A 72,089-nucleotide genomic window follows, 5' to 3' on the forward strand; every position below is an offset into this window, starting at 1 on the left:
CTCAATACATGTCAGAGTGCAGACATGCAAGTGTTGATTGACGCATGTGGGATTTCTTTTTCCTTTCCTCTGCAGCTGCCTTCAGTGAGGAACGTTGTCTCAGAGTTCAGTGGCAAGCCGCAGAAATAGACCCGGAGTCCAAAAGACACGTGTACTTGGATGAAAAGCATGGCAACGGTGCAGCAGCACACACATTTTTTTTAAATCACAAAGCGTGCAGGTGAACACACATCCATCTTCAGTTGCACAATGACTAAAGCTGTAAATTACTTCTGAGCCACAGCACAAAGACGGCCCTCTGATTTACAAGGCATTAAAATAAACAGTTATCGGACACAAAAAACATTAATGCCCACAGTCTTCTGGCTTCTAAGTGATTAATCCATCAGTAACAGTGACAGCACAGTGACCACAAAAAATAAGGAAAAGTAGTGACAATGAGTAAGTTTAAACCTCATGTTTTAGATAATCTGTAAGGATAAAAAAAGATATTTTGATCAAATTAAAAAGAAACGCTGACCAGTGATGTAACATGACTGTGGGGAGAACATGGAGAATAAATCCATACAAATGTGACGCACAACAGAAATCTGAGAATAAAAAGTCCTCAGTTTTCAGTTTACATTTTACCTTTTTGTTAAACTTTTTCATAAAGATGCAAATTTCCCCCTCTTTCTTTATAGTAAACAGCAGGTCATTTGGATTAAGTGGAGTACTACTTACTTGTTCTGTGCTAATTCCATCACTGCTAATATGTCGCTGCTTATTTGTCTGCAACTACAAACATTTTCATTCTTCCAGCTAGAGTAGAGATACTTAAGCTGGAGGATTTCATGGATAATTTTACTTATGAAACATCCATTTCCACTTTGGCACAGCTGTACTGACTCAGAGCTGGAGCCAGCCGAGGAAAATAAAGTTCACAAGCATTACCTTTATGTTTTCATGGAAAACCAATAAGATAAGTCATTCGGTACACTGTAGGCGGGCTGTAGACATTTAAAGGAGAAATTAACTATGAAAGAATGAAATTACATTGGTTTGTTGGTGCCTCAAGCAGAAATAACTCAGAGCAGAAATCCCCATTAACAAAGTAAACACAAATCTTGTTTTGAATGGTCAGATCTATTGTCTTCATACCGAGCCAGTCAGACTAAAGGATCATGCACAGAAATAAGTATTCATCTACTTTATTCCCGCCCCTGAGAGCGTGATCTAATGTAAACGTGATGTCTTATGCAGATGGGAGCAGAGTCTTATCCTTATTAACAGAGTTATTGAACTGCAGGTGGCGGTCATCACGCTGCCTCCAGCAGGGATGCAGTGGTTAGTTTGGTAGAAAGAAAACACCTCAATGAAACTAGTCACAACAAAGTTTTTCCATTTAAAAAAAATGCCATGACTTTAACAGAGTTAAGAAGCAATGTCATTAATGTCATTTGATTGGATGTTGACTTCACAAGATAGCCGGTACCTCTTGTGTCTGTTCTAGATATGAAGAGGTAGCAGGCAGTTAGCTTAGCTTAAAGACTGGAACATGGAGCTGGTTTTAAACACCTTTAAACTCAGATAATTACCATCTAATTCAGGTTTAGTGATTCCATGGGAACAATTGAAATGTTAGAAATAATTTGTAGATTTAGAGGAGGCTGGGAGTGCTTTTCAGAGTTAGCTTTCAATTCACAGACATGAACAAACCTGATCTAATCTAGATTGGTAGAGGGGAACTATTAGCTTCCAAAATTCTTGCCATTTTTCTCTGAAACCCCCCCACAGAATGATATGATGATTCGATTTTTAAAAATCAGACAAAACCTCTGTAAATGACGCCTTAATATGAGAGATTTCTGGCAAACAGGCAACTTGTGTGGTCTGTCTATTGTGATAATCAATGATTTCAATGGTGCTAGATTAAAAAAAAAATGTGTCTTTAATAGCGTAATTTTATCCAATTAAGTTTACTTAAGATTCCTGTTTTGAAAAAAATCCCAGCGGTTACTTTTTACATTTGTAAAGCTGACGTTTGCCTCACATGTTGCAACAAGGCTTAACAAATACTTAACACAAAATGTGCAACAAAAGTAAAAAGGTTCAGACAGAATAAAAATAAATAAATAAAAAACACAGGACAAAGCAGTGGTGCTGTTTTCAGTGTGTTTAACAAGTAAATCAAAGCAGAATCCGATGGTGGTTTTCCATTTGTTGTGAGGTAATGTTATGGCAAGCTAATGATGGGGTGTGTACGCACAGCGATGTCCTCGTGGAAGACCTGTGATGCATCTTGACCTGTATTCTCTGTGGCTGTTCCGGTTCACACCACTTTAGCAGAGGAGTGGTTCATCAGTCATCAATGTCCTCAAACACGCCATCGTCAAAAGGCCGCGCCGAAGACGGCTGTATCCTGTGACGGGAGTACTTGAGTTGAAGAAGGTCTCCTACCTCGCTGATGGCACTCAGAGCCTGTGGAGACATTTTTACAATAAAAAAAGCTGTCAAAGTGAAGGGCGTTATGAATAACAGGCGGCGCGAGGGAATTTAAATCTGCAGAAGGTCAGGTTTTTATAACATTAAATCAGGGAAAAGGATGGTGAAGAAAATCACTTACACTGGAAAAAAAAAAAAAAGATTTTAAAGTCCTATTAGTTAGTGAGTGTTTACACCAGCAGGACATAAAGTCAGAGCAATAACTGTGATGAGTTTATATAGATGTGTCTTAACAGCAAAAAAAAAAAAAAAAAGCTCATTCTGGCTGAAAGGGAAGTTTCAGCCTCAGGAATGAAGGATTTCTGGGTTATGGAAGTCGATTGTTACACAATATAGTCAGCTACAACCACATGGCAAGCAGATGTGTGTACATATAGAGACATTACAGTAAATGCTGTGTCAGGCAGTTTTGCTTTGTTAATAGTCACTTATATCACTTTTTAACTTGGTGGCAGGGCAATAATCTGTTAACATATTACATATGAAAGTGAATTGATTGACACATTTTTTTATATAAATGAAATTAACAAGTAAGCTGGAACATTAAGTCCAAATCCACTTTTAATATTTAACCTTTCAGCTGCTAAAAGGTACATTCTGTTCACCAGCTCGCTGTCAACCCTCTTGTTCTAGCACTAAACAACATGCAATGATAGAATGATGCCTGCTGCATCAAAAAACAATCATTTTAGAGCAGTGAGACTGAACCAAAACAGTAATATTACAGACAGAAAAGAAGAAAAAAGAAGAGAAAAGCTTGTAATTTCCACAGAGCTGAGTTGGATAACCTCCTCTGTAGGTTAGCCACCTCTGATTTGTTGAACAGCTTTAAGATAGTTTACTTATTAATTTGTTATTTTTGTCAATCAACTGATCTTAAAAACATCTCTCAACTGCAGTATTTTCAGGATTCTGTTACAATACTCTACTGTTGTTTTTGATTTCCATAGCTGTAATATGAGGCTTTATCCATCACTTTGTCCAACTTTAGGTTCCCTTCATCGGCTCCCTTTAAAATCCAGAGTAGCATTTAAAATTCTTCTCCTCACTTTGCTCACAGACTGCAGATTTACTTGTGAGTTATAGTCTCTAAAAGCAGAACGGGAGGCAGAGGCTTTAGTTAACAGGGTCCTCTCTGTGGAACCAGCTTCCACTTTGAGTTCAGGAAGCAGACACTCTCCCAGCATGTATGCCTGGACTTGTTATGGTACTTGTTGACCCCTCTGTCCTATCCTCTCAACCCTCACATGGTCAAAGCAGAAGGTGGCCCTTCCTGAGTCTGGTTCTGCTGAAAGTTTTCCTTCCTGTTAAAGAGTTATTTATTTATTTGTTTTTCCTCTTTTTATCTGTCACCTGCTACAATGAACCAGATTGAATTGGACTGTATTTTTAAAAATGGCTTGAGGTACTTTGTTGTGAATTTGTGCTATAAAGTTGAATGAGTTGACTCCTTGCCATTGCAAAAAATATAGTATAGTTCACAAACAGCAGAATCAGAATTTATAGTAAACTGACTGATGCTGATGCCCTCTTATGATGCCACCACTCATCTCACCATGGTTACTATTCACACACATAACACCATGACAACAGCGTTCTTGGATGGCAGCAGGGACGATGCACCGAGATGACTTGATAATTGGCCCAAAGAACACAGCAAAGAAGTCGATTTGGCCTCTAAACCGCCCAAAGAGCAATCAATCAAATATCTGTGGATGATGCTGGAAACAGCTCATCTTGATCCACAAAGGCCCCAGAGTCAGCGTCCCTGACTCTTCTGAGTGGTCCTGTTTTCTTGTTGAACGGCACATTAATCTAACTCAGTTTTCCAATTTGATTTTTGTTTGAAAAATCAAATTCCTCCTACTCCTTCATAACAATATTCTTTAGAGCATCGACGATCAGTTAAGAATTGTTTAAGATTCTGATATTCATAAGGTCAGTGAAATGACACAAGCATGATAATGAAAGGATTTAGGATTATGTGCATGTTTAAGGGTGTGTGTGTGAATGAGGACAAATTGGTAAAAGCTCATCGGTGGATGAAAGAAACACTCAAATCAACATGGCACTTCAAAGAATCAGAGGATGATACAGAAAAGACGGCGAACAAAGAGAAGGGTTTCAGCATCCTGACAGATGAAAGCATGAAAAATTACAATAATCCAAACTTCCCTTTTTCAGCTCATTTTGATCTGTTTTTTTATTTAAGGGCAAAAAGAAGATTGGGGGTGGATAACAGCTTCAGGTGTAGCAGATTTAACCCACCCATATTAGATGCAGGTGATGATTAAACTTCCATGTGAGATGATTTACATCAGGGGAGGGCAACCTGACTAAATGAACCTGTAAATTTAGCATGTTCCGCTTTCAGGTCATAAAGAAAGAAATAATTTCATTGTCCTAACTCTGCAGCTCCACATAAACTCATTAAAGCTGTGATTAGTTGTGACGTTAACAGGATGATGCTCACTTGTTGCACTGTGCATCTAAATGGAAAACAACAGAGCAGCAGATAAAGAGGAGCGGTGAACTAATCAGCACTTCTGAAAGAAATGCAAATAAAGCAAACAGGAAAAATCACAACACGCCTCAAGCTGAAGCTGATTTTTTGTCCAGATAATCATCTCCACAACTACAGCCGAAGTCTTTTACTCTTTTAGAAGGCAAGAGTGGACTGTGCAAGATTATTAATCATGTTTTTATTTCTTACTTGCCAAATCCTTAAATTAGTTATTTTACACCAGTGTCTCTCAGATTGGATACACGTACCCCTTGGGAGTACTTGGAGAGACTCCAGGCGGTACTTGAGGAGGAAAAAAAAAAGAAGAAGAAAAAAAAAAAAAGTTGGATAGTCAGAGGGTTCAGGTGGTCAGGGTTACTACACAGATGAGTAAATGTACAAGATTTTTTTATAGATGAAAAAATTAAAATAAAAAATGTAATGCATATATTTGATCTAAATTACGTAATTCAAATTTATTAAAATATGTAATTGATCAGTTTCATAATGTAATTTAACTAAAAACATTAATATAATACACATAAAAATATTTTTCTATATAAAAAATGTATTATAGAAATATAAAAGAAAATAAATAAAAATAGAATATGTAAATAAAATTATATAAATGTGTAGAATGTAAGTTGAAGGCCAACATTGGCAGTGGAGGAGCAGGCAGGTCTGCAGCTGGAACAGCAGAAGAACGGGCGGCTTGGTCATGTCCTGCCGAGATAAAACGCGTCCACAAAACGCTAACCTCGGCAAGTAGCTGGTTTATAAGCAAAAACTTGTATAATATACTGAACATTACCTGCAGAGTGAAGCTGCACTGCAACTTTGTTTTTAAATAGAATCCAACTTTTCCTGATACTCTGGATCTCTGACACAAAGTCGGTCTGAAGTGGCTTCTCAAGTCTCAAGAAGACATTTAGGCCACAAGAGATCGTGCAAGTCCTTCGACACAGACAGCCTCTTCCCACGTTATGCAGCCCTGCTTCCCTTTAATGTCCCTCTGATCTCTTGGCTTGGTTTCAAACCATTTGAAGGTTATTACAACATGTTTTAACAGGAAGGCCCAAAACTGTAAAGGGTATAACCAGCACCAGCCAGTACCACTTGGATAAGTCTTCTAGTGATGGAATATTGGCTTGAACTCCTTTCTCTTCCCTTCTGGACTCCTGCAGGTAAAGTTGAGCTAAAAAAAAAAAAAAAAAAAAAAAGCAAGATACTGGAAACCTTTTAGTGTGCATAAGTCTTGTAATTAGACACAGCCCTCTGGAACTCTGCTGTGGAAGAGCACCAGTAAAGGTTAGAGTAGCGAGGCTTGGGACTAACAATTCTGACTAATTAGAGGAATACTAAGAACCCAAAGAGTGTTTTTCTCTGAATGGTAATGGCTTCAGTCGCCTCATTCTCCTGTGTGGGCAGAGAACCGTGAGATGTGGCTAAGCAAGACTAGTCCGGATTAATATGTGTGGAGCTGTTGTTGCTACTGTCTAAATGTTTTTTAATTTTTTCTTTTTTGTATTCATTGTGTATAACCGTCATAGTCTTTCTTTTTCAAACCAGCATCTAGAGCAGCAGGAGGATAAAACTGTAATTAATGAGTCAACAGTCAGATGAAACACGTTGCGTTATATCTTAGTTCTTTTCATTTAAAGATCATAAATTCTCACAATAATAAATACTTTATGACGGACAGGGTTAATAAACAAACAATGAGGAACTTTTTAAATTAAAATCTGCCATGTTAGACATTTTGAAGGCTTGTTTGTTCAGCAGGCTACAGTATTTGCTCTGATATTAACAGCCAATAAATGGTTATGAATTCTTTGAGTGACAAATCTCATTTCCCTCTTTCTGAGAGTCACTCTGTGAAAGGGATTACTCACCCTGTCGAGAATGTCTTTTGAGTGGGCCGCAGAGATGCAGAACCGTGCCCGCGACTCGATGATGGGTGTAGCTGGGAAGCCCACGACCACCACCCCGACGTTCCTCTTCAACATCTCCCTGCCAAACGCTCTGAAGAGGAGATGACACCATAATCATTTTTATTTAAATAATCATTGTTTTTATCTTTTTTACTCAGAGATGGGAGAGGAGTGGGGATGTGTCATTTAATATCACTTGAGTGTCTGAGCAGGTTCATTCAGGTTCAGTATAACATGTCATCAGCATGCATCACCATGGCAATGTGTACTGCTACAGGGTATGCTAGGCTTCCAGATAAGACAACACACGCAAGCACAGACTTTTACACACACACACAAAAAATGATTTCCATGATTCATTTGTTTTAAGAGTAAGGAATCCTCTTATTCAGATCAAATTTAATCAATATTCAACTGCTTACTTCCACTTGGCCCAATTTATTAATTTTGGGTGGGCCAATTTTATAATACAACACAATTTATATTTAAATATTTATATTTTAATCCAACTCATCGATTTAAAAAAAAAAAAAGCTAAATTCTAAAAGTCATTTTAAATTATATGGAAATCCTTTCCATGATTCTTTTCATGGTCAATAAAAGAAACTTTTAGGTGCATAAAATGTGTGTCCACTGGTAGGAGTTAGCCAGCTAACATTGCATAAACTGTCTGCTTAGAAACAACAAATAACTGAATAAACATCCCCGGGGGGGGAAAAAAAGGACAAACCAGTGATGCCTTTGTGCTCATACCTTCATTTTCATCTAGACAGATGGGGACAGATTTTGTCTGGTATTCAGACCATGCAGTCCTTCGCTGCCCTCTTTCAATACTGTTCGAGATCTCGCTTAGTCTTAAAGGCACATGACCACTTAATAATGCCAAGTGTTAAGTTGTTGACATTCATGCAAATTATAAATAGTTTAATTACTCCCAGCAAAGAAACGTAATTATTTAGTTAAAATGACACCTTAGACTATTTTAAATAGACTATACAAAAGGCTTTGAGTGTTCTGGTTGTTTAAAGGTTGCAACCAGTTGCAACTCGATGGATGTTCGCCACCTATCGTAGGCCAAGTAGTAGCAATTTCTGGTGCCTTTGAACATATTTAACTTCTGGTGGTAAACAAATGCAATTACATACTGCTCAGGTTTCAGATTCAGCTATTTTCATCTTCAGTATTCTGTCTAATGAATGAATGAATTAATTTATTGTCATTGCACAACAATTACATCAGCAATCATTGGCAATGAAATTCTTAAAAATCCCAGGCTCTCCTAACATTGCTAAGAAGAATATAAACCACAATAAAAATAGTCAAACACAAAAAGCAAGAATACTACTAATAAGTTATACAGTAAAATATATAATAAGCAAAAAAGAAGATGCTTTTAATTCAAAGGTGACGGTGCTGCTGACAGCCTTTAGAAGTCTTATGGCCTGCGGTATGAAGCTGTCCCTGAGCCTGGTGGTACGGGCTTGAATGCTGCAACTCGATTGGACGGACCATTTTTGAATGGTCCGTGACACTTCAATTTCTGTCTATAGGAAGGCAGCAGCAGAACTGAGGCATAATCAGATTTCCCAAAAGCAGAGCAAGGGAGGGCCTTACACGTGTTTGTGTAAGATGTGTAAACATGACCCAGTGTATTACTGCCACGTGTAGAACAGCTGATGTGTTTGGGTGGTATCTCAGCAGGACTTTTCTCAGGTTGGTGCTATTAAAATCCCCGGCTACAATAAACGCAGCCTCCGGCCATGAAGTCTCTGCCCTGTCGATAACTTCAAACAGTTCTTCCATGGCCTCGTTGGTTTCAGCGTGTGGCGGAACAGACACTGCTGTCATGACAACCGATGTGAACTCATGCGGAAGAGAATACGGCCGGCATCTGATCATGAGGTGTTCCAGGTCTGGAGAACAGCCTGTAGAAATAATTCCCACATCTGAGCACCATTTGTTGTTCACCATGAAACATCCACCTCCCTTGCTCTTTCAGGAATGCATAGTCCGGTCCAGCCAATAAAACTGAGTCCTCAGGAACAATGGCCTAGTCCGGGATCGAGGGGTACAGCCAAGTTTCCGATGAAGCCAAAACATTACAGATAAATATATTAAATCAACTTGATTTCTTTATGATAAAGAAGAAACATAAACCAGGTTTGCAGCATAAACTAGACTCATTATAGTAAAACCAGAGACCAGCTAGTTTCCTTTTCGGTGTAGAGAAAAATGAAAAAAATTAAAACATGGTGAATAGATAATGACAGAGTTGCTCTTTAAGCGACTAAGGTGTATGACTTCGACTCAAAAGTATCTTCATAAGAGCTGTGTCAGCAGGAGAAAGACTAAAACATAAAGTTTATACTCCGAAAACTTGTTTCTGCAGACTTTTAAAGATTTGGAAAAGACAGAAATGACTTTCAGCAAAATCATCACAGAACTATAAAAGAAATTTTCCCCCATTTTCTCATGCAGCTTATCAAACTCACAAAATTACATCAAATAATGTCTGTACATTCAAATCCACATTCATCTTATGAAGTTCTTTAAAAACTAATTAAAATCTCTATACATTTAAAACTCTTCATTTAGCAATTTAAAAACGTAGGCATTAACAATAAATCTGATGACTGGATTTAATCAGTTTGATGTTTCTTTCTTCAATGGTGCAAAGATCATCCAGTGATGGTTTAAGCCTGTATAAAGGAGGGATAGTGAATATATTGGTAGGATGATGAGGTTGAAACTACTGGCCAGGAGGCCTAGAGGAAGACCCAATAGGAGAATTATGGATGTAGAAAAAGAGCACATGAAGTTAGTCAGTGTAAGAGAAGAGGATGCAGAGGAAAGGGTTAGATGGAGGCGGATGGTTCGAAAAGAAGAAGGTGGAAAGAGGATTGAAATCAACCAGTGTGTCCTCTGACAGAATAAGAGGAGATACTTTTTCACATACTTGAAAGAATAAACCTGAACTGTTTGTTCATTCAATCACATCCACTCATGCTTTGATGATGTGGCAGTGATGTTTTCTCTTTCATTTTTTCATTTGTTTTCGTCAGCTTTCCTTCCTGCTTTGGCTGCAGCAGCCACTTTTTTCTTTCCTTCGGCTTGCTTTATTATTGCGATTTGTAATCAAACGCTTTCTCCACCTGTTTCACTTGAACGCAGTCAGACTGGTGAACCCTGGGTTGAAAGGCCAAGTTAATAACCAGCATATTTATGCTGCGTAGTGAGATCCCCATTGTTGGGTTACGTGAACGAGACCAATTCTTAGTTCAGGCCCCTGCTTTAAGAAAAACTGTTTTAACTTGATTTGATTGTCCTTATCTAGTGAGGTTTCTATAAATCGACAATGTGTTGACCAGGACTCTGAAAGAAGATATTTTGTATTTCAATGGGATGCTCCAGGCTAAATAAAGAGCAAATAAAAATCTGAGATTTTAAAGTACAAATTGTGCCTGAAATACTGAAGGCACAGAGAAGTGGGTACACTTTGCAATTATTATTTTAAAATGAATGTAAGCTAAAGTCATGGATAAAAACAGACATGAATACAACTGAAGAACACCTTTGACTGATTTCTAGTCTGCTGTGACCAACACAGACCAACAGCACACTTTAAAGATTAAATTAGCCAAATCCACCCAGCATGTTAGATCTCAGTGGATTTGCAAAATAACGGGTCAGAAATCATCTTGTAGCTCTTTCAAAAGCCCTGTGCTGTTTAGATTCTGGGTGGGATTGGCTGAAATGCACCTCTGGTCTGCCGAGAAACATTATCAAACATGATTTCAAGATCAAGGAAAACGCAAGATGTGGCTGCTTGGATAAGATAAAAACTGGGATAATTTTAACCTTTTGCTGCTGCTGCACCCGTTCAGAAACTGAAGGAGCTCCCTAAGCTCACATTGCAGGATGTCAGGGGAAGTGAACAATCAAAAACATATGCAAGTTGAGTTTTTGTGAAATTAAGGTCAGCAAGATGGATTGACAAAATTTATTCAGCTTAGTTTTAGTCGTTTTTTCACCAACTTAATGTTTATGTCATCCTTGGGTATTTTTGTACATGTTTCTAAGCTTTTTATTTATTTATTTTCAAGTGGCATGAAATAACTTGGTTGATTTGAATCTTCTGGTGACTTTTGTGTTCAAATATGTCCACAAATAGGAAACTACTATAAAATCATAAATAACTTAATTAACTTAAGACCTGTTCCAAACTAGCAAATATTCCATCATTTTTAGGATTGTAACCCTTTCAATGTCCGTTTGAATAGTTTTCTACATAAATAGTAGGGGAATAAGGCTTTGGTGTTGATTAGAGTCTTGGTAATGTCAAATATTAGCAATAAACTGATTTGATAGCAGCAGTATTTTTATGTAATGTCTGATACTCCCTTTCTGCACCTTTGTGTCCAAAAATGCCCCATTGACTTTGAATTAAAACAACATATTTTAATCTTACTGTAATTATAGTTAAAAACCAAGCATGTAATTTCAGCATTTCATCTGGAATTAAAATGGTGAAATTTTACATTTTTACTTTTATCCATCAGATTCAACTGTTTTCCCATTGTAATTCATTTTTTTGTGTTTTTATTAAATAAAATTTTAATTCAAATAATAAAACTGGTTTAGTGTTATATTCTTAAAATGACTGGATTGTTTTTAAAGTTTTGAACAGAAGTTTTATAGTGATTTATGACAAAGAAGCTGAAAATAATCTAATTAATTGTGTTGCTAATCTCTGACATATCCAAAACTTATCACCACCAGGGCCCCGTCCCCCAACTTATTTTCTTTCTTATGGAAAATAATTTTTTTTTAATAAATAATACAATAATGCAAAGTATAGACTCTATTATGAAAGATTTAGTTATTCTGATAGAGTAGGCAATTTTCCAATTATAGAGGCTCACCCTATCTTGGTAGGCATGTAGAGCATCAGTGGAACGACAGGAGAGTCGTTGTTACCATAGATGATGAAACCCATTTCTCGAAGCCGCTTGCGGAAGTAGACTGTGTTCTCTGCCAGCTGCCGCACACGTTCACAACCTGGAAATGATGAAAAGAGACTCTGAAACCTGAGAAATGACGGCAAATTCTATGCAACTTAATCACGTGTCTGCTCCATGTTCGGATATCATGTATATTTAATGATCGTCTTAAGTTTTACATTGCAGCGTGATGACTACTGGCACCTTGGTCTTTTATCATCTGCTGATGTGTTATTCATGAAAAATGCATAGATATTTACAGAACTATATGATACACCCATCACACCTCTACTTAGTAGAATTTAGCGATTAAAGTTAAAAAGAAAATTTTGTGAATGCCTGCGAGAGCTGAAGAAAGGCTGCTCTCCTACCCAGATGATTTTATTCTTTCCCAAATCTTATCTTTCTGGGTGGCTAAGTAGCAGGCAGATGATCCTTTGAAAAGATGAAAGAGGAAGGCTGACAAGCAGCTGAACACAACTGCATTCATAAGATGAGTGAGAAAAAATGCCTGAGAGTTACAGCATCCAGCTACCATAGGGAGATTAAGTTTTTTAGTTTCTCTGAAATGTAATTTTCTTCTCTCAGAGGACATCAAAAGATTCACCGAGTTCTTTGAAATGCAATGACATCAAACAACACAAAGTTGTCAGTGAGCTTACACAAATTTAGGTTTTCCATTCTACTCTTGCAGGAGATTTATCAGAAGAATTACCTGCTCACTGAAAAGCTGAGAGAAGCACCGGTTATTTGTGCAAGACATAATAACAGTTTACTCTTCTGATCATTTTAAGTTCAGTTCCCAGGGGAGACCATGGGACTGTGCACTGCCTAGGAGAGACTAAGCTCAGCCCAAAAGCAGCAATAGTACAAAAAACCCAGATTAGGAAAAAGTAAATTAATAGCTGTAATCATAATTATGTAAACAAAATTTAATATACGCAATTTATTTAATACTTGCCTTTTAACCCAGCGTGGTTAGTGTGTGGAAGAGCCTACCTACATTTTAGCAGTTTATACTGACCCCTGGTGTCTAATATTGAGACTTACAGCAACTGATTTAAGAAGAAAAAAAAAACATCTTTTTAATACATTTAAATTTTGTTAATGTCATACACACAGATGTGCTCAGAATAACAAAAATTATTCAAGTAAGCCAACTAATTAATCAAGAAGGGCATATGTACAACTCTGCTGAGTTTTTATCATATTACAGAATTCCTGTTCCTCAAAAGGTGTTCTTTGTTGTTATTTTTAATGGCATCCTCTCAGATATATCTTTTTATTCTTAGAGGTGTAGTAGGTAGCTGCAGGTAGTTTGACCTTTTTTCCTCAGGTCAGGTCATCCACCAGGTCATCTTCCAAATGGGAGAAGTGAACAATTTGAGGCCTTTCCCTTCAAGAAAACTTGTTTTTTTTATGTGTTTTATCCAACCAACCACTTAAAAACAGATATTAACTCCTGTCTGTGAAGTCTAATGAAAAACAATGGCACATTTATTTTGGTATAGCTGATATGCAAAATACTTTTAGGTTCAACTTTCACATTCAATCATAGGTCACATCTACCCTACTATTTTTTATTTGTTGTGGAAAAATGTCTTATTTGGTTGTAGAGAATAGTACAGCGGGCTTAAATCTCACGTTTGTATTAATAACCTGATAATTATTCTGCCAAGATGCTTCATACCTAAATCCAATTTAATTATTTTATTCATAAAACATTAAACTATCTTATATTGAGGAAATATCTTTCTCTAAACTTAATGTACTTTAAAAAACAAACAAACAAAAAAAAATCTAATGAATTAGATCTAAAAGAAATAAAACACACAAACATGTATATTCTAATTAATATTAATACACAAAAACAGCTTGAAATTTGCATGGAACTGATGATTGATTTTATTAGTCCAATCATTTTTTTTTCTAGTGATGTCTGATCTGAGCCCGTTTTTTAACTTTAGGTTGAATTTGATGGAACACTGGGATAATTCATTCATGTGTTCAAACTAGTGACAGTGAATGCAACACCACTCATCCTGTGAGAGTGCACTATTCTTTAGGAAAAATTTGCATTCTGACATTCAACCATAAATGTTATTTGACACTTTGTTATCTACCCAAACATTTATGCAGAACCATCACCCTGCATGGTGACACTACTTCCCCACAGTAACAGCCTAACACGTCAAGATAAAGCAAAAACTGTTTAAGTATGGTCAAAAAAACATGATAAAGAGCTGAAGGCATTCAACAAGCCCCCAAACTCCAAAGAAACAAATCTTGCAGTATCTGATCAACAAAGACTCAAAAACAAAGCCCACTAGGCCAAAATGATCTACAGACAACATCCAGGTACCAGACACATGCAGTATCCTTCAAATGTTCCTGGTCCACATCCTGACAGGGGCTATTTTGGAGGCTATTTAGGATTAGACAGATATATCAAAATGCAGTGACAGAGTCTTTTGCATCTTTGTGAATCCCACTTAGAAGATCGGTGAGTAGAATTTAGGGTATCTATTAGTAGAGTGACTATAGCATTCAGTATAATATTTTTAATAATTTTGAATTGCTCCTAGTTATGCATGTTTTTTATTAGATTACAATGTTGGATTTGTCAATACGTCATGAAATGAAATGAATGAATGAATGAAATGAAAAATACTTTATTAATCCCTTTGCAGGGAAATTCATGTTTTCAGTACAACCCATCCAAGACTAGACAAAACAACATATGATGACACAAACAGAACAGGCATACACTGACGGAGCAGCCATTTCTACAGCGCTCCTTGTCTTAGATACTGTATAGGTGAAAGGAACATTAGGGAGTAAGATGTAGCTGAGAGGATAAAAAATAGGCATCTCCACACTGGGCCTAAGGGCCCATTATTGAGATACAAAAAAACACTCCTCAGTACATACAAAAACATAACTCAGACAATCACAACATGAGAAACACGTGGCGGGGGGGGGGGGGGGGGGGGGGGGGGGAACTCCCATCGCAGCAAGTGCAGACGCAGCTGCATTCTCAGAGCGCGTCCAATGAACCCACTGCCCGGGAGTGGAAGGAGGTGGAAGGACAGCAAGGCAGTGAATAACGGGGAGGTGTATCTGTAGTCATGTACTTGTGCCACTTAAATCTGACTTACCCATCGTCGTTCCATCCTCTCCCATAATACACTTCATAGAAGTGATGATTTGCTCCACCACAGGAGGAGACATGGAGGTGGCATAAACTGCACTGTGGGAATGGGAGCGCAGGTACTCGATAAGCTCCTAAACCCAGCAGATACACAGGAGGTGTAAATAGATATTCATCGACAACACAGCCTCAATTTCACTACAGTCTCTTAAAATTAGAAAGGCTTAGTATTGGAGGGTTTTCCTGTAAAAATTCAGTGTACCAGACAAAAAAGAAGACCTATCTAAAAAAGTGGCAAAAAAATAGAGATTCTACATCAAGCAGAGGTTCAAGGACCATCATCATAAAGCTGCATTTTCTCACAAACTGTGAAGTAGAAATATCAACTGTAAAATATATTAAAGATGTTTATTTACATTATGTAACACTATAAATAGAAAAATCTGTTTGTAAAATGAGCAAAGCTAAACTCGAACCAGTGACAAAAATCCTTTAACATGCGTTTGATATATTGTCTGAAAGACATCCAGATTATTAATAAAATACAAAAACCACATCTCATAACTTGCTGGCAGAGTCACGGAGTAAAGATTTATGGCTGACTTTCTGTGGCCCATTTGTTTTGTTAAGGAGCCTCAGCAGTTTCTTAGGTTTCACAATCTTAGACAATTTGATGGAGACAAAAGATTTTTTCATCCTGACATCAGGATTTAGACGTTGCCAGCCTTGTTTTGATGGTATGTCATACAGAATGGTAAATATGTCAGGAATGCAGCAACATCTGCACTAAGGCTATAAATCCACGTTGCTGGGAGGACAAGCGTCCTATTAAATCACAGTTATAGCTCTTGTTTGTCATTAAAAATCTGGTTTTAAGATTCTTTACACCATAGCATTTTGCTGAAAGGATCGGTTTTTATAAAGGGTTAGTAAACTGGGAACCGCATCCCAAATTAGTCAATGTTCTAATTAGCTGCAAGAACAAAATCAACCTACAGCCCTCCATGCTTACCTTTTTCCCTGCGATGTATCCCCCTGCAGCTCCGAAGCTTTTGGTAAAGGTGCCCATCATAACATCCACATCACTTGGGTCAAGATTGAAGTAATCCACCACCCCTCTTCCTCGTTCACCAAGAGCCCCTATGCTATGGGCTTCATCTAGGTAAAGGTAGGCCTTGTAGCGCTTCTTCAGAGCAATAATCTCTGGCAGGCGCACAATACTGCCCTCCATGCTGCAAGAAGACAACAGAGTATTTTTGTTCACTTCTTTCCCCAAAACCCAGTCAATCAATCTCACAGAGATCAGTTTACATTACCTTGATTGTATCTGTAACGATCAATTTAGGTCATTTAAGTTTTAAAATGTGCTGATCTACTGGGATTTTCACCCACAACCATCTCTAGGGTTTACAGAGAATGGTTCGAAAAGGAGAAAATATCCAGTGAAACTGAGTAAATACCTGTAAATGCCCTCCACTACAATGAGGACCTTCTTCCACGGTCTGTGAGTCATTGGCTGGCCATGAACGATACTTTCTCTCAGCATTTTCTCAAGGCTCTGCATATCTGACAGAGAATCATTTTCAAAATCAAACCTTGGATCTTTGCAGAGATGACATAAAACCCTTTTTCTAGTTTATGGGAACAGGCGAGACATTTACTGTTGCAGGTATGCAACTTTAGTATTTAGTTAGAAACAGAAATGGTACTACATGTGTCCAGGGAATGAGAATAACAATAATGGCAAACCACTTAAACTCAAAGACTGACAAATACACAAGGATTAATGTGGATATTAAAGATACGGATGCATAAATGTTAGTGGGAATCCGACTGATCGAAGGACCCATTTGTGACTCACTGTTGTGCTTGAAGACTCTGATGGTGGACCCGGAGAGTCTGGCTCCCAGAACCAGAGAGGCATGGTTTAGCTCATCACTCAGAATCAGGCATCCCTGCAGGGTACCAAACCAAGGACAATTACAATAAGTCATTCACAAATAGTTTATGACTTATTTTAATGCATTTGAGAAGGCAATGCATGAGACTACTTAAAAAACTAAGACTTAGGAGCATTTTGTTACTGCCCCGAGAGTACACTGAGTGGGAGGATTATTGATCTGAATTGGGCGAAATACACTGACGAAGCCGTTTGCATCACTGCTGTTTGTACAGCATTAAACCTACACATTTCTACCAGCGAGTTTGCATCATTTTACAAGAACAAAAGAAGTCAGGAGCCACACAGCGTTAGTTTTCACTCAGCAGCGAAACTGATCATATGTTGAAGTATCTACCAGCCAAACAAAATTAGCAGCAACGTGACACAAAAGACCAATCTGGACTCTTTGTTTTTACTGCTTTTAATCTTGTTGCGGCAGCAGGAACTGCTTCCTCCTGATATAATGTTGGCGGGTGTTTTTGTGCGCCTGTGTACTCTCTGCTACTGGTGACCTGAGATAACATGATGCTGTGGAATGTTTCTGTAAGAGTCTGCACCTAACATTGTGCTAACAAAGTTTCTTGGCAGTTAACTTATTTTATCTTTAGCAAAGTGACAGAAATACTTGAAGCAGATATAAGAAACGGCTTGTTGTCTGACCTTCCCAGCAAGTGCTGGTATGTTCATGGAGTTGGTTGCAAACCCCATCCCAAACGCCATGGCTGACTCCACACCGAGGAACTTAGCCACCAGTTTCTCCAACTCTTCGTGTCTGTCCAGGTTACCTGAGATGCGCCAAACAAAATCAAACAATCAAATACCAGTAAGGTTCTCAATTACCTATACACAGTTCCTTGAAATGACACAAATCTTGCTGAATGTTAGCAAAATAGATGACTGGAATTCATATGTTGCTGCATTAAAAGTGAAGGCGCGGTTGGGAATTGCTTTTTTTGTTTGTTTTGTCTTAGTTTTTAGTAAAATTGAAGATTAGCCCAGACATCTCTTATTTTTGAGATTCACCACACCAAAAAACATCCATGGAGTCCTCAATGCCAGTTTGTCCTTCTATTTTATATAATAATCTACTGTATATTACAGGCATGCATCAAGATATCAGATTTACAGCTGATTTTTCATGCACTGACACACACTATAGCGCTTCCTATATCACAAAGTGGGCCAGCCTTCTCGCTGAATTTCAGCTCTGCTCCATCAGTGTAAATCTGCTCGCCAGACGACCTGCTGTATTTCACTTCCTGCAGGCTGATCTGGATTTTATCGAATCATGAATGAAACAGGCTCTGCAGCTTCATGACAGTGCCACAGTTATGAAGAAAAGTGGATTCTTTGGATGCACCGTTTTTAAATTTACATTATAACTGATGACTTATTTAAGTCACAGTTTTAACCAAGCGTAATTATTTTGTAGAAGTTTATTATTTGTAATGGGGACTTTTTTTTTTTTTTACCAATCTGGATTTTTCTTTCCTTTTCTTTTTTTCCACCCCAAAGTACTTTGTGAGTCAGAGCTGCATGTTGATCACTACTGATACTTAGCAACATTTAAGTCATGGTTAGAGCCCGACTGATATGGATTTTTTTTAGGCAGATACCATTTCTTCAACTTGGCAGAAAAAAAATTCTTATAACTGATTAATCAGCTGATTACTTTTAAAAATGTGTAAATAAAATAACTTCTATTTTATCAACTTTAAATTAGTCTTTCTATGGAGCATTCAATAATTTAACTAGTGATTAATTCACCTCTAGATTTAGACCATAGGTGTATGTTATATATAAGCAATATATTGAGTGAAGTGGATGGCAAAACATTATGTATGCAGCTTTCTGATGCCCGTTAATGTTAAATCACATTTTCTCTACTCCATTATTGTCTTGGCCATGAAGTCAGAACTCATATGATCCAAAATAAAAACCAGAGACACTTTTCTCAGATGTAAAAACATGTCATCTTAAACAGAGTTGTATTTTAAACATATAATGGTCACAAAGAGTCTTGCACCTATGTTACTCCACAACAACACACACAGTAAGTTGCTGTTAAAACCTGAGTCAGTTGTAGTGTTTTCTGACTAAATAAAACTAGGGTTGACATGACATTATCACAGTTGCTGAAGAGAGTAATGTTCATCATCTTAACTTTCCCCTTCTCTCTGCGTTCACATTGCTCCTCCTTACATGCGTCTCAACACAGCTGATGGAGTAATAAACGTTTGTTCTGTACTATCAAATATTTTATACACTTGTTTCTGCAGTTATTTACAGGCTTTTAAGCTGTGCGCTATGCTGGGTTGGCATAACCATAGCAATGTTTTTGCGAACATAAATAGACAGGGAGCAACATAAGCTAAGTTAGCACAACTTTAGCAATGCAAAGCAAATGAAAAACATGACAACAAAGCTATCGTGACACATGGCAAACAGAATTAAACAGTAACTGGAGGCATGTTAAGTCATCCTTAATTTCACAACACTGTTATAAACGTACCTGTCGTCAAGCTCTGCTATGCCAACCCCTGTAGTGCCGCCTGGCTGTGGCTACTGCTGTAGTTACTGACAGTGGTGAGGACTGAGGATTGAATAGTCAGAGCTCCATCTAGTGGGCAAACGGCGAAACGACATAATTCTGCACGACGGACACTTGACATTTACCTTTTTATGATCACTGGCAGATAAAACGGACAAAGATAAACAGCGGACAGGACACAGTGGGAATATGGAAATGTTTCAGCTAGGGCTGGGTATCATCACTAATTTCCTGAATCAATTTCAACAAATCTGAATCAAAACAGCCTAGTGCGATTAAATTTTGATTACTATTCAATATTGATTCATTTACAGCTAATTAACACAACATATTTTTGATTAATATTAAAGAAATTTTCAGATAACTACTTTTATAAAACACTTAGTTCATTTAAGTGGCAATCAAAATCAGTTATCTTGGAGTTATGAGATAATAGTAATAATCTGATCTGACACATCTACATGCATTTCTGAAATACCATAACAACACTGTGTTTCCCCAGATTCAGAGCCAGAAATGCTGGAAGCCAGACAAAAAATTCCAGACAGGAAAACAGTTAAACTTTTGAAATGTTCTGATGAAACCGTTTCATTCAGTGGAGTCACTCTAAATATTCTTAAAATTAGGATCTCAGATAACGCAATGAAGTTAATAAACCCTGCATAGAATAGATCCAATTTTAGCTGTAATATGACTCAGAAATTCCTACAATGATGTAGATTCAGCTTGTTCAGCTGTGTGCGTTTATGTGACGGCGATATTGGTCCATATTATCGGCGTAATACTGGAGCAGGAGAAATACTCCATCTGCTCCTCACTGGAGTAACATGCTTCCATCTTCACCTGGCTGAAAGAATTTTAAAAAAACTCATATTTTTTTCCAATTTTCAGCTGTTTGACGTGTTTTCCGTCAAACACTGGTGCATTAAAACATCTGAGCTGGACATTATCTCAACAAGAGAAGCTATTTTGCATGGAAGTTGCGTAGGACACCAGTTGTATGTCTATATGCTACAATCTTGCAAAGTCTCTGTAAGTCACGCAAGAGCAGCGGTCTCAAAGTCAAATCGTTAAAGGGCCACTGATGATATCATCCTCTCATAGGAGGGCCACATTCATATTAAAGAACAAAAAATAAAAAAAAACAAAAAAAAAACGGCAGTGTTTCCAAACATGTTTTATTTGAATTAGTAAAAGTTCCCACATATTTAAAGTTAATGCAAACAGCTGTCTATGCATTATTATGTATAGTTGTACTAAACTTTTAGTGCAGGTGATGTTTTTTTTTTTTTTTTTTGCTCTGATACTAAATAAAAATAGATAAATGGGCAAAAATCTTGCACTGAAAAAAAGAAAAACAAACAAACAAAAAAAAAAATCCCCAAGCACACATGTAGCATCTGACAGCATTTTTCCTCACAAAGTGTGGCTACATTTGGCCTGTAAAGGCCACAGTTGAAACCCTGAGTACAGCTTCAAGGTGATTATCACCCAACCTGGACGTGTACCTGCATGTATTAAAGTTTATAGTGTGCCTCTCTGAACTTAGTATATATCAGGCTGTTGCCTTGCAAGTCAATAAGTTCCAGTTGAGAAGGGGTCTACAAACAGCTGGAAAGTGTCATGATGTGCTTTAAAGTTAGCAAATCGCTGATCAAACTCCTGCAGCAGGTTATCAACAGCAGACACGTAGTCCTCCCCACAGAACACTGTGCCCTCCTCCACAAGAGATCTGCATGCTACGAAACGGCTGAGGTATTTTGAATAAAGCTGCCTTTTCCAAAGCTTCCGTTTTCAGAGGACACTGACAAAGGCTGCTGTGACGAGCTGGCCAGGCCCCTGCAGCTTCAGGTTAAGGATGTTCAGCTCCTTTGTTATATCCACCAAGAATGGAAGGTCCATTACCCACCTGGGATCATCAAATTCAGGAACATCCATTCTGCCACCTTCCCATGAATTTTTTCACCTCTGTTCTTTACTCAAAAAATTTCTTCAGAACATTTCCCCTGCTTATCCAGTGCACCTCAGTGAAATAAAGTGCATCACCACACACTGCCTCAATTTCTTTGAAAAAGGCTTGGAACTGGCTTTGCTGTAAGCTCCTGGATTTGCTCAGACATGACGTGTTCATATTTCATATTTGCGCTGGAGCGCACAGGTTTGCTGTGTCCATGGCTGTGGTGTGCCCACGCATCGGGCACACACTCGGTAACTCCTCTGTTACTTTGCTGCTCAGTGATACGCCTTATAAAAATGGCTAGCTGAGCACTGTCTGTTGTGTCCGTGCTCCCAGTGAAAGTTTGTGCTTTTCATGTTCTTTTTTTTTTTTTTGTTGATGTGCTCCTCCACTGTGTTTGCAGAAAGAGAACTTTTTCTTCTCTGGACGCAAGATATCAGAATCTTGCAGCATGCGATTTTTCAGAAACTGTCCTTCTGGAACGGCTTTCCTGCTTTGGCGATTAATTCACTAACTTGCTTCAACAGCAGCATCAGCCTCCTTCAAGGCCTTTTGGAAAAGACTTTGCTGAGAAATTCATCCTGTGTCGCTCTTTTATTCCTCTCATCTCCCGTATATTTCTCATATTGCTCCCCATGTTTAGTCCAGTAATGGCATTTGAGATTGCATTCCTTTAAAACCACAACTTTCTCCTTGCATATCAGGCATGTTGGGCTTCCACTGAACTCCACAAAAAAATAATGTGATGTCTGTCATTCTTGAAATGTTCTGTGGTTACTGTCCGCCTTTCTTTTCTACTTGGGAAGAAACATATTTGTTGTTTGCTGCAAAAGAAACTGGGAAGCACAGATACCTGCCCACCTTTTGGAAAACGAAGACGCAGTGCAGTGTTGGAGGGGGAGGGCGGGCTGGATGTGGCCCAAGGGCCGGGAGTTTGAGACCCCTGTCCAAAAGTGAGGTCACTTCACCGGAAAAGAGAACGTATAAAAAAAAAAAAAAAAAAAAAAAAAAAAAAAAATATATATATATATATATATATATATATATATATATAATGATAATGATAATAATATACATATATCTCGATGTTGAATTTATTAAATTGGAATTGATTTAATATCTTGATTTAAAATCGAGAAAAATCTATTTTTTTTAAAACCCAGCCCTCGTTTAAGCAGCGTCACTCAACCAAGACCAATCCATGGGCAGAGACGGCGGTAACTCTGTTACCTTCTGTCCACAGCTGTAAAATGCATTCATGGTGATTCCTGAAGATTTAAACATCTTTCGCACAACTACATTTCAACATTCCAACACTTTGTAAACTTATTTCTAATTGGGTATTTAAAAGATAATTGTACCTCCTCAACAATCTATGGTGTAAAAGGATCCCTTCAGGGTTAATATACTTTATGTAATTTATACATTCTCAATACGTAGGCTAGTATTTGGACGATTTAAGTTACTCAGTATTGAAGTTTTGTGAGCTCTTCAATATCCTAAAAATAGAAAGTATAATTATCATCATCATCATCATTGTTATTGTTACTACTGTTATTATTGATTGCAATAGGGAAATCAGCCACTGCATTTTACCCATCCCTAGATAACCTAGAGAGCAGTGTGCTGCCATGTTTCCGCACCTCGGGAGCAGTTGAGGGTTTAAAGGCTTTACTCAGGAGCCCACATTAATTCAGTTTTGTTGCCAGTTAAGGGCAATTTCAATAAAACAGAAGCAATATAACATGACCTGTAAAATGGAGCCAATTAAATATATGAGAAAACAAATCACACTTGTTTATATATTTAAGGAAAGGCCAAAATATTAAATGTCCTGAAATGGCAAAAGTGTGGAGGTGATTTAATGTGAAGGTGAAATTAGAGTCCAGTGTTTAAAAGCAATCTGTGGCACTGATCATTAGTAAACGACATCCCATCATGCACTACTGCATCACCGAACAAACTGTTGCTGTTTTGGTGAATTCATCTCTGGACATTCTTCAAGCTCAGCGGTAAGGACAAAGTAAGCAGGTGTGTGTTTGTGTGTTTTGCAGTGTGTTTATACCAATCTCCTGCCTGGTGCTGGCGACTCCGACACCGTATGTCATGGCAACCTCAGCTGCAGCGTTAGCACACCGACCTGTACTCTCAGCGAAGCCGAGGTAATTATACGAGCCCAAGTTTATCACATCCCGCATGACCCGACCTGTGTACCTGGAAGAGGGAAAGGAGAACATAAATAGACAAAAGAAACATTTGGTGGGAGGAAGCTAATGATTTTGGAAGTAATGTTACGACTGGTACAAAAAACTAAAACCTAAATCATAAACTAAAACTAAATCTTTCCTGCTCCTGTCTGCTTTTCTACTGAACACCTTTCTCTGCAGATATCCTACAGCTTTGAGATGGTAGAATTTAAGAAGAAAGGAAGATGGACTGATGGTCATACCAGCTTTCAACTGTCACATGATATGACACATGCAAAAACAACACATGACAATAAATTAAAAAATATGAAAAACATCAGTTCCCACTAGTGTTCCTGGTAAATACTATAAAAAGAAGACAGATTAGGGTAATTTGTGTTTAATTTGCCATTTAGCAGCAGCCCAATTTGCATCTTAAAACACTTGCAAACCAAACCTACACTGATCATATCACTTCTCAGTATATTGTACCATTTAGGGCCATTTCACGCCATTTCAGAAATATCCATTTAAGTTGCTCTCAAGTACCACATGTGTTTTTTTGTTTTTTTTAACTAAAACAAGTAAACGCTCCGTCCTCTAAAAGGCTAACAAAAGATAGACTCCTGGCACAATGTTTCACTTCAAACGCTGACTGGTTGAAAGTTAACTTGAGCTGGCTTTTGTAGATTTTTGACCACTTTGATTTCTGCCTTTTCCAAAGCAGAGAAAAGCTAAAACACCAGCAACAGCCCAGACCGCAGATATTTCTGAGACGCCTCCCCAAGTGGTAGCAAAACACAACATTTATTGTGATCTGTGTTTGTGAAGCCCGAACAAGAGGAAGGGGGACCGAACAAGACACTCGCACACACTGACAAATGTGTGTGGTCAGCTTGGCTGTCAACAGAGAAGCTCAGCTTACAACACACACAGGAAGTGTGAGGTGTGATAAAGAAATCTTTGTTTGGGATATTTTTACATGCTGCTGTATCAGTGTTTGATATTGATATTCAAAACCTTGTATTTAACACCACATTAAAAGTTAAAGAAAGAAATGCTTTTCTAAACCAATCAGTTGTTTAGCGTTTCATAGCAACAGTTTTGGACAATAAGCTGCACAAAATGTTCTCATTATAATACGGTTTGACAGTTTTGTGTCATTTTAAAGGTTAAATTATCATTAAAAAAAATTAATAAAAGCTTACTACCCAGAGCTGAGGTCACACTGCAACCCCTGTCTTATTTTAAGGCTGTTATTAATACAGTTAAATAAATATTAATATCAAGCAAATTTTTTATTTGTTTTTCTTTTCGTCCCAATTTTTTTCTACTTTTTCTTTTCTTCTCTGCTTCTGTTGTTTTGCACTCACACAAATTTTCTGTCATTACTGTCAAAATTTTTAAGAAAAAAAAAAGATGAGAATTTTTTTTTTCTTGCTTATTGTACATCACAGAATCTATGAACTTCATTTACTGTAAATTTTTAAACTATGCTGGGCTCTCAAATTTTTATCTAACATCCCATAATGCTCTAAATAAACTATTTTACTGATAAATATATGATTTTTAATCTAATAAAAAAGTTTTCATTTACCTGAGAGCAATCAAAAGAAACATCTATATAATATATATCTATATGAAAAACAAAGATTTGCAATAAGATTTTTATCTATTTATATTTCTGAATATAATTGGGGTAAAAAATAAATAAATAAAAAAAATCAGGCTCTAGTATAAAAACTGTCATGTTAGGTCTAAGACCTACATTAGTAGAGCCCTTACATCATAGACTGCTTAAAGACCTATTTTCCTGCTTTTTAATGCAGTCTTCTTGTCAGAATTTGTCATTGCAGGTGTGAAGTGCATAAATCTTTCATCACAGGTCACATATAACATGACGTGTTGCATGATTATCGGGATTGTACAGGGTGATTTCAGCATTTCTAGAACTGTTGCCTGCCTTAACGTGCACCATAACAGTCTCTGGAGTTCTCTGAATGTTTGAAAAATAACAAAACAAAACATCCGTGGAGCAGCAGTTGTTTAGATGGAAACGTCTTGTTGATGTGAGAGGTCAAAGAAGAAAAGGGCCAGGCTGGTTGGTACGGACAGAAAATCGACTGCAACTCGTGTAACCGGTGAGCAGGAAAGCATGTTAAAGTGAAGAACATATCTAGCCTGGAGGAAGATGGACAGCAACAGCAAACAAACAAAAAAAAACACACCTGGGTCCACTATTGTAAACCAAGAACATGAACATCAGACATTTGCACGTAAGGAATCTGAAAATATTGTGCAGAGTTGATGGCACATTTCACAGCAGCCGAAGAGACTAAAACAAGTTAACGGCAACTGTGATGAGCATATAAATGTAAACAGGGAGTTGAGTAGAATATTTTGACAGCCATGCAACAAGAGACACAGAGACTGCTTCAGCACCATCGCTGCATGCAGGTATGTTAACTCAGCCTTTATAATATCTTGGCTGCATTTGTCATGAGGTAAGTGTTGCTATTGCTGATTAGCTATACCTCTTTTTTAAGGGGTATTCATCAAATAGCTCCAGTAACCATCTTAGAACCAAACCATGGATTTAAAAAGTCTTTAAACCCCTAAAAGAAGCTAAAGCTGTGTGAGAGCAAACAGAGGCACAACCCAGTAGAAGGAAGGCATTCTCAATAAGTGCTTATGACATTTAAGGCATACACAGGCAACCTGAATCATGACAAGCTAGCAAATGTTCATTTTTCACATCAGTTAAGCTCAAAAGTCTCTAGGCAAGTTTCTTTTTTCATACAACCAAGCTGCATCCAATGATCTTGAAATGTTGCAGCTTTTGGACAGATCTGTTCAGCAACTAGGGTGTGTAACCCAGCTTGGATTTTACAGACTCATAGCATAACTCAGTCTTTTGTTTCCTATTTAAACTGTCACTTATCTTGATAGTAGGTACAGGCGTTGGAATTATTGGAATTAATCCGTATTTTCTCTTGCTATTGTGTGTCTGAATACCTTGTGGTTAGCTTGCAGATAACATTTAAGGTCTTGAATGAAAGCTATGTCTTTCTCACTCAAAAGTCCAGTTGTAGTCGTGAGAGGTCCGCTCCATGAGGTCCATCTTGGCTCCTGGGACACTGCATATGGGCCTGTTCCAGTTGTCTCTTATCCGCATGTAAAGGTTCCTGGTGTAAAAGTTCTCAAAGTCCTGGTAAAGTGGCACAAAGTCCTACACAGGGATGAACAGAAAATAACATAAAAGGCAGAGTTACATGACCTTAGCATGAAAGTATGAAGGAATTTTATCCTAATGCTCCCTGGTATGTGTTGGTACAATTCATTAAAACACAGGAACTTCTGGCCACTGGTGCTTTTGGAAAGCTTAGCTAGTAAAAATGCATTCCCTTCAGCTCTAATGCTTTGACACACAAGGGAGCAAGGGAAGGAGGAAACATCTATGTTGTATCCTCAGGGTCATTTAATGACTTCCCTTCATTTATCCAACCAGCTTCCTCTCCTCAACACAACCACTAAAAAGAAAGCTTAAGCATGGACGTTGCACTCTGCTGTAAATGCAATGTGCATGCTTTCTTTACATCCTTGTGCAACCAGAAGCCTTGATTGCTCTTGTATATTAAATATATAGTAAATATCACTGTTGTTCAGTTTGGTTAATAAGAAATACATTGAATAGTACATAAAACACAAAGCCTTTTTTTCCAGTTAATTACAACAACTCCTTCAACATGAACAAAGCAACTATCCAGTCACCAGGCGGCACCTTCATACAGCTCAGCTGCATTTAACACATGAAGTCCAACCTGCCTCCGTTCTAAAAACGATCACATTATTTTTTGTGTTTATGCAAAGTACGCTGACTGCACAGCTCATGTTAGTTTTCCAAACAGTAGACAGCAGTGTGACTGAACTGTCAATGGAGTTAACTGATTCCTACTGAACATGAAACATTATAAGGGCAACGTGGCTTGATCGTTTATGCTCATTGGCCACTTTATTAGGTCCAACTGCTCTGTTGCTTGTTAACACACATATCTAATGAGCCAACCTCATGGCAGCAAGTCAGTGTATTTCATCATGTAGACATGGTCAAAACTGAGCAACAGAATGAGGAAGAAAGGGGATTTAAGTGACTTTGCACGTAACATGGTTCTTACTGCCAGACAGGCGTGTATTTCAGAAACTGCTGATCTAATGGGATTTTCACACACATGCATGTCTAGGGTTTACAGTTAACAGTCTGAAAAAAGAAAATATCCAGTTAGCAGCAATTCTCCTGACCAACATGCCTTGTTGATGTCAGAGGAGAACGGGCAGACGGGATGGAAATGGTCAAAAGGCAACAGTAACTCCAAAAAAAAAAAAAAAAATTACTGGGGGTTCCAACCAAGGTCTGCAGAACAGCATCTCTGAACACACAACACGTCCAGCAGCCTTGAAGCAGATGGGCTACAGCTGCAGAAGACCACACCGGGTGCCTCCTGTCAGCTAAGAACAGGAAACTGAGGCTACAATTCACACAGACTCAATAAATTGGACAGAAGAAGACTAAGATAACACTGCCTGTCAGATGAGTCTTGATTTTGGCATAAAATGGATCTACCCTGACTTGTAGCAATGGTTCAGGATGGCGGTGGTGTAATCATGTGGGGTATTTTTTTTTTTTTTGGCACACTTTTGGCCCCTTAATAATACCTGAGCTTTGTTTAAAAAACATACCACAGCCTTCTTGACTCTTGTTGCTGACCATGTCCATCTCTTTATGACCACAGTGGAGCATCTTCTGATGCTACTTCCAGCAGGATAATGCACCTTGTCACAGAGCTCAGATCATCTCTGACTGGTGTCTTGAACATGACAATGAGTCAATGTACTCCAATGGCCTCCAGTCACCACATCTCAATCCAACAGAGTATCTTTAAGATGTGTTGGAACGGGAGAGTCTCATCATGGATGTGCAGCAACTGTGTGATGCTATCATGTCAATGTGGAGGAAAATCTTTGATGAATGTTTCAAACACCTTGATGAATCTATTCTACAAAGACTACAAGCAGTTCTGAGAGCAGAATCAGGTACCAGTACTAGCAAAGTGTACCTAATAAAGTGGTTGTCGAGTGCAGGTTGACGCAATCATATTCAAACTGTCAACTTATAGTTGCTGTTCATTACTCAGATACTTAATCAGATTGATGCATCTGAATTACACACACTTTTAATCAAATCCCAAAATGCAAATGAGCAAAGCTGGTTTGAACTAACACATCAGTGCAAAGCTTTTAGCTGTTTCTGAACAAGTTCAGCAGCTAAAAAAAGAATTCTTAGTCTTATTTGCCAGAGCAAATAAATAAAAGTAAATATAGAATGTAATCAGATTATTTAAATTGCGCAGAGATATTTGTTACTTTCATTGATCAGCGTTCCAGTTTACTCAGCTGTGTAGTTTTCTTCCACAATAAACAAAAAAGAGTCTGAAACATTTGTTATCGATTAATTTGATCAGTATTTCTTAACAATTATAGTTACTTCATCCACTAACTTCTGTATTTCACACTGCCAGCTCATCTTAAAATCTTATCACTGGTTACATATGTACTACATTTCCATAAAAACCCTTCAGTTTCCTCATAAACGTCACATCGCTGCTTCCAAACACATTATTTTGTCATAATCCTGCAAGATTTGGAATAGTCAACATAAATTACTCAGAAAAAAATACACAAACACCAGAACTGAAAATGTGATTTCCTCTACTTGCATGTTGACTAAACAATGGTATAAAAATTTAGGAAATAAACAAATGTACCTTTTCCTCTCAACACAATATCATTAAAAACTCATCTTTTCCAGAAGTCTCAGCAGAGAAATTTCCATTTATTATAATAATATGAAAAGCATAAATTGAATTAGCTTCTCATTTATTCTAATACTGGATTTATTCTCAATAGTTCTGGGCTTTAAGCTTTACCAGCTTGGCATCAATATTAGAAGACCTGGTATTCATTCAGTCCACAAGGCTAGAAGATTTCAGACCACTACTACCACTATTTTGTGTTCAGTTATTATAATAGCTTTTTGACTCCGGAATATCTCTAACTCAGTAATATCCATCCATTTCTATACCTGCTAATTCTAATTCATGGTCACAGGGGGACTGGAGCTTATTCCACCAATTACTGAGCAAGAGGCGGCGTACACCTGGACAGGTTGCCAGTCCAGAGACAAACGACACAAATGTCTCCAGAAAGGGCAAATATGAATAGAAAAGAAAGTCAAACTACAGAAAGAAAGGCAGATGTACTATTTGTCTGGTCATTTTATAAAGAGAGAGTCATACTGTATAGATATTGTTTCGTTTTCAGGCATTTATGACATTAGATTGCTTATAAAAATGTTTAGATAACAAGAATGTACCCACACGTATCATGAAAAAAAAAAAAAAGACTGATCGATTCCCCAGACATCACTCGTGTCGCAGAAATGACTTAACCTGATTTCATGAATCTTAGTGGGTAAGTGGAGCACAGCCAAAAAAAAAAAAACAACCCTGTAAATTTTAGAGGGAAGTATGGCATTAGTGTTGAAAGAACATGTGTGGCAGAGTATTTTTCTACCTTTTGTTCCTCCCTCTCCCTGGCGATGTGGCACTTTTCAATCTTCCAATGACGGAAGAAGTCGCGAAGGTAGCCAAAGATGGTGAGGATGCCATAGCCCATGTAGGTGAGGACCGCCACCAGCATGGGGGTTTCTTCAAACGACTCGATGAACGGCCGGTTGTACAAGCTGCCATGATGTGTCGTTGTATGGATCTGCGCACAATGAACAGAAGATTTAAGTTATCTATAGTCTCTAAAACTGAAATGTTATCTTGTAATCTGAACCCTTTGTCCTCATTCATTCTATAGCCTGCCATGAAACCCATTGTAACCATTGCAACATCATACTTCCTGTTTTCTAGCAACGGGTACTTATCTTTTTACAGACGTGGAGCATCTTAATGAGACATTTACAAAAAGATTTTTCTCAGAGCCTTTTAAAGCTCATTGATATTCATTTCATTAATTAAGGAAGAGCCATCACCCCTGTCCTCTCAACTGCAGTGATGATTAATAACCATCTTAACCTTTTCTCATAATTAGATTAGATCATGATCTTCAGGTAAAAATCCCCTTTGTCTGAACTTAAATATCCGCTCGTGTAGGAACTACTGTGGCTTACATTATATGCTGGCCTATCCCAGCTTTAAATGCACAATGTTTTGGCCTTCAGGTGACATTCATACAGGCCCTGACTCACATAAAACAAAGAATAACACATAGTAGCTTTAGTATAAACCTCTATAGGTCTGTATGTCTTAGAGAGAATTAACTCAGTGAAGTGATATTTATTATTTATGTGCAAACTAAGTCATAATGAGAATATACTGTGTGTGCTTTTGATTGAACTCCATTTAAAAGCTAATAAACCCCTTTCAGTCCACTGGTATAACCACCTATAAATAAACATTTCACCATTCTTTTTACCTTTGCCAAGGCGAAGGTTCTGTTTTCAGCAGCGTCTGTCTGTCTGTCTGTCAGCAACATAACTTAAAAAGTGAAGATTGGATTTCGATTAAATTTTCAGGAAAACTCTTAAATGGAATATGGAATGGAAGTGATTAAAATTTGTGTGTGATCCGGATCACTGCCTTGATCCAGGAATTTTTTTTGAACATTCTAATACCCCCTAGAACTGCAAGAGGGGGTCATTTGTGTCATCTGTGTCCTTGCTCTTTACAAAAATATCTCCCTTTCTCCTGCTTACAATATCTTCCTATATGATATAAGCCTGGTTAAAGTCTATTTCTCCTCATTTTTATGCTGTAGCTTATATGTAAATTAACTAGCAGTCTTGCTAGGCTCCTGTTTAACTGGATCATGTAGCTCTAGCTTAGTTGGTGCTAAGCAGATGTGGGTAGTAACAAGTTACATTTAATCTGTTAGATTTTATAAAGAATATAAATATGCTCTCCCTCTTCTTTTGTTCTAATTTGGAAAAAGAAAGTTTTTTCCTACAAGTAGGAGGAAGATAAAACTAACCATACAAAAAAAAAAAAAAAAAAAATAGGTGGAAGATTTGACTGCCAAATGAGCAAGGACCAGGTTGTGCTGATGTAAATTTTAGCTCACAAAATGTACCTTTATGTGTATTTTATGTCCATCTTGATAAGCAGACCATCTGAATTAGCAACTCTTTCCTTTCAAGGTGTTGAGCCATTTGCTTTCCCATCATGTCCGTCTCTGCCCTTGTGGCTATTGGGCTCTACATGTGACCGGTCATGCCTCTTTCTCTCACATACCTTGGAGTAGCAACGCTGCCATGCACATGAACTCTAATCAGCTGAGGTTCAGTCACCAGGCATCCAGTTCTCCAATCTATCAGTCCAGTGTAGCAGAAGAAACCACATTGTCTAAACATTAGAATAAGGACATAATACAATGTGCTTGACCTGATTTTACTTACGAATCTCAACAGGAGATAACTAGAATAGCTACGCTCTCGAGAGGCTGGAAAATTCAAACTTTGATCAACATGTAAAAAAGACCTGTGCATCACAACATATTTAGCATAAATGCTCGCGTGTCTAACAGCATCAAATCGCATCTCAGCAGGGACTTGGTAATTGGGACAGTCACTGAGGGTGCACCCAAGGGTGGAAATTTCATTAGCATGCAGTCTCAGACAACATGAACACACTCAAAGTTTTGAAAGGAGTTCATGAACATGAAACTGTTCCAGCCCTTTACACAAACCTTTGCAAAGCAGATAAGACTGCAGACAATTCTTGGTTGGATGTGAGGCAGAGCAGCCAGTAAGACACTAAAAACAACAAACCTGCATTCTCTTATGAGATAAGGATGGCACCTGTAAACCAAATGCTATCTTAAAAGCAGAGAAATATGAACTGTCCGAAGTTGCTGGACTGGCTCTGATGACACATAACGTGCATTTAAGTACTTTACAATTGTTTGAAGTTAAGTGCTACTGATTTTAGGCCAAGTTTTTACCTGTGTTTTAAGATGGCACATATTTAAACTATTTAAATTTATAATTCAGCACAGTGTCAGTTCAGATATGTGGCAGCCACCTCTTTTAAACAGCTCCCCCCTTTTAAAGTGATGTGGTAGACAGCAGCATGAACTCATTCATTCAAGTTGCTTGGTGCAAATATTATTTTGAATTAACGGGTGGTCTATCATGTCTGAGACAAAGATTTATCCGACAAAAATTAATGTACTTAAACTCTTTAATCTGTATGGAGTGTGACATTTATTCCTTACAAATCTCGGGAGTCATTAGAAATTGATGTTAGCAAACTGCAAGGATGGGTCAGTGAGCCACATTGATGACATCTTTGTGACAGCAGTAACATTAATGGGCTTTTTCTGGGTCCACACAATGGATGTTTCCCAGGCTACACTACCCTCTCCGCCCCGTCCCATCCCGGGCCTCACCTCCTCTTCGTCCGGGAGGCGGTGCTGCTTGGGCGGCCGCTCGTGGCTGCAGTGGAGGCTCTTCACGAAGCCGTTCCTCTCCGGTTTAAGTCCGTTCTTCGCATGTCGTTGACATACTTCACCATTGGCTGGTTTGCTCGCGGGGGTTTCGGTCATCGCGGGGCAACGGTTGGGGAGCCGCGACGGTAACTTGCATGTAGGAACGCGGAGCTCGCCTGCGGTGCAAAGTGGTGACAGTTTCCGAGCTGGGAACGTTTACAAACACACACACCACAAACTCTGTGACACTCTCACATGGGCGTGCAACTCACTCACACTCACAAACACACGCACACACACACACACAGTCAACCTGAAAATCCAGACACTGGATACCGGAAATTTACGCTCCGTTAACCAGCATATCAGCGTCTGTCCAAAGAGGCGGGGCTACAATGGGATAAGAGGCGTGGCCTAACTAAACCGTTAAATAAAATACACTTTCTTAAAAAGCCTAATAATTGGAATAAAATTGCTTAAAATAATTTAAGGTAAGCCATAACAAGTTTTAATCAGTTGGAATAAAATACCATGAAATAATATAGGTATTACCCCCCCCCCCCCCCCCCCCCCCCCCCCCCCCAAAAAAAAAAAAATCCCTGCAATATATGTTTAACTTACAAGTGCATTTCATGAAAGAAAATAAATAAATAGATACATAAAATCCTATTTAAGATCAATAATATATTTATAAGTGAATAAACATATTCACATTCAGAAAAAAAATGCTAATTAAAATACAAAAGTAGTTACCAGATACTTGTGCCTTGAATTTAAACATTTGTTGCAAATTATATACTGCACATACACCCACACACACACACCTATATATATATAAATATATATATATATATATATATATATATAGGTGTATGTGAGTGGCTGGGTGTGTGTCTTTATTATTATTGTTTAAAATGATTTACCAAATTTGAACAATTTCTTAGCTTGTGAACAAATGACATTGCTGACTTATTTATTGTGCCCTCTCAGAAATCTTAGGAAAATTTGAAAGTTTTTGCTGTGTTTTGTAGAATTTCACACCTTGTTTCTACAGTCTTTACTACTGTAATTTCTCTGTATCTTAAACTAAATACAATTACTCTCCTTATCACTCAAGAACAACAGAAAAATGAGAGAAGAAATATTATAAAAACATTTTTCAGCCTCTCAAATCTCATTCTGAACTAATCTTTTTGTTCTGTTTGATTAGTTTTCAGTAAAGAGAGCAGCATATATTGGAATTACATTTATGCTGACTATATTTCTTGTGTTGTCCTGCTGATTTGACATTGCAGTCACAGCAAACCCTTTTTTGAGGGAATCATAGTTTTCTTGCGCCCTCTTGTGGCTCAAAGTGTGCACATTATTTTTAAACCAAAAAATGTGATTTAAATCAGGGATCCTCGAGGTCCTCTGCCCTGCAGGTTGTAGACGTTTGTAGACCTGATTCAAATTAATGGATCATTAACAGGCTTGTGCAGAGTTTGAAAACAAGATGCTGGAGATCCATATAATTTAAATCAGATGTCCATTTATTTTAAATCAGATGTCCATATGATTTAAATCAGATGTGTTGCAGCAGGGGAACATTTCAAATCTTCAAGGACCAGGATTAGTGGTCCCTGATTTGAACAACCAAGTAGCGGAAATTTTGGGCTTGACTTATAATCATGATAAAGGGCAACACAGATCTAACATTTTACGAAATAATGGAAATAATACTGCTAGAAAGGATGTGTGGAAGCATACTTTTCATGCTGAAAATTTATTTGAAGATTTTTTTACTTATGATCCCATGAGGTCAACAAAAGTCATTGTTGTTTTTGTGCATGTGTGTGTGTGTGCATGTGTGTGCAATTGGACAGAATCAGACTTTGACACTACTCACTGGAATCACATATTCTAATAGATAAAGCCATATTTTATTGTAATGTAAGCCATATTTAAATGCATAAAAAACAAAACAAAACAAACAAACAAAAAAAACTGCTCACTAGTTTTTAGCTTTGCAGTTGTGTTTGCTGGGGGAGAGGTTGTCCATAACTCTGGGGCTGAATGCAAATGAATCACTTCGCTTTAATCATATAATCATTATTGCCACTCAATTGCTTTTTTCTCTTGGTCACCGAGAATTATTTGGACGGACATCAAACCACAAGCTTGGCAAATAAATGCAGCCAATCTACTGGATGCTCTTTTTTCATATAAACAAATAAATTATTAATAACACATCCAAGATGATTTATTCTGAAGGGTGTTGGCTACAGGGATAATCTCATGTATTTTTCTGTCTTGCAGATTAATACAAGAAGCCTGTCCCTGATCACACTGTTGTTTCCTCACTGTGTTGTATAATCAGTGTGAAGAATCAAATTTTCTACAGCCAACTGTCTTGATCAGATATTTTAGTTTCTACAAGTCTTTGGTTAGAATACTATTGCCCCTATAGAAAGCTGCAAAGCAGAGTTAATTTCTTCAAAACAGACTTATTAAAAGATTTGTAACATCTTAATTCAGACACAAAAGGATCTCAGTTTCCAAAAGGCAGTAGAAATTGTTCTGTCAGACTCAGAGTTGTTATAGAAATTTAAGATGTGCGGCAGAAGAGAAAAAAAACAAACAAACAAACAAAAACAATATAAAAACAGAGAAAATCAGGAACGAGTTTTAAATCCATTGTAATAAGTAAAACCATTCAAATTTTCTTTCTTTTTTATTTCCTGCCTATAGGTGATGATGAGACTTCATGTGATGCTCATTTATGTCCTCCTCTTCATTAGTGCAGACCTTGCAGAAAGCATTAAAGCCCGCAGGACCATTTCCTTCCAAGGTATGGCATCTAAAGCAGGTGCAGGAATGGCACTTTGTTTGTTGTTTTATTTCTCTTGTTATGCTTATATATTATTCTTATTATTATTATTCTTCTTCTTATTATTATTATTATTATTATCATTATTATTATTATTATTATTATTATTATTATTATTATTATTATTATTATTATGACCCTTTTTGTTTTTATCTGTATTGTTTTTGGTTTTTCAAATATCAGTTTATTCAGTCAAAGTTTATTTAAAAAGCCCTTTCATGCCAAAAGCAATACAAAGTGCTTTACATGATTAAAAAATTAAAGCACAATTCAATTCATGCATGTTAAAAACAAAACAAGCATTCATACATCAAAACTGAATTACCTACAAAACATAATGGACAAAGGAAAGAAAGAAGAAGAAGAAGAAAAAAAAGAAATCTTAAATGAACTTCAGTGAGGTTTGCTGATAGTTTAATGATCTAAATACTTCTAAGATCACAGTAAACACTGTAAACATTTCTAATTTTATAACATAGACAAACAACGAATGAATGGCCTGCAGCAATAAGAGAACAGGCTACAAGCCTGTATAAGTGGCATATAAATGTTAAAAATGTAAAGGCTTTGCAGTATGGGAATGGCACACTGACGTAGCCTATCAAAATGCATAGAAATGAAATTTAACCTGCAGCTTCTTGTCAAATTATCCTCCATAGACATGAACTTGAAACAGTTCAAAGAGTCTGACTTTGGTCTGAGTTCTCTGATGGTCAGAGACGACATTGGTCTGCTTGTCCTTGGAGTCAGAGGACGAGTTCTCACTCTCAGCTTGGACGACATCACCCAGAAGACCAGTGAAGTAAGATGCAGACGAGAACTGGACTGGGTTGCTCTTTTAGGAGCTAGTAACATACTGTAAATACATGAAGAACACAACTCTTAAAATCCTTTATTTGTCACCTCCAATCCTTCATCTTTAAGGTCAAATGGACAGTCAGTTCTGAAGACAAAATCTTCTGTCAGGTGAAGGGCAAGAGCCCTGAGGTAAAGCTGCGACTGAACAATTAGTAAATCTGATATCTTTAATCAAAATACAAATTGTAATATTACATTTGATTTCTTTGAAATGTTCTTGTTCTTCCAACAGGACTGTGATAACTATATCAGGTTGCTGCACACCATGGAGGATGGTAAAATGCTTGTGTGTGGGACAAATGCTTTCAATCCTGCATGTGACTCCATGGTAAGTTTCCACAATGACAAATTTAGTATTTCCAAAGACAGTTTGTGGTCAGGTGATAACAAAACCTATTGCTTTAATTGCTAAGAATGAATGTTACAATAAATAGATTCTGTAGGTCTTTAGCGAACAGTGGAAAAAAACTGTTACCCCATTACCAATTAAATACTTTGCAATTGAAGGGATCAAAGACATAGTTTAGCTCCATGCTTGAATAAAACAGCTTCCACTGCTGCTAACAGCAGAATCAATATATGATTAGCTTAGCAAAGTGTGTTTCAGAGATCCTGAAGGTGGATTTTTTTTTGTTATTTAAGCTAAAATAGGTTAAATAACAAGCTAGCTTAGCTAGTTATTTGCTTGTTATTTAGGCTAAGCCAGCTTAAATAACAAGGATTAGAAAGTTGAACTAATCTTCTGCTCTACCTCAGAGTGAATTCATAAAGGACTCAAACGAATCAACTATTGCTTTAATTTGATTTAGAATAAAAAGAAAAAGAGAAATACGACATGATTAGTTGATTTGGCTAATAACACAAGTACTTCCCTTAACAGACTTTCACCAGTGGAAACATTTCCTTGGAAAGAAAGACTCAGGAAGGTAGAGGGAAAGTTCCTTTTGACCCCAACCAACGCTTTGCCTCCCTGCTAGATGGTGAGTACACAACAGTTTGCAGACTCTTGCCATTTCTAAAAGTTCCTATGACATCAAACTTATTACTTGGGTGCTATTTTTAATAAATTAGATTGTTTAATAGGAAATCTTTATGATTATTTGGAGTTTTTAATTACAGGAAAACCATAAAATATCAAAAAAGTAAATTAACCATATTGAACAATATATTTAGAGTCGGCCCTGGGTCCCAGTGCTAAATAAATAAATAAATAAATAATAAAAAAAATTAAATTTAGTGCGTGATATCACACACTTTAAGTTAAATAAATATTCAGCTATGAAAATATGATTTTCTGGCAAATTAAAATGGTTTCCTTTCAACAGGAAACACTTTGTACTCTGCCACCTCTTCAAACTTCCTGGGCTCAGAAATGGTGTTCCAGAGGCATGGACTTAACCCTGTCAAGACCGAAACAAAACACTCCTGGCTTAACGGTAAAGTGTCCAAATAATCCAACAAAAAGTATCAGTTTCATGAGGAAATGATTTACACCTTTATCTTGTAAAACTTGCAATAACTCTGAGTTCTCACATTTAAATTGTTTGAACCACAGAGCCCACCATGATCTCCATAAACATGGCTGAAGTAAGCAGAGACAAACAGTATGGTGAAGATGACAATGTGTTCTTATTCTTCACTGAGGGCGCAGTGGAGGAACACCGTGGTAACATCCTGGTGTCGAGGATTGCACGTGTATGTAAGGTACTGTATGTCACAAAAGTTAGCCTACATAAAAACATCTGCAACGACTACACAGCTGTCAGTGTATATTAATCAAACTTCTCTTTGTGCTTTAAAATTTCTGCACCAGTTCTGTATCGTGGCAGCTGGTCTGACTGCCCATGCTTGTTAGCAAAGACACAGCAAATCCCTGCGGAATAGACCACAGTTTATAGTGATGTGTTTTTTTTCTAGGATAGAGATGTCTACAAGCTGTTTGAAGGCCTGTGTAAGGAGGATAGCGTCACAGCAAGAGCTTTTTTTAAGTGGTATATTGGACATTTAATTCTATATATCTGTGTTGATTCAGAGTGACTTGGGCGGCAAAAGGACGTTACAAAACAGATGGACTTCTTTCTTGAAAGCCCGACTGGACTGTCCATTTGGCGATGTTGGTTCACCAGCTCTGGTTCAGGATGTTTTTCTTCTCCAGGACCAAAACAACCTGAGAGAGAGCATTTTCTACGCAACATTTACTTCCAACCCGTAAGTTTCATGAAATCGTTGGGTTTTGTGTGCACAGCGAAGGGTCCAAAGGTCTGAAACCATTTAAAAAATCTGTTCTAGTCTTGTGTAAACCTTACATATACCAGAAACTTAAAAAAAAAACCAAGAATTTCTGACATGTCAAACAACAGACTTATAGAAGATACCCAGCATATTGGTGCAGAAAATAAAGGATCTTAGATTCCTGAAGAAGTTGAATGTCCTCTTGTAGGCAGCAATCAGTGTTAGATTTCCAGTCTAGTCTGGTTCTTCTCCAGTATGAAAATAGTGCTTTGCTTACTTCTGTTGTTCCAGCAGTCAACAATTATCTGTTTTGTTTTAGTCATGTTCACAAAGACTATTGTTTCTACACCATGCCACCAAGTGTCTTGCATGTATTTTTGCATATAACAAGAAAGAAAGTTGTCTGGTGGTGTCTCAGAGGTTAAATAGCCTCATTTAAAATTAGAAACAACACCAAACCCTTATGTTGAAGCTTTGATGGATAATAGAAATTAAATGTCCTATTTAGTGAATAATCCAGTTAGGGATTTACGACAGTAAATCTCCCCTTTGCAGCTCTTATAGCTTAAATGTTTATAGGAAAGCTTTCCAAGAGGTTTAGGGATGTGTTTATGGAAATTTATAGCCATTCTTCCAGGTGGGTTTTTGTAAGGTAAAGCACTGATGTTGGACAAGAAGGCCTGGCTTGCAGTCTTTGCTCTATTTCATCACAAAGGTAATTCATCAGGTTGAGATCAGGACTATAGGCCAGTCAGTTTCCTCCATAACAAACGCACTCATCCATGTCTTGCTTGGGACACCTGAATTCAATGATTTGGAGGCATTTCCCAATAGTTTTATTTTTTGTGTTAAAAGCCCACCTTGACATCTAGTGGTAACATTTTCAAAGATTCCACTTTTTACTCAAACTTTTGGCCTGATATGAACTTTAAAATGAAATACAAACTAGAAATATCTTCACCAGTGGTTTAATATTTATGTAGCATCAGACTAGAAAGTAACAGAAAATATCTCCACAGAGAGCCCTCCAGTCTTTGCAGCCAGTCGGCTGTCTGTGCGTACAAGTTGTCAGACATCAGCCAAGTATTTAAAGGAACGTTTCTGACTGAGAGTGATACTGGAAGCTGGAACACACACACAGGCGAGGAGCCTTTCCCCTACCCTGCCTCAGTAAGTATCAAGCCAAGGATAACCATAATCTATTTATTTAACAGGGCAACACTAATATAAACCTTTTTTGTCTTGTCCTCATAGTGCATTGACAATGAAATGCGGGACAAAGGTGTGATAACTTCCCTGAACCTCTCAGACACAACCCTGCTGTTTGTGAAGAACCACCCTCTGATGGAAGGGGTGGTCACACCAATAGCTGGCAAGCCTCTGCTAGTCCAGACAATGACTCGGTTTTCCAAGATTGTTGTGGACCAAGTGACGTCAACAGATGGTCAAAAGCATCAGATTATTTTTATTGGCACTGGTATGCATCTGCAGACATGCATCTATCCTGACAATACACACAAATTCCATATTTGACTTAAACTCTTCCCCCCCTTTAGACTCTGGTTGGCTGCAGAAGGCGGTGAAGTTTGATGGTGAAGAGGGGCGGGTCATTGAGGAGCTGCAGCTGTTTAAAAATCCTCAGCCTGTGGACTTCCTCCAGCTTTCTTCTAAAACAGTAAGATTTAGCTAAGTGGTTAGCCTTTCAAAGGTTTCCTTGAATTGATCTTTTGTCTGAAAAAAAAAAAACATTAGAAACCGAAACACTTGGTATGTTTATAGGGCCAGCTGTACAGCGGATCTAAAAATGGTGCTGTTCAGGTTGATGTAAAGGACTGTAGCCGCTATACTTCATGCAATGACTGCCTTCTTGCCAGAGACCCATACTGTGGCTGGGACCAGATCAAAGGCCAGTGTGCTTCTGTTGCTAGAACAACCAGATCTTTGTAAGTCAGATGACCTACAATGTATGCTTTTGATGTTTTAAGCTTCGGCTGAAAAAATATTACTTTTCTTGCAGGATTCAGAGTCTCAGTGATGGAGACATTAGAATATGCTCAACGTCTGACTGTAAGTGAAATATTCTGCCTATGCATTTCCAATAGAAAACTGACAACAAAAAGGGAAGCATTGTAGTTTTATCGATTCAGAGATTCATATTAATGATATGATGATAAAAGATGTATTTCTTTGACTTCTTCCTCAGTGGAAAAGGAACCCATCATTGTCTACCTAGCCATCGACATAGCACAGTTCCTCCCATGTTCCCCTGAGATCAACCTCCCTGTCAGCTGGCGCCTCCTTGATAACCTCGTCCATCCTGGACCCCGACATACTCTACTCAGTCAGGGTCTTATCATCAGACCCTCCTCTTCTGATGGAGGTCTTTATACCTGCGAGACAGTGGAAGCAGTGAAAGGCAGGATGCACAGAGAGGTCGTGATACAGTACCTCGTCAAGGTTCAGGATCCGTACAGTGTTGTCAGTGAGCTGAAAGGAGCTGTGTTTGGCGTGGCTGTTTTTGCTGGTTTGCTGGCATTTGTGATACTCAGACAACTCAAGGAGAAAAAGCTGAACCGTGTTGGATGTGGCAGCTAAAGCTGTGACAATTACAAGCTGTCAGTTAATACTCTAGGAAAGTAATAACTTTTTTCCATTTCAGTTTATTCAAATTAAATGAAAAAAAGCATATGTGTACTACTCATTATTGTGTGAAATGTCAGAATTATTGCAGGATAAAGTCTCCAGTAGACAGAAGACAAGCATCGGATACAACAGGGTTTTGAGCAAAGTTTTTTATCATATATATATATATATATATATATATATATATATATATATATATATAAGATATTCACATATCTTCCACGTTGGTGGTCTATAAACTAAAAACTTAAATGGCTTAATTCTCTCTGAGAACAATAATACTATTTATTTTTAGTTTTATTTTGTAAAATGCACATCTGGAGCTTGTGCTAGTGGTGATATTGTATGTTGGCACCAGATGGCAGTCATGGATTACTGATGAGTTTCAGTTTAATATCTGAAACCTGAGTTGGACAGTCTTTAAGAATGATATCTTATTATTTATATATATATATATATATATATATATATATATATATATATATATATATATATATATTTGTCATTCAGCTGACTGAATCATGATATTATCAAATCTCTTTTTCATGATCTTTTACATCTCATTTTACTTTTTATTTGTTATTTTTTTGTCGCAGGAGAGAAAAAGGACATTTGGAGAACTGATGAAACTGCACCCTCCATTGAAACAACTATGCATAGATGAAATGGTTCATTTATTTTAGTGATATATTATCTAATATGCATTGTTTTATATTTTAATATAACAGTCTTGACATTGAAAGCAATGAACAATCATAGAAAACAAACACACAGGATATTTGTAAATACTTTAGGCTTAATTTATGAATTACCACTATTTCTGCTTTAAATGATGTGTTTTTAATGGGCTTTGCTGTTAATTTGCCTCAGAAACATTAAGAGTTGTTAAGAAGCTGCTGGACAGACAATAAATTTATCTTCAATGGTGAAAAGTTTAAAAGAAGAATGTAGAGGATATTTAATAAAGCCTGAGCCTGCAGAGAAATAAGCAACTTTATACTTATACAAATATAAGTTGTGACAGTATTGTGCTGGCTAATTGATATATATATATATATATATATATATATATATATATATATATATATATATATATATATATATATATATAAATACAAAGTCCAAGGCCAGCCTTTGTTATCATCACACCATGATAATTACCAGCCCTTAATACACTACCTACTGTTAATAAAGACCTTTCTAAATAAAATCTTAATTAAATACAGGCCTGTTTTTAGGGATGATTCTTTATAGTACAATATAAATAATGACAGAGCTCCAACCTGCAATAAATTAATTTAAATTTATGTAGTTTTGCAACTGTATTAGAGCCAGGCGAGCCATGGAAACTTGGCAATATTACAGTAGGAATGAGCTACTCAACAGCAGAGATCCAGAATGCAGAACATCTTTCAGCTCTTTAAAAACATAAAATGCTTAAAGATGAAGGTCATCTATCCCATCAACACCTAAAGGTTGTCACTTTCATTTTTCTTGTTTGTTGGTTTAACTTTTTTTTTTTTTTTTTTTTTGCTGACTTCAGTGTAGATTGTGTACCATCATCAAGATATCTCTGGAAAATAAACACTGCTGGGCAAAACCAAACCAAGCATTTCTTTTTTCTTGTTTTTAAGCTGTGGGAATTTGAGGAAGTGGAGTTGTTTTCTGTCATTCCACAAAATGAAGGACAGGAAGTGTGAGGGAGGCGATGATGACAGCATTCAAAAATGCACTGGAGATGAGCACACTATGAAGCACTTTATCTGTACCTCTAACAACTATAACTTTATACCTTGTTAAAACACAGTAATGAAAAAAAAAATGAAAAAAAGTTTAGAAAATGGGATTATCAGAAAACATCTGAAGTGACTCTTCAGTTGCATTTTAGAAAGAAAGAACCGTTTTACTGCTGTGTTTGACATCTAAAAATTCACTTTATACTGATGGCAGGAGTATGTCGCAGTATATTGAAACATAAAGGATTAAAAAATGATCTTTTTTTGCTTAAATCAAAATAGAAATTAACCATTTAAATGCACGTTTTTTGCAGATAAATGTATCAGTCTGCAAAGCAAACAACCTGCAACAAAGCAGCAGGTCACTCATCTTTATTCTAACATGGAATATGACTGAAACAATCTGATTCAGCACCATGGGAGCTGTCCAAGGTGCTGAACTTATTTTGACTCAACTGTAATTACACCATCAGTAACTGAGTTTTTTTTTTTATGATGGAATAAGCTTGTTAATGTGATTACTCCCTTTCTCTGTGCTCTTAATTAGTCAGTCAGTTTTGTTGACCGTTGTGTTGATTAAGAACTCAGAGGGGTTCATCTTTCAGATTGGTTCCAGTCATCCTCGTATACATAAAGCTGTTTTCTTCCTTTTCTTTCAGTTTCAGTTTCTATCACACAAAGTTCCCTCAGTTAAAAAAAAGAGTTTGTACAGCAAGTCCCACATGAGTGGAGCACAAATTGTGATTCATCCAGTTAGAACTTTATTGATGCATCCAAAGGCAACAGATTCAGTTTAATGAGCTTTTGATCACCACTAGCAATGACTGAGTTGAAATTTAAAAAAGCACAATGACACAGAATTTACTGAGCAGGAACTCACATCAGAACAGTCCAATTCTACCACAGACACATTTTCATCCTTTTTTTTTCTAGCTTCTGAGTTTTTTTTAATTTTTTTTAATGTTCATTTAAACTCACTCTAGCTGTGGTACATCCTGTAATTATAATGCAACTGTTTAATGATGTGCTAGGCTCCTATTTTCACAAAAAAGATGAAATGCAAACCACACTTTATTCCTCAAAATCAAGCAAACATCTGGTGGTTGAGAATCTCTGCTGCCAGGTGGGGATAGGTGACAGCCAATTTAAAGCCTAAGAGAGGTGACCTGGAAAAACACAACAATGAAATAGTGTCCACACACTTTTATCCATCTGCTTACTGTTTATGAGGACAGTCAAACTTCAAAAGCATTATGCTAATTGCAGATAAGTCTGAACTGAGTCTATTGTTACATAGTTTCGTTTTTTCTCACTTTGTCCCACACTTTTCCTCTCTTTCCTTGATTGCATTGCCTTCCTTCTGTCCCACTTACTTCCTCCTCTTTTAAAAATTGAGAACTCCATGACTTTGATCCAGCGTTTGGAGTCTTTATGTTTTCCCACTTGAATCAAAGACTCTCTGAAACCTGTTTCTTTTTAAGTGATACTTATAATTCCATGAGAAGAATGAGTTCACCTCCCTCCAACAACAAATAGCAGCTCGAGACATTTTTTTTAAACCAAGGTAAGCTTGTGCCTGCACTTTAGCATATGCAATTATAATCACCTTTTGGTGGATGATATCTTCATTTGTGTAGTATCAAACAACTATTTGCTTTGTGGTCTTTTTAGAGATGGTAAGCCCCTGCTCTGTCATGCAGCAGAGCAGGGGCTTACCATCCAGTTGTATGTGCATGCAAGTCTTTGCAGTTCTGTATGGATCAAGGAAAACCAGATTTTCTTTCAAGTTTTCCTCCAAAAGAAGGAAAATACCAGAAATGGAAAGCTCTGAAAGCATCAAGCTAATGTATTTATTTATTAACTTGTGCTGCTTTACACCAGCAATCTCTGTACACTGAGGTATCTTCGGTTAGCAATAATTTATTCCCTTATTAAAGGTTAACAATTTTGTGCTAAGGTCTTGATGTTTTAAGATGCCTGGAGCAATGTGGCTATTTGCATACCACAATCTGATTTAAAACCAACTTAATAAATAATTAATAAATATTTTCTGTACTTAGGAAGGAGTTGTCATCATATACTTGGTTATTTTCTCTCCTGGACACTATTGGAGAATAGGTTTGCAGATTCCAACCAACCTATATTTGAGGAAATTGGGTAGTTATGTAACTTCGAAGCATTGTGAGAGGCAAAGTGCTTTGGAAATTAATCTCTTAGTACACATTACAATGTAGACAGTGTGATGCATAAAGAATAATGGCAGAGACTCTAAAAATGGATTCTATCAACCTCACCCACAGCATCAAACAGTTAAAGAAATGCTGCATCATCTCTGGCTCACCCCCTTCACCTCACCACAGAGATTAAATTCAGCCACGTCTGACAGCTTCACATTTGGTTAAAATGTTAGTGTCACTTCCTCAATATTCCACATGCTGACAAATTCACCACTTTCTACAGTAAACCACACCTTTTCAAACTGGATAGCATCCACCCTAATCAAACAGGTTCACATCTATAACAATAAACTCACCCTCCTCCCCTGAAAATCTTCTCCTACTCGTCATATACCAGTACACATCACCAGAAGACATTACAAACATCCCCATCCATATCCACATACTTCTACTGTTAGATATCTCTGTCTTATTCACATAACTCACATTATAAAACCCACATCAGCAATCTCACAGCAAACTTACCTGCATCACTCAACTTTTAGGTAATAACACTGACTGTCTCTTTTAACTGAAACGTGGCTTGTGTTTTTGGATTCAAATTTCTAACATATGTAGTATTTCCCCCTTTTAATACTTTTTAATCTTTACATGTTGCCACTTGGGGATGTCATAAGAGACATGGCATTGATTTTCACAGCTATGCTGATGCTGCACAGCTTTACATCGCTGTGTCTCCTGATGACCCAGAGCCAGTTAATGTCCTTTTAAACTTTATTTTAGATATAAAGTCATGGATGGTGGATAATTTTGTATAGCTCAACCAGGACAAAATTGGAGTTTAAATTATCAGTCCTGAAGACAAAAGAGAGATCATTATAACAAAATTACTTCATTTAAAACCTTCTCAGTGTGTGAGAAACCTGGGTGTGCCTTTCGAATCTGAGCCCGATTTTATTCTACACATTATAAATGTCACAGCGACTGGATTTTATTATCTTAAAAACATCACCAGAGTCCACCCGTTTCGATCGCTTGCCAGCACCACTGTGCTGATGCATGCTTTTATTTCTACTAGAATAGATTATTGTAATGCCCTGCTGCCTGGTCTTCTAGAAAAAAAAAAAAAGTATTTCCACTTAATCCAGAACTCAGTGGCACAAGTTTTGACGAGGACCAGAAGGCAGGAACACATTACACCAGTCTTAAAATCACTCAAAAGGCTCCCCGCGCATTTCTGTTTATGCCAAATTGACCAATACAACCACACTGGTTGACCTTCAGTAACTCCTGGTTGAGGAATCGGATGCCATCCCACAAATAAATGTGATCGGACTGGTGACCAGCATGTGGAGGAGGCACCATGCTGTTGTGGCTGTGCATGGATCTTCCACATTACTGAAGTCCCTGACAACGTAAAATTAATAAAGTCCAAAACTTTTTTTCTTTTATTTTCCATATTACTGTGAGGGAATGAAATAAGACTATTGCAGGGGAATTTGGTGCAAATGTTTTGGAGGGTGCTACCCACAGCTTTTAGATGTGTTGCTCATTCCACAGAAGCCCACTCCATACAAGTTATACCTAGCTGTAAAGGTATCTAATAAGGCTTCCCACTAACGTATAATACAACACCAATTGGTATTATTAAAGGGGAGAAATAATCAACCAAACATGCACTACCAGCCAAAAGTTTGGTCACAGTTTCCCATTATTTCTAATAGGTAAGCATGTCCAAACTTTTTACTATTAATGCCCTTATTTTTTGTTTTAAATTTAGATCAATCTGATCTGTTGGAGTTGCAGAAAGGTTAAGCGGCCTTGTTCTACAATAATGACTTTTTATATTTTGAAGCATCCTGAATCTTTCATTCAGATTAAGGTCAAACTAGCCCAATTCAAATATCTGCTTCACATTTTCAGTTCGTCCACATGAAATCAAATCAATTTATTTATAAAGCTCTTTTCATGTCAATAAACCATTTCTATAAATTAAAATAAAACAAGCCTTCACACACAAAAGTATATAACAAAGCAATTTAAAGGTACCCACCTCATTATAATCTTTATCACACTCAATCACACATGCACACACACAAAGCGCATGTACACTTTCCCCACCACACCCACCCCATGAGCTGCAGTCCCTCGTTACTGTCTCTTAACTGAATTTAGGTATGAAAATGTTAAAAGAAATAAACATCTGTCTTGATGCTTGATGCTGCTGTGAGGAAACCATATCTTAGGGATCCATTTACACCGGAAGCCAGCCCACCCATGACCATAGAGGGCTCCACCACAGGGACAACCCAGACTGGGGCAGGTGGCCAAATTTATCCTGCGCATCCTGGGGCTACTCTGTGAGAATCCGAGCTCTGTGGGGGAGAGTGTTGTCTAGAGGATGGAATTCCAGGATAGGTCCTGGTTTCTGGAGATATGGGATTGCAACTGCTTCAGAAGCTCATTATGACATGTCCGTCTGTCAATTCAGTTAAATCCAGCTTTATTTAAATAGCTCCAATTCACAACAGTCATCTCAAGGTACTTGAAACAAATGGATTGCATCCTATCTTGACTTTGATTAAATCCTCCTTGAGCATGCATGGGGTGGCAGCCGACAGTGGGAAAAAAAAAAAAAAAATTGTTTTAAAGGAAAAACATCTGGCAGAACCCGATCATTTGCCTCAAGTGGTTGGGATGGAGAGGACAGGAAAGAAGGATTGACAGGCACCACAACTTTTAGTCAGGGAGACCTGCTGATCGTGTAGAAGAGAAATACGAGTTAATGATGCAGATACTGTCATAAATTTATACATGGAAAATAAAGAGCAGAGATGAAAAGGGAGGGAAGTACTCAGTACATCCTGGGATGTCCCTTAGCAATCTAAGCCTATGGCAGCATGACCATAGGATGGCTGCAGTTTTAAGCCTAATCTTAAAAGTAGAGGGGGTGTCTGCCACCTGAACCCAAACTAGGAGCTGGTTCTGTAAAAGAAGGGCATGATAGCAGGAGGCTCTGCCCTCCATCTTCTCTTTGAGACTCTAGGAATCACAAGTTAACCTGCAGTCCAAGAGTGAAGTGCTCTGTTTGGAGGTCATAACATGGAGCTATTACTAGATCTTTGATAAACAATGATCTTGATCTGGTCTTGGAGAGCTTTATTTGTGAGGAGAAGAATTTTGAATTCAGTTCTGAATTTAACAGGGAGCCAAAGGAGAGAAGATAAAACTGGAGAAATATGATCTCTTAATTAGGTGCTGTCAGTTAGGTGCCAATCCTACATCTGTGACTGATGCACACCTGACAGCACTTGACTCTCTGAACATGAGTGAATACCAATAACACAGTATAGTAAGGGATATTTTTGGAAGCACTGTACACATTTAGCCTTGTTGCTCATCACACAGAAGCATGATCCACACAAGTTATACCTTGTTGTAAAGGTGACTAACCAAGCTTTCCAGATATGTATAATACAACACTAATTGGTATTTTCAAAGGGGAAGAAATAATCAACCAAACACTAATTTGCTTATTCTTTTATACCAAGTGTATTTATGACTGGCTGGAAAATAGATTACATGGCTTTTATCCTTTTTCTTTCTTATAGTACACTATTTTTAATAAGCAGTTGGTGAGACATAGTTTTTCAGTTAATTATGTTAATTACTGGATCTACTGGGCCATCATACCCCTCTGCTGATGCACAGCGAGTGATCTGAGCAAAGGTTAAGTGTTTGTTTTGCAGACAGTATAATGGTTGGCGCAGCTTTGTGTCTCAGGGATTATCACAATAAAGACCCACGTTACTTTTCTCAAGCTGATGACTATGAAAACTGAGAGTAATCCTGACAGTTAACTCACATTTGGAGTGAAGTTATGATGATGATGCTGGTTGTATCCTAGAATATTTAAATATTTAAGAACTATAAAAATACAGGTGCTACAAACAGTTCAATGAAATGAATCCACTTGACATCCCTTAGATTAAACTTTCATGGCTGTAAGTTAAAGAAAGAGATGTGGAGTGTCTGTAACCACACACACTCGGGAATCAGCGTGTGTGTCTATTTGTAAATCCGTCGGACACTCGGTGTATTAAACTTTCATGGCTGCTTGGTTTGAACTGGTTCTTTCCCTCATAGCATGTGAATAACTGCAGCACTGTATGAATAAGTGGGTATGGGTGCGCTCAAGCGCATAAGACAGAGTTGGCGAGGGTGGGTGTGTGCTGTTCGTTTGTTAGAGTCCATATACAAGCCATGTGTCGGTATGTGCATCCTGGTGCAGGGGTGTGTGTGTGTGTTGCATGCATGTGCTATGAATATTGGATGTGCTACTCAGTATTCATGAAGGAGAAAGATAGAGAGTAGCAAAGAAAGAGCAGGAGATAGAGAGGTGGGAGAGACAAGGATGAAGGGGGATGTAAATCATTTGACAACAGCATATGGTTACCATGACAATAACAGTGTTTTTTTTAATGTGATCATGACTTTGGCAGATTAAGAACATTCCAGCACTGAAGAATGAAAAAAAAACATAAGGATTAAATAAATAAATAAATAAAGAAATGTTTTTTTAAACTGTTTTCACCCAATGAGCAATGAGCATAAAAGTATTTATTGATTAATCACTTTAAATCAGGAGCAGAAACCCCAGGCCTGATAAGGACATTGTAATTAAATAACACTGGAAACATATTAAATAAATGATGGTGAAGTGTGATCTGCCTGATGAATATTCAGCCTCATTACACAACATTTGAGTGTTTGCCAATGAGGACATACTTGTCTAACAGAACTATATTGCTTGTTACTGGACAGTTTGAGGTTATAGTTGGAATAGTAATGGTGCTGGAAATTTTAAGGCCCAGTTCCATGCAAGGCCTCTGCATATGATAGGGCTGGTGCAGCTGACGCTGATGAAGTGTGTTCTTGCACTAAAGTGAAGGCTGAGACGTCATGTTGCAGTGTTTCTTCCAAAGTTACAACCCAAAAAAAGTGATTAACTCCAGAAATCTGGAAACACATAATCACAAACCGACCAATTACAAGGGAGTAATTTAGCATAAGTGCACTGCAAGTAGGGGTGCTCATCAAGTCTGGAAGAGTCTATCAAGCATATGGTGTAACCGATCTTACGCAGAAACCAAACAAGTACAGTATAAATCCAGCTGAAATGGCTGGTGCGGTCGGGTACAGTTAGCTGTGGAAACGCAACAGAGATCAGGATCTAGGGCACCAAACCAGCCCATCCCACGCCAGACCTAGGTGAAAATGTCGCTTTTGACTTTCATGCTTAGTGCCTGTTCTTGTGCAGCCATGATTTGTGCCTCTGTGCTATCGTTTAGATGAGCCTTCTCTAGCCACTGAGAGGACTTCTTGATGCTTGCCTCTTTGTCATCTGTTGGTACTATACACCATGTAGGGGTTTATCCCTCCGTGATGGTTCCACCTCTTCTTCCTTATACTGGGTTTCAGCTGCCTGAGGCAGTTGCCAGTTTATCACTGGGGGCCATCTTCCCAATGTATTCCTGGATCTTTATTTTGTCTTAGATAGTGTCTCTGATGCTTACTTTCCCCCAGCCCCCCTCTTTCCACTTAACTACTAAGAGATGCATACAGCCCACACAGCTATAAGAGAGTGCAATTAAGTAATCATCCCTTCCTGTTGTATTAGTTTGCTGTGTCAGCCCCTGGCAGGAAATAGTAGTTTCTGGGTGTAATTGCACTTTAGTGATTATATGCATAAACCTGCTATGACCATTAATGGAAGAGGGTTTAATGAGCTTGTTTTAGCATAGGTAACCATAAAAAAAAAAAAAAAAAAAAAAAAAGAACAACATCCATCTACATGCTTACTTTGGTATAGACGTGGCATATCAGAGGTTATGATGCAGTCACTGTTTATGCTGCATCCGTTGCAACCATTGATGTACTGGTCTCTTGAACATGTGCCCCCTTTTTTGTATTTATTTTATTTAAACAAAATGACTTACAAAACTACAAAAGACTAAAAAAAAAAATAAATAAATGAATATATGCACTGGCTGTGGCACTACATGACAGCACCTGGGTCCAACTGGACTCATAGAAGTCTGACTACCACTTAATTATGATGTCCTATCTCGTTACTCTCAAATATAAGTCGCTTTGGATAAAAGCGTCGGATAAATGACTGTAGAATAGAATTGTAGAATATTTGATCTACAATGTCCAATAACTTTCAGTTGACATTTTTCTTTTTATGCAAACAATACACCTTGACTTTTTTTCTTTTTCACCCATTGCATGCAAATATTTTGGAGTCCTTTTGTTTCCCTACAAATCCATCAAATCTAGTGTCCAATTGGCTTTGATATAAATGATAAGAGGATTTCTCATTTCCTATCGTCAAACATCATCAAAAGTTGTCGCTAGATGCTATGTCAGATGAAACATCAAGTATCTATGACAGAGCGAGTGGCACCAAGCTGATGACAAAGATGCCCAATTACAGCTGTTAAATTCTTCAATTATCGTTTAAGCAAACGTTAATGAATGTCATTGATTAGCGATTAGCGGTAAGTTAGAGATTTGGACAACAGCCCTATGATGAATGGAGAAGTAATAATTACAGACAGATAACGCATAAGAAAAATTTTAAAAATATTTTTACATCCCTATTGATGCTAAATATACATTTTTGGGTATCCTGCCTTCTTTCTGTACCTGATGTACCCAGTATATACAACTCTGCATTAGGCAGGAGGGGGAGAAGGAGGGGGGAGAGGGAGGTGTTCAGTCCGCCTGATACAACACATGCACAATAACCCATACAAACAGTTGCAATAACTTATACGTGCAATAGTGAACTGGGAATCTATACCACCTCTACTATGTGCAATGCTTGTTTATATTGTTTTATCTTATTATTATTTATTGCATTCTATTTATACTTTTCTTGCACCTTATTGCCTCTATTTTACTTTATACCTGTATATATTATATCTTGTGCTTATCCTGCTTAACTGTTGGTTTTGTATTGCTGCTGGTACCCAAATTTCCCTGAGGATTCTCCAAAGGGATTGATAAAGTATTTCTATTCTATATGTTGAGAAACTTTTTACACCCCTTTGTTTGAAGTGTGGTTCTGGGCTGTCTTTTTTGGGGGTGGCCCTCACCCGTAACCCTACCCCTTAATGCAAAAGAGAGTCAAGATAGCCCTTTCCCTAACGTGAACAGGCACAGAAGGGAAAGGCTAAGGGGTAAAAATGGATTCAGCCTAAATGTGATCTAATATCCTCTGACAGAAATGATAAATCATTTATAGAACTCTTCCACTGTAGTTTTCTTAATTTATTGAGTCACTGATCTTTTTGTTGAGCTGACGTCAGCCTGTTTAATATTAGATCATGCACAGCCTTCTTCTTGCAGGATGAATGCAGACTTTCAGGTCCAACTGATCCTTTCAACTTTTCACATCAAAGTTTGGCAGCACAAAACACTTTCTTCTGGTTTCCAGGCATCGTTACCAGCATCAAAGTAGTTTCCTTCAGGAGTCTCAGTACACTTTTTTTTCTCTTTTTTTAAAGACATGATTCCCTGACGCTTTTAATGAAATGATCCACTTGTATGATAAATTTACATTTTGTGTTCATAACCAGTTTTTATCAGTAAAGATTCAAATTTACAAAATAACTCTGAAAAAAAATCTAGACTCAAGAATATGAACCATTTAGTGTCTGATAAGTGAAACTTGTCCCACTTAAATCTTTGTTGCTTTGATGCTTTTTGTTTGGTGACAAAGAGCAAGTTCGAGTGGTGGCATCAAGCCAATGTTTAAGTTTCTAATGTCCTAACAGAATAAAGATAAAAAGGGGAAAAATAGCTGTCAACGTGTTCATCGAGCAACTTTATAAGCACAATACATCATTTGAAGAAAAGAAAAACTGTATTATTCAAGAACCCTGAAAATGTGTGTCAACATTTGCAGGAAACTCTGCAGCTGTTGGTGTTAAAGGGCTACATGAAGAATCAGAAAGGCATGCCAGGAAAAAGCCTTTGCTGCCCAGAGGCCAGATTAACAAAAGCTAAAGTAAATAAGGACAAAGAACAGGCTGTTTTATACATGGTGAGATGTAAACTGTTATTGCATGATATCACATAGTTGATTTGTCGGCTGCACATCATGATGAGAATCTCCTGTTCCACCACATCCCAAAGCTGCTCTATTGGATTGTGATTTTGTGACAGTGGAGGCCGTTGGAGTCCAGTGAACTCATTGTCGTGTTCACTATGAAATGAGTTGAACTTTATGACACGGTGCATTATCCTGCTGGACGTAGCCGTCAGAAGATGATACACTGTGTTAATAAAGGGAAGGACATGGTCAGCAACAATACTCTATGCTCAGTAAGTGATTTTATTTTTAGTCCCTCTGACCTTTTTTTGGCTGTATTTTATCTACTGGATTTCCAAACAGCTTTATATTTACATTGAAATGCTTCCTTTGATATAATGAGTCACACTGAAGATTTTTTCTTATTAGAAATTATATTGGTTTTAAAGTTGACATCACCATTTTTGACATGTTCCTTATGGCCTTTAATGAAAGTGTACTTAGAACATAACAAATAAAACTACAAACATTAATATCGGTTTGTGTTTGTTTTTCCTTTTTGCTAGTAATGACTTTCAAATTAAATACATAAATCATTAACATTTAGTTCTGTATTTGAGTAACCCGTAAAAATAGTGTGGTCCAAATGAGCAAGAACATCAGGATGTAATAAGTAATCCCTGAAAACTAGGGAATTCAGCCACACATACAGAGAATAAAGGTTTGAACAGAGTAGGATTTAATGAAACCAGGAGACTGGTGGAGAGAAACAGGATGCAGTCCAATAAGGAATGACGGAGAAATCCTGAGAGACTGCGAGGTTAGAGTCCTGAAAAGACTCCCAATATTAATGTGCAGATCCATGAATCCAAAAAAACATAGTCAAAAGGCAGGCAATGGTCAAACACAAAAAGGCAGAGAATGGACCACTTACCACGGGGGAAAGGACAAACTCTGTAGTCTTTCCAAGCAGAGGTCTGAATCCAGAATAACTTTTGGCAGGAAAAGTCTGATGTGGATCAGGCACGAGACATCCAGGGTACGTAACAGGATCGACAACAGGAATTGACCATCAACCAGCCTGGAGAGTGAATAAGTAGGACGGGGAACAGGTGAGGAGAGGCAGTAATCAGGGCCGCCAGGGTGGAGCAGATGAGCCTGATGAGGAGCTGGAGGCTCAGCAGAGCAGAAATCATGACACAGGACTAAGGATGGCTTCCTTCTCTACCTATATTTTGATAATTTATCTTGTGATATTATGGTCATCAAACACAAAGACTCAACATTGTTACATACAAAAAGATATGAAACCATTATTTATTAAAAAACAGGTTTTTGTAATTTCAAGAATATGTAATAATTCTGAATCTGAAACATGCCTTGTGCTCTCTGTCTGGGGTTCAGTATATAGAGCAGCAGTCATTTTGAGAAAAAATCACCCCCCTGTCACATTAACCCTGTTATGTGTTTAACTGTAATGTGTTGTAAGACTGAGATTTTAACACCTAAGTTGTTAAAGCCCAATTTGTAGCATTCTCGTGGATGACGAGGCCCAAGTAAATGTCCCCAAACCATTACATTACCACAGCTGTAGCATGTGGCGGCTGAAATCAAGATCAAACCAGACAATGTTTTTTCCACCTTCTGTTTGTAGCCTCAGTTTTCTGTTCTTAGCTGACAGGAGACACCCGGTGTGGTCTTCTGCTGCTGTAGCCCATCTGCCTCAAGGCTCAAAATGCTGTGCGTTCAGAGATGCTATTCTATACTGTGGTTGTAACCAGTGTTTATTTGAGTTACTGTTGCCTTTCCATCATCTCCAACCAGTCTGACCATTCTCCATTTGATAGGTTTCTGGTTTCTGGGCTCATGGCATGTTCACTGACACACAGTAAATGTCAGAATGCTTTCTGGATTGCTATGGTAGTGGTAATTTTTATTATTTTTTAACATTTATCTATTTAATGTTTGAAGGCATTGTTAATGCAAATGTAACTACTGAGATTTGACTTTCTCATTAAACAGTGATTTAGCAATACTGCTTCTCTGGTGCTCTTGATAATAGGCTGTATCTGGAACTTAAATTTGACAACACAAAGAGAACATTAAACCAATTATTAAACATCAATATTGACATTTCTTTGTTTGGATAAATTTATATCTGTCAGCCTGATCATCATTTTGGCTGAAAGTGCATGTGGCACAGTTTTCATAAGAATGTTTCTATACAAACTTTGGAGATTAATTTTGTATTATTTTTAGTATTTTAGGCACAAGTCTGTAATGGAGGTGATTTTAGTGGTCAACAGAAAAAAAGACAAATTCTGCTGTTTAGCTAAAACATCACAGATAGCATAATTATATCTATATATATTTTATATGCCTAATTATTAGATTAAAAATGTGCATTTAATATAAGTTAATGGGGCATTTATATTCTTAAAAATTTTAAACAACATCAAGCAACCCATTGACATAGTTAGGGCTGACGTTTTTCAAGAAATTTAGGGTTGATAGTAAGAAAACTGTAGTTGCTACTATGGAAATCTTCTCTTTCTTAGGCTAGAAATGTTGTGGGCTTGTATTTGTGTGTAAGTTTGGGGGAAGGAGACTCACAAAGGAATTGTGCTCAGGGCAAACAAATGGCTAGCAGTGCCCTGACACCAACAACTATATACTGAATGTCACTTAAATCCACTTTCTTCCTCATTCTGATGCTCAGTTTGAACTTCAACAAGTCGTCTTGACCATGTCTGCACGACTTAATGTATTGAGTTGCTGCTATATGATTGGCTGACGATCAAAGTGTGTTGTAAAAATGTTCTATATGTGACAGCAGTTATTATTGGTCACTACCTTTTGAATAAACCAATTAGATGTTGAACTAAAAGTATATTGATTATTATTATTATTTTGTTTTTTAGTCAGGTGGAAGAGGGTTGCCAACATAATAAAAAATATTGTGAAGGCAGTCAGTTACATTCAATATCATGGCAGCACCAGAAGAAAAGTCAGGGGTGCCTCAAAGTTAGTAGGTTGCATCCTCAGGAGAACCTCAATGTTTGCACACAACTTCATGTCACTTCATTTGATGCATGTTGACATGTTTTAGTTTAAAAAACAACTGCCTGTCATGCTTCCATAGGGCTATACAGCTAGCATCTTTATAGTCTGGATATATATGGCCAAATACACATACTGTGTGCTCATCATACTTACCTCATAGGAGAAAAGAAAAATCTATGATAGTGTTTTAACTTCCTAATAGGTAGTCGTATTCAACCTCACTGAAACATTTAAGAACCTCTTAAAGAGTTTGGCTTTAAAGTAGCTGCAGTAACTGTCACGCTGCCATTAGTGCTGCTGCCTGTTTCCATTATGCAAACAGGGGAAAATGGCCACACAATCTCTGCACTGAAGTGTTCACAAACTTCGAGTGAACAAGCCTTGCTACTTTAATTGTGTGAAATTCTGCAGTGGTTTCTGGAACTAATTGTGGAATTACTTTCTATCTTTGTGGAATTAACAAAAAGCAAACACTTCTCCACTTTTCACACCCTGCAACTTCCTAATTCTTTTCGGCGTATGTGCAATTTCCTTTTCATTTGAGGCTTAATTTGCCGGAATGCCAGTAATGGAACTGCACAGTTAAAAAAAAAAAAAAAAAAAAAAAAGATCTGTGCTGTTTTTCTGAAATGTGGAATTTTTTATTTATTATTTCATATATAATTTTTGTCTTCATATATACTCTTTATTCTTTTTTAGAAACTCATATCCAGTGATAAAAACAATTGCTACAGACGATTCTTATCAATATGCAAAAACAAATATTTAGATGTTTAGGACACAGGGAGAAAAGTACAAATCAGACCAATGAAATACCAACTCACCAAATAACTAGAGATATGTTCTTAGGTTTCATTCCAACACAGCTAACATACTTGCCCCTTTGAGACTTGCTTCTCCCCCTCGTCTCTTGTTGCATTTTGCTGAGACAGACGCAGGACTGAGGAGTCCATAAAGACTTATCCAGGCAAATGCTTCCAGCAGACCTTAAGAGACTTTAGTGAGTCTTTCTTTTTTTCTTTTTTGTTTTTTCTTTTTTTTTAAAAAAAACCTCTAAATAACCATATTGCCTCACACTACAGTCTTCATTTTTATGTGATATTCATGTGATGGTCCTGTAAAGCAGGGGCTTTCAAACTTTTTGAGCCATGAAATCAAAGATACAATGCATTGATGTTCACGACCCCCACGCAAAATTCATTATCTAATTGGGATTCTTGCAGCATCCTCTAAATGTAAGGCTGGAAAACTGTCAGAATCTTCATAAGGAGGATAAACTAGTTTTTGGTGGTTTACTACTGTGACAAGGCACTTACATGCTCAATATCAGCTCCTTTCATCATCTGGTGGCCCCCTGAAATTATCTGGTAAACCCCCATGGGGGTCTCAACCCCCAGTTTGAAAACCACTGCTGTAAAGCACAGGAATTTTGGGATTACTAGTATCTGAGCTTCAGGCCTAGTATCTCCAAAGTGTCCAAGCAGATTCTATTAAATCTGAAAATAAATTAATAGACAAAACATAAATAATGTAGAACTGAATGCAGAATATGGATATCCAACAAGGACTAAAGGCAACACTAAACAAAGAAACATGGAAGATAAACAATGTTTCTGGCCTTTGTGATATGCAAACATCTTTTGTCTTAGTACATCTGAAGCTTTTTGACTAAGTTAGACCTACAGTATGTTTCATTAGGAGCAAACGCTGCCTTTTTATATTTTTAGAATCTGATATGTATTTATTCTAACAGTAACACACTGGAAATTCAGCTGATCCACAAATACTGCAGCACTGTTAGAAAAATTTCAATAAGCTATGTAACAGACACTATGTGAGAGAACTAAAAGGTTGGGTTTAATATCTGAAATGTTGCAGAGCTCATTGTCAGTTCACCTCTGCTATGAAAGACACACATCTGAATCTTTTAAGCACTTCTAGTTCTAAACTAGGCTCTACTGAAAAGCCTAAGAATATAACGTCTGCTCACATTAACTTTACTGCCTGTGATATCAGTGGGTTGTGTAACACTCACTCCAGAGTGTACAGTTCTGTTCTGCTGTGTTACTTTATAATACAAACTAAAGAAAAGTGTACAGCTTCCCAAACCTCCAGTGCACGGCCCGTTAAAAGGCTACCAGGACTGACAGGACATATGTGGAGCTCTTTCTATGCATTTAGAGATCGACAAACTAACATTTCACTCAGGAGAAGATTAGTGTGTACATATAAGGAATGTGAGAAATGAATGATCCACAAGAATGCTAATAAAAAAGTAAAACATGTTTTGAACTGACACTGTGTCATGGTTTCTATAGTAGACTAAAATGTCTACATGTATACAGTCTTAGTGTGATGTGCTCCCTGCTTTATGACAATCCAAGCTGTTATTTACATAAACCCAGCACTTTCAGTGTGGTTACAATGGAAGGTATCATGACAGACTCAGTGCTTCTGGCTGACAGCATTTAGAAGCATTTTTAAATTGATTTTGCTGTTTGATCTGATTTGGAAGAGAATAAGTAAGAGCTCATACACGTGAGCTAACACCTCAGTTTCACCAGGCTGCAATATGCATGACTCAGCTTGAAACATTTGGACGCACAAGGCCCATTAAAAAGTGACTTACGGAACTGACAGAGAAAATCACTGCAGAAAACAACAAACAGTATTTGCATTTTTCCCTGAGAAGCAAATAGCAAGAAATCAATCTGGTGAAAGTCTCAATGTGCACATAGTGTATCTGACCAGAATCCATGTATTGCTGCTTATGTTGCTTTGTTTTGCAAATTTTTTCGTTGGCTATAGGAAAAAATGACCAAGCTGTTGGCCTGTAAAGCATGACATAAAAAGTTGCAGAGAAAGGAGGAAATACATTAAATATGCTTCACCACCTGCAGGAAAACCACCAAGCAGAGGTCATGTTGCCTTTCCCATCTTTTCTGAACTATAGTTAACATACCAAATTGGTTTATTGTTTACACAGCAGGGCAGATTTTGTTGGAATGGTTACCGTTTTTTATGGTTCTATATTCATTTGTTACAATGACACTAAAAGATAAAACTAAATAAAATTTAAAGGAGTATTAATGGAGAGTACTATAAGGGGTGTTTATGTGATATAACACATTTATAGTGTTGTGAAATTAATCAACACGTAATAACTGTATTGATTGTAAAATTGCGATTATTATTTCTAGTTCTAAGAAAATCAATGATCGTCCTTAGTCCTCCATGCATTCTCACTTTTATTAAGCAGCTGTCATCAAATCAGCCAGGTCACATACCAGCTCGAGGTCTAACAAGACCTTCATATGAGGCAAACGAGTCCTAACAAAGCCTCAGTATGTGAAGTTCTTGGCAAATCCGACTCCCTTGGTTCAGATTTTACATATCTTTGGTTGCAAGAAGTGGAAAATATCAACATTTTACTCCTGATCATGTGGTGGGGATACCAGTAAGGAAGAAGGACCAAAACCAGCTTCCTGTTAATAAGCATTATCAGCTGATTACCCATCAGCTAGCTAGCAATGTCCTAAATTTGACCATAATTCAGTTCAATTTGGCTCTATTTGTGTAACATTAATTCACAAATACAGTCAGGTCCAGGCACTTTACAAACACAGCTCAATTCAATCCAGTTTATTGTAATCCAGTTATAATCCATGTAAAACAAATCCAAAAAAAGATAATTGCCTTGCTTTGGAAATTAATTGATTACATCAAATCTTCCCTTTTGATTTAGACCCCATCCTTAGTATGAATAAAAGGAAGGAAAACCTCCAGCAGAACCAGACTCAGGAAGGGAAGACATCTGCCTCAACCAGTTGGGGGCCAATAAACAAATTAGAGAATAAGGTTTGCTTCTGTTCTGATGTTAACACTTTATCCTTGCTCCATAATGACTTTGAGGACCAAAACTTTTCAAAAATCTTTCTTTTCCAAAGTTTCTAAAAGGTCATTAGCTAAATAAATAGATAAATAAATAAAGTTAAATATCAATCATTTCGGCTCCAGTGCAGTGAAGATCCTTGATAAAATAGCAAGCAAAAGCATTGGTGGTGATTTATTTCACTTCATGTCTCACAGAAACTCCCTTGTGAACTTCCAGGATGAACATGATCATATGCACTCTGCCGTGGACTCTCAAGCTGTTATTTAATTAACAGATTTTGACTTTAAATCAGTTTGGTAGGGTTTTTGAAACCTGGCATCCTGACGTATGAGCATTAAGGAATCTCACTTGGACTAAACAAGTAATGACCAGCTTCGACATCCGAGTCTCTTTCCTCCTGCACACCTACAAAGAGACAAACAAACTGCTGCAGTGAAGTTGTCAACCTTGTCAATATAGGCAAAGAAAATGGACATTTAATTGTAGAGCAATCAAGCCTGAGAGCTTAATGGGACTTTTATTGCTTTCAGCTACTCAGCCACTTTCTCTCTCCCTGCATCTCTCCCATTACATGTTTTCCCTCCTACTCTTTATGTTATTTTTTATGCTGTTTCATCCAAATGCTACAAAGACGTGTGTTTTGTTGCACAGCTGCTGAAATGAATTTCTTACTTCTTATCTACTTTTGACTTTCATATTTTTTCTTGTTTTCCAGATCAAATCAGCTGAAATAAAGGGCCACGTCTGATAACAAAAGGAAAACATTCATCTCTTTGCTTGTCAGCTTTGTAGAGCAAAGCTAATCTTATTGATCAAAGTGGCTAAAAATGTTCATTTCCAAAAGGAGGCTGATGCAGAATTTTAAAAACTGGACTTTTTATGATTATTTTAACAGGGGAAAATATGGTCAGGAAATTATTCGTTAGATGTATTCCAATGTAACTTACCAATTAACTGTTTTGCAAAAGGGTTCACATTTTGTTCTGGATCTACAGGTAATTATTGGCTCGCTCAGCTCTGTGAAGCAATTTGAGTTATTTTTGCTACTTTGGTTTGTACAGGTCTTTATCTTTACCAGATACAGCATGCAGTACAAAGCTTTTAATACATTTTTTTTAAAGGCCACAGAGAGAGAAAACTGGTCACATGAAGATGAACATAATGAAGTATTTTAGCAGAACCAGAAATGTCCCTCAAGAAGTGTTAGAAAAGGTGTTAGATTCATCACTCAAACAGAAACAAGAATTTAAATGTAGCCTGATCTTTCTTCTCTGGTTGGAGTGTAATTTTCTCCATTCATGATTGAGCCTTTGAGGGTTTCCTTGATGTGCCTATTCAATATCTAACTCTAAGTGGTGTTAGGGTTCCTGTCTGTCTCCCCTGTGTGAGTGTTTCCCTGGATTACCCTAGTGTGTGCGTCTGGCTCCCTCTGCCTGTCTTGTGTGTCATGTCTGTTCCTGTCAAGGAGAGCTACCAAGGCAGCAATCACCTCACCTGGGCTGATCTCCACACCAGGACCTCATCCACCAATCAAACCACCACAGTACTTAAACACCGGACCTTTCTACATTCCTCGCTGGATCGTCCAGTTACCCATCTAGTATATCGTGGCCTCGCTAGTTCTCAGCTTGATTCAGTTCATGTTTTTTTTTTAACTTCTGTCTTGTGTCTAGACTCCTGGTGCCTTGGATCTTGTCAGTCCTGTCTGCCTTGCCAACCTCCTGGATTGTTTTCCCCTGCTCTGATCCCCTTGTCTCCGGCTCCTACCAACTTCACATCCTGCTCTGCCTGCCCGTCCGCCCGTTCAGTCAGCAGCGAACCACCGTGGTCAACGGATCTTGAACATGGATTGAACTGTTCAGCTCAAGTCCTTATTAAATCCCTTTCTGTTTGATCATCCTCTGTCTTTTGGTTGCTCTGTGTCTGCACCGTGGGGTTCAGAAACCATGGCCTGTCTGACCCGTTATAACAAGTGGTTCATTTTGCTGAGTTTTATTCACCTGTGAAGCAAATATGGAGTGAAAAACCTGATAAAAAGAAATGCAAATCAAACGCGTGTATGATTACTGGTTTGAAGCCAACAAATTGGTGTTGCTAAAGACTGGCAGTGTAGGGTGACAGTACAGGCCATGTTGGTAGGGATTGTAGTTCAATAGAAGAAGTAGTTATCTTTAACAGAAACAAAACAACTGCAGGAGACATCTTCAAATGAAACATGGGGCAAGCTCATCTTCAGGAACTACTTTAATCTCTGGGAAAATCTGTAATATCTGATATCTTAAAACATACCAGTCAATCACGTGAGTTCACTGTTATTCATGTCAAAATTTATTTCCAAGTTGTCTTTACTTCCTCAAAAGTGCATCAGTTTCAGCTTCTGTAGCCAAGATCCTTTGGCCACCATTCAATTTGCACTTCATCCAACTTCAATTTCCTCTCGATAGGTGGGGAGGGAACCTGCGGCTTTTTTGGGCTGTGCCTGTCTGAGTCTCGGGTACCAAGGCTCCACCACCATGCATTCGCCAACAAGTTCTTCCAGGCCTGGATCCAGGAAGGTGCCCCAGTTTCCCTCTTCCGGGCAAGGTGACTAATTCATTCCAGTGCTGGTCCATTAAATTCTTTGTATTTCTTTTAGTCTGAACCCTACCCTGAGACCACTTTGCCCTGTAAGATCCTACTAGGGGCTAATGAGACAGCACAGCCCTCAAGTTTATGGCGGTGCCCACAGCCCCTCTATAAAGATAAAGTATTGATTCATGGAGTGAGGTGTACCCAGGGAAGGCCCAGGAAACATTAGGAACACCTCGCACCAGATGAGCTGAAAGAAGTGGCCATAAAACTACATCAAATTATGTCTAATTAAACCTCAACATAGCTATCACACACACAAATACAAATGAGCTCCACACCAGGATCTTTGCCATCGGGATAGCTCTAATGTCTAAGGTGTGGGCCCCGGTCTGCCCTGACCCAGCCGTCCCTTTGATGGGGACCTCTGTGGTCATGGTGGCTCCTCGTGTGGATGGATCCACAAGATGTTGTTTCATCATGGTAGGGTCAAGCCAGATTATATTCCTATTATGTTAAGAGATGGGGGATAAAGACAAAGAGTAGGTGTGTGTTTTTCATTTATTTAGATTCTTTTCAATTTGTGAACATTATTGTTTTTGTGCGCATTTTATTATGTAAAGCACTTTGTACTACTCATGTATGAAAAGTGCTTTATAAATAAAATTTGATATGATTCCATAAAAGAAGGCTTCCCTGCTGAAGCTGCTGCCTCCTCAACCCAACCTTAGATAAGCGGTACAAAATGGATCCATGAATCTAGCATGTAACATGTTTTTTTCATGCAAAAGAAGATTTGTTCCTTCATCAAATTTAGACTATTTCCATTCATCTCAATTAGATTCTAGATGTAAATCAAAAGCAGAAATGGACACCCAGATTTTTAAGTACAATGGAAACCTTTAGCAACTTTGCAGTAATCTTTTCAGAGTGATAATGTTCAGGCTCTAAACTATAAACTATACTATAAAGGATAAAATCCCTAAATCCAAACTAAAGACATTTTTTATTAAAAATATAATGAAATATTCATCTAATTATTTGCATTAGAAAGAATATCTCACTTAAAACTGTAGAATATTTCTCCATTTATCATTTTTTTAAAGTTAATCTTCAGATGAAACATGAATCCAGGAATGTAGTGCTTTAGTTTAGTACATCTGCCTCCATAATCTGTGGAACAGTTCGAGCGTCATTGTTGGATGTTTTACTCCGAACACCATCTGTCGTTGGCAGTGGTCAAACTATGTCTAATTAAACCTCAACACACTCACACAAATACAAATGAGCTCACAGATTTTCAGTAGTGGATTTACAAGGGAAAGAAAATCTCCATTGTTTCATCCTCTGCATTGTGTCTTCCATCCCACAAAATGGACAGTGCCGCCCTCCCCACCCACATCCATCCCTACTTTCTCAGATTAGAGTTGACTGAAATGAGATTCCCTTGGAAATCCAATCTAGCCACCCTCATTCCATTCCAACAAATCTTGACTGTTCATTAATCTGCATCTGTGTGTGAGTGAAAGAAACATCAAGTGAACCTGTCACAGGGGGATACCCCATGTAACTGCAGTCTTTCAAACCAAGATAATCTGAGACACAAGCATCACAATAATGTGTTTGGTTGTCAAATGGTTTCAATCAGAGATTGTTTGCAAAATTATTACAGAACATATCAAATCACCTTAAAAGTGTTGTGCTATAGCAGGAAGTCTAAAAAAATGATTTAAGCTAGCATTTATTCTTAAAGTTGCAGCGTGTAACAAAATCAAAGGCAAATGAAAATTTTAATATATAATTAAAAACCATGTTTATGATATATGATATATATAATCAATCAACAAAACATCCTATGTTCTATAAAAAACTCTGAAGTTGATATAAAAAGAGAACATGATTATTGTCTAATTAAAAAAGGGATAAAAAGCTGAGAGGTGATACTTTTGGAAGCTGCACACCAACAGGAAATAAGCAGGTTTGCAGCAACATGTGAGTAAATGGAGAGATGGTAAAAAGGTAGAAATGAAGTAAATGAAGGGAAGTCTTCTGTTTGTTACCTGCTTCTTGGGTTATCTTGGGTTATTGGGTTTTCATTTGTTGCATCATTTTATTCCCATAAATGGATATCCATTCTGTCATTTATATTATTTAAATGAAGCAAATATGTACTGGTTATAGTGAAAAAGAGATTAAAAGTAATTGCAGGTTTTGCCACTGATCTTGAAAAGCCTGAAAATAACACACAACAAAAAACCCTCCATTTCTTTCTATTTACAGACGCCTAATTCACCCATCAGTTAAGCATTGTGGACATTTTAATTACAACTATCTCATTCATTAGGATACTTCTGCTAATGCATCCTTTCTGATAATAAGCAACCTGTTTTTTTCATTGAAGTTGACATATAAAGAGTGATTCTCACATAAAGCCTTAATTAGAAGCAGTTTTCTGACGCCAGATGCAAAGAAAAGATGCATGCAATAAACTGGCATAACTCTAAAGGATTAGAGATTCTCATAAAACACAACACATTTAGTATAAACATCATGGGTTGTATTTTCGATGTTGTTCTACATGATTGTCTCTAATCACTGCTTCCTAAAAAAACTAAACCCAATCACAATTTTAACTTCTTGGTTACTTCCGGTGGTTTTTAACTTTTAACTTTGCTTCCTAAGATGTGAACAGTTTACACAAATATTAACACCTACATAGGCAGCAGGTGTGATGACACCGTATGGATGCTGCATTATAGCAACTTTTTTTTAACATATCTTGCTTTTAATCATTTTAATGTAATTTCTTTTTTTTTTATTGTGATTCTTGCTATGTGTTGCTGCCTTTTGCTATTTCTGAATATCTGTAATGCCTTTGTTTTATATAAAGAACTTTGCATTGTCCTGTACATGAAATGTACTGTACAAATAAACTGCCTTGCCTATGACCAATAACAGGATAGTGATAATGTTAAAAATTAAATTTAGTAACAGAAACAAAAATTACATTTGATGATAATACAATCCACAATCATCCTAATTGTTGATTAAAAAAAAAAAAAAAAAAAAAAATCAACACAGATTCAGCACTGGCTGTTATGCTAGAACTGAGTATAACTCTTGAGTATATTAATCAATGGAGAATAAAGAGCAAAAAGAAAAAAAGTGCAGGTAGGTGCTCTGCACATCTTTGACATCCCCCAACTAAATGACTAACTAGACAAATGGATAAGGGCAGGGTCGCTGCTGGATATTTAGGTGACTTAAGCACAACTGTTTTTGTGGGCCCTGAACTCCTGGGTTTTTTATTTTAAATTATACTTGTATAAACAAAGGAATCAGCAAAGACATTTAAAAGAAAAGTTTTGTAACTGAATGAGAATCTATCCGTTTATTACAATTCGTGAAAAAAAACCCGAAGTCTATCCCAGCAAGGCAAGAGGCAGGGTACACCCTCGACAGGTCACCAGTCTATCGTAGAGCCAACACACAGAGAGACAAACAACCACTCACAACCATATTCACAGCTAGGGAGAGTTTAGAGTGACCAGTAAATTTGACATGCATGTCTTTGGACTGTGGGAGTTAGATGAGGTATCCAGAGAGAAGATGCAAACTCCACACAGAAAGGCTCCTGTTCAAAACCCTCTGAACAGGGGTGTCCAGCTATGGTCGTTGAGGTCCACAATCCTGCAGGTTTTCGATGTGTCTCTGCTCCAAAACCACCTGACTCAAATTAATGAATAATTGTGCAAAACTTAATTGGCTGTTGGATTCAGTTCATTTGAGTCAGGTGTGTTGAAGGAGGAAACATTGAAAACCTGCAGGACAGCGGCCCTCAAGGACCGACTTTGGACACCCCTGCTCTAAGCCGAGACTTAAACCAGTGACCCTCTTACTGTAGGGCAGCGATGCTAACCACAGAGTCACCATGTAGCCCAACTAAATAAATAAGTCATCTTATTTAGTAAAGTGTCAGTCTTTTTTGAGATTGTGTGAAGCACATTGGTACTAGATTTCAGTCAGAAAGCTGGAAAACACAAGTTCTTTTTTTCTTGGACATCAGCTATGTAGAAGTGTTTGCCTGTGAGTGTATATGTGTGTGTGCATGTAACTAAAATGAGCAACTGTTCAATAATACAAAAGGATTTCTACCACTTTGAAAAAGACTCCATCTGTTGAAGCATGAAAGATGTGAAGTGCATCTCTTTAAGTTGTGTGTTCTTCTATGTAGGCACAGAATCAAAGTACAGAGAGATTTAAAAAGGATTTGATCACATGTGGCACCCTGTATGCCAACATGTTAAAATAACATGTTAGTGGATTAGTGAGTGTTTCTTGGTGGTGGGTGCACAGATGCCTGGATGTGTAATCAATCTTCAGAGGCAAGTTACTTGGCTGGATTATTTAGTAATTGCTAGTTAATTTAAACAAGTATTTAAACAAGTATTAAATAAACCTAGTACAGTAAAGTAAGGAAATTTGTGTTTCGTCAATAATTTCTGAATAATAAAATCAGTTAGCATTATATATTGTTGGAAAGTCGAATTAGTCACCTTTACAACAAGGTATAACTTGTAAGGATCATGCATCTGTTGAATGAGCAACACAGCTAAATGAGTGGATACCACCCCCTAAAAATGTGGAAAAACCTCCTGCAATATTCTCCTGTTAGTATTCACTGTTGATCTGAGATGCAGCTGCTGCCAGCTGTGTCAGTCACAGATGTATGAATGGCACCAGACATGTCAGGGAGATTCTGGAGCCAGTGCTGATCACTTATCTCCTCACTTGCTGTGCAAAGTAGAATTCTTTTCACCTAAATGTCTCAGTTCATCCTACTGTGCTTGTGTGCATCAAGATTTATTTCTTTATCATAGCTATATAGAAGAATAGAATAGAATAGAATAGAATGCCTTTTATTGTCATTATACACATGTACAACGAGATTAAGCCATCCCCAGTGTCAGTGCAAAGAGAGCAGTATAGAAATAAATAATAAATGAAAGATCTAAGGTATAAAATATTTACAGAAATAAAACAGATGTGCACACTCTAGTTATTTGCAGATATAAGTATGATGTCTATGTCTGAAAAAAAAAAATATATATTGCACGTTCAAAGTATTATTGCACGGATCATGATATGTTGTACATGTCATGTGACAGAATGTATTGCACATATGTTGTTAGTGTCCAGCGTATTTCAGATTTGAAGTCCTACAGGAGTTCAGGGCAGTTATTGCTTTTGGAAAGAAACTGTTTTTGAGTCTGTTTGTTTTAGTCCTGATGCACCTGTAGCGCCTCCCAGAGGGCAGCAGGGCAAACAGATCAGAGCCAGGGTGGGAGCTGTCATTTATGATGTTTCTAGCTCTGCTGAGGCAGCGGGAGGTGTAAATGTCCGTCAGGGAGGGGAGAGGGCAGCCAATGATCTTCTGTGCTGTCTTTACCACTCTCTGTAGCCTCTCCTTGTCTGCTACAGTGCAGCTGCCGTACCATACTGTGATGCAGTATGTCAGCAGGCTCTCAATGGATGAGCGGTAGAAGGTCAGCAGCAGGTTGGAGTTCAGTTGGTGCCTCCTGAGGACTCTCAGGAAGTGTAGCCGCTGCTGAGCCTTCTTGGTGATTGACGTGATGTTCTCTGACCAGGAGATGTCGGCCGAGATGATGACGCCAAGAAACCTGATGGTGTGGACCCTCTCCACACACTCGCCATTTATGTAGAGGGGGGCTGGGTCTGTGCTGAACCTCCTGAAGTCGATGATGATCTCCCTGGTTTTCTTGGTATTGAGAGCGAGGTTGTTCTCAGAACACCAAGCAGCCAGCTTCAGGATCTCCTCCCTGTAGGCAGCCTCATCACCCCCGGAGATGAGTCCGACCACTGTAGTGTCGTCAGCGAACTTGACGATGAGGTTGTCATTGTGGGCCGGCCTGCAGTCATGGGTGTAGAGGCAGTACAGGAGGGGGCTCAGCACACAGCCCTGTGGGGAGCCGATGCTCAGCATGCGGGTGGAGGAGACGTGGGGACCTAGTCTCACAGTCTGGGGTCGGTCTGTTAGGAAGTCCTTTATCCAGGCACATGTGAGAGGGGGGAGGCCAACAGTGTCCAGTTTTGTGCATAATCTGTCCGGGATTATTGTGTTGAACGCAGAACTGTAATCCACAAAGAGCATCCGGACGTAGCTCTGCTGCTGCTCCAGGTGGTTCAGCGCAGAGTGAAGAGCTACAGCTATGGCGTCCTCAGTGGATCTGTTCGTGCGGTATGCGAACTGGTGGGAGTCGAAGTCTGGGGGGAGATGGTCCTTGATGTGCTGAAGAACAAGTCTCTCAAAGCACTTCATGATTACCGGAGTGAGGGCCACCGGTCGGTAATCGTTCAGGCTGGTGATGGGAGATTTCTTCGGCACCGGGACAATTGTGGAGGATTTGAGGCAGTGTGGGATGACTGCCTGAGCCAGGGAGAGGTTGAAGATCCTGGTAAAGGTGGGGGCGAGCTGGTGGGCGCACGCTCTGAGCACCTTGCCAGGTACTCCGTCTGGGCCAGTAGCCTTCTTGGTGTTCACCGCCAGGAGCACCCGTCTGACATCGTGCTCCTGGATGGTGAGTGGGGTGGTGCGGGAGCCAGATGGGGGTGTCGGTGTGGGTGGGGGTGGGGGCATGGTTGGAACAGATGCATGCTGCTGAGAGTCGAACCGGGCAAAGAAGCAGTTTAGCTCCTCTGCCAGTGTTGCGCTCTGATCTGCTGTCGACACATCACAACCTCTGAAGTTAGTGATGTCCTGTATGCCCAGCCACACCTCCCGAGTGTTGTTGCTGGACAGGTGGGACTCTATGCGCATCCTGTGGTCCGCCTTGGCTCTTTTTATGCCTCTTTTCAGGTCAGCACGAGCAGCACTATACAGTGCTCTGTCCCCTGACCTGAAGGCAGCGTCCCGGGCTCTGAGGAGTGCGCGGACCTGGCTGGTCATCCAGGGTTTCTGGTTAGGGAAAGCCCTGATGGTTTTGTCCACAGTCACATTCCCGATACAGAACTGAATATAGTCCAGTACCGTTCCTGTGAGTGTCTCCAGCTCCTGTTGCTCAAAGATGTCCCAGTCTGTCTGTTGGAAACAGTCTTGGAGTTCGGCGAGGGCATCTTCAGGCCAGGTTGTTACAATTTTTGTGGTGGGCCTGTTCCTACGTCTGAGGGGGGTGTAGGCTGGGGGAAGCAGGAGGGAAAGATGGTCTGACTGTCCGAGGTGGGGGAGGGGTACGGCCCTGTATGCATGCTTGATGTTAGTGTAGACATGATCCAGGGTGTTCTCCCCCCTTGTAGCACACTTAACATGCTGGTAGAACTTCGGGAGTACAGTCTTTAAGTTGGCCTTATTAAAGTCCCCCGCAATAATGTGAACGCCGTTGGGATGAGCCCGCTGTTGTTCGTTTATGGCGTTCAGCAGGAGAGAGAGCACCGTGTTTACACTGGCTTCGGGTGGCACATACGCCGCTGTGACGATAACAACAGACAGCTCTCTCGGCAGAAAAAAAGGCCGACATCTAACAGACATGTACTCTATGTCCGGACAACAGTGTTGGTCTGTGATTGTCCCGTTGTTACACCAGTTATCGTGCACATAGATACAGAGCCCCCCTCCTCTGCTCTTACCGGAGTCCTCAGTCCTGTCCCAGCGTAGCAGAGTTCGGCCTGCGAGCTGCACGCTAGCTATAGTTATACATAGCTATAGACAACAAAGAAAGTTATTTGAATTATAATGTGTTTTACATGATCAAGTTTTCTCTTAGTATGTGGTACAAAGCAGGCTTATGCCTTGCTTTAGTATGTCTAGAAATGTTAGCATCATCAAGATGGATCTGTTTTAACCTCTTCTTGATAGGAACATGAGACATGTGCGGTACAGAAGATCTTTGCACACACTAAGAAGCAGCAATCCTAACATGTAGCATGCCAAAATCACGGGGAGAAACTCAACTAAAAGACTCCTAAGCACTGCCATCCGAACGAAACAATTCAAAAATTAAATTACATTAAATGGGAATGCAACAAAAACATGAGACCAGCACTCACTCTGGAGCTTCTGCTAATTTCCCCACTTCAAGCAAACCACACAAAGAAGATGTTGTTTCCGATATGCTTTATTTGTCATGTGTAAGGTAATGTGTTATTAAAAAATGCAATGAAATGTTGTGGACAAGAAGAACTCAGTTCTGAAATCAGAGACTGTCTGAATCGTCACTGTGGGACAGAAACTTTGCAGACTAGTTCCTCCTACTAATTCCTATATAAATCACACTGCTATCTTCTGGATTTTACTGAAAGTAAGGTGACTTTCATTTAGGAGGAGATAACCATTTGAATTTTTCCTGTGTTCAAGGTGAGTTTTTCTGACACGCCAACACATATCTTGCTTTTGATACTTGTGTAGTAATCTCACACATCTCAGCTTTCTTTTGAGGTCAAGACATTACAGCCCTTGTAGTTGTGAAGATATTCTTTATTTATCTTGGGTGTGTCATTTTGGACAGGAGGCCTTGTCAAGAAGAGATTAACCTGCAAATTCAGCATCCATGAAAGCATAGATCATACCTGCCTTCTATCAAAGGTTCAGGCTGGTTGTGGTGGTGTTTGAGCATTGTTGCTAACTATGTCCATCCCTTTATTACCACAGCATCTTCTGATGGTTACTTCCAACAGGA

At 38.1% G+C, this 72,089-nt stretch overlaps 2 protein-coding genes across 4 annotated transcripts; one reads left to right on the top strand and one right to left on the bottom strand.

Annotated features, from left to right (window-relative positions):
* Window positions 1–637: 637 nt before the first annotated feature.
* LOC121631348 (serine palmitoyltransferase 2-like) lies at window positions 638–33,632 on the bottom strand. 2 transcript variants are annotated; one of them, XM_041972199.1, is made up of 12 exons: window positions 33,216–33,632; window positions 30,336–30,530; window positions 26,780–26,934; window positions 23,585–23,733; window positions 17,672–17,796; window positions 16,931–17,024; window positions 16,530–16,635; window positions 16,082–16,301; window positions 15,077–15,203; window positions 11,841–11,976; window positions 6,880–7,009; window positions 638–2,460 (listed from the first exon to the last, which is right to left on the bottom strand). In XM_041972199.1, exons 1-12 carry the CDS (start codon window positions 33,369–33,371, stop codon window positions 2,341–2,343), a joined length of 1,713 nt encoding a protein of 570 aa, XP_041828133.1. In that variant the 5' UTR covers window positions 33,372–33,632; the 3' UTR covers window positions 638–2,340. The 2 variants fall into 2 exon arrangements, with proteins under 2 accessions (XP_041828133.1, XP_041828134.1); XM_041972200.1 differs by lacking the exons at window positions 638–2,460; window positions 6,880–7,009 and adding an exon at window positions 8,949–8,993.
* LOC121631347 (semaphorin-4E-like) lies at window positions 25,511–42,001 on the top strand. Of its 2 annotated transcripts, none has more exons than XM_041972196.1 (15): window positions 25,511–26,162; window positions 35,985–36,084; window positions 36,783–36,925; window positions 37,048–37,110; window positions 37,214–37,309; window positions 37,862–37,961; window positions 38,307–38,417; window positions 38,537–38,685; window positions 39,014–39,189; window positions 40,233–40,383; window positions 40,468–40,690; window positions 40,770–40,888; window positions 40,993–41,156; window positions 41,231–41,280; window positions 41,417–42,001. In XM_041972196.1, exons 1-15 carry the CDS (start codon window positions 26,115–26,117, stop codon window positions 41,806–41,808), a joined length of 2,085 nt encoding a protein of 694 aa, XP_041828130.1. In that variant the 5' UTR covers window positions 25,511–26,114; the 3' UTR covers window positions 41,809–42,001. The 2 variants fall into 2 exon arrangements, with proteins under 2 accessions (XP_041828130.1, XP_041828131.1); XM_041972197.1 differs by having other exon boundaries at window positions 38,537–38,676.
* Window positions 42,002–72,089: the final 30,088 nt, after the last annotated feature.

This window comes from Melanotaenia boesemani, chromosome 20, assembly GCF_017639745.1.
Source record: "Melanotaenia boesemani isolate fMelBoe1 chromosome 20, fMelBoe1.pri, whole genome shotgun sequence".
Classification (NCBI taxonomy): Eukaryota; Metazoa; Chordata; class Actinopteri; order Atheriniformes; family Melanotaeniidae; genus Melanotaenia; species Melanotaenia boesemani.

What these genes read in the sequence shown, in the direction of transcription:
- LOC121631348 (XM_041972199.1), bottom strand. Translation starts at nt 33,371, where the DNA reads ATGACCGAAACCCCCGCGAGCAAACCAGCCAATGGTGAAGTATGTCAA. An exon ending in TACCAGCACTTGCTGGGAAG is followed by an intron (nt 17,025 to 17,671) that starts GTCAGACAACAA and finishes GGTACCCTGCAG; the next exon opens with GGATGCCTGATTCTGAGTGA. An exon ending in GTAGTGGAGGGCATTTACAG is followed by an intron (nt 16,302 to 16,529) that starts GTATTTACTCAG and finishes GTCTTCTTGCAG; the next exon opens with CATGGAGGGCAGTATTGTGC.
- LOC121631347 (XM_041972196.1), top strand. Translation starts at nt 26,115, where the DNA reads ATGCAACAAGAGACACAGAGACTGCTTCAGCACCATCGCTGCATGCAG. An exon ending in TCACCCAGAAGACCAGTGAA is followed by an intron (nt 36,926 to 37,047) that starts GTAAGATGCAGA and finishes TTCATCTTTAAG; the next exon opens with GTCAAATGGACAGTCAGTTC. An exon ending in CTTTCCCCTACCCTGCCTCA is followed by an intron (nt 40,384 to 40,467) that starts GTAAGTATCAAG and finishes TTGTCCTCATAG; the next exon opens with TGCATTGACAATGAAATGCG.